The sequence below is a fragment of the Gavia stellata genome, chromosome 10 (assembly GCF_030936135.1).
Source record: "Gavia stellata isolate bGavSte3 chromosome 10, bGavSte3.hap2, whole genome shotgun sequence".
In the NCBI taxonomy this organism is placed as follows: domain Eukaryota; kingdom Metazoa; phylum Chordata; class Aves; order Gaviiformes; family Gaviidae; genus Gavia; species Gavia stellata.
The window spans coordinates 36,726,704-36,798,792 of record NC_082603.1 but is presented as its reverse complement, the minus strand read 5'-3'; the positions used below and the strand labels follow the sequence as shown (position 1 = coordinate 36,798,792).

At 39.7% G+C, this 72,089-nt stretch overlaps 1 protein-coding gene across 1 annotated transcript; it reads left to right on the top strand.

Moving 5' to 3' along the window:
* The first annotated feature begins 12,942 nt into the window (after positions 1-12,942).
* On the top strand, positions 12,943-65,199 carry SLC44A5 (solute carrier family 44 member 5). The gene is made up of 22 exons (XM_059821797.1): positions 12,943-12,979; positions 17,366-17,414; positions 26,123-26,196; positions 33,627-33,711; positions 37,236-37,320; positions 40,134-40,262; positions 41,064-41,124; positions 42,088-42,211; positions 43,413-43,496; positions 46,083-46,195; positions 46,622-46,753; positions 50,053-50,152; positions 52,890-52,982; positions 53,937-54,024; positions 55,295-55,557; positions 56,647-56,741; positions 57,134-57,237; positions 58,520-58,593; positions 60,436-60,506; positions 61,899-61,987; positions 62,637-62,721; positions 64,775-65,199. The coding sequence occupies exons 1-22, from the start codon at positions 12,943-12,945 to the stop codon at positions 64,885-64,887; spliced, it is 2,148 nt and encodes a 715-aa protein (XP_059677780.1). The 3' UTR covers positions 64,888-65,199.
* The last annotated feature ends 6,890 nt before the right edge of the window (positions 65,200-72,089 follow it).

Sequence of the window (72,089 nt, the reverse complement as noted above, 5' to 3'; positions counted from 1 at the left end):
AGAATGCTAAGGAAAAAGTAGGGTATAAGCATACACTGTGAAATATTCCCTTCACACACTGACAGTTCCGTTTTGCAATACCTTTTGTTCGTACCAACCAGAGGCTCATCAGAATGAATACTGTGGTGTGGTTGTTCACTGTAGAAGGCAAATTCAAGCTGCAGAGCATGAAATTTATGTTGGAGTGCAATTCCCTCAAGGTCTCAAGAGGTTAGGGTAATGCATTCTGTAAGCTCAATTCTAATTTAAGCATGGTATCTAAAGGCCATGAAAAGAGTGCTGGGACCTGCCTTGTCTGCAAGTAAATGTGTCCTGAGTGCATTCTATCAGTGTACCATAGGGAAAGACAAAGTAGAATTCTTTATGGCACCAGTAACAGAGTTACTAGTCACAGAAACCTGTTAGCAGCACTTTCATGGCTGAGTGTTAGGCTTCTGGGCTTTGCAGCATTTGGCAAGAATCAAAGACAGACTGTACTTCAGTACGTCTTTTTGGTATCTGTGTACTAGCAACTGACTTCATACATGTCAGAGAAAAGTGCAAGTAACCTGGGTGTTAACATGGGCCACTTTAAATACAGTTTTTATTGGGACACATAACAACAACAACTATTTATTAGTTATTGTTTATTATTATTATAGTATTTTTTATTCACTATACTTTTCAGCACCAGGTACTCCTAATAGAAAAAAGCATTGCAGTGGATTCAGCAACAAAAATGCAATGCTAAAGGCTCAATTTTCAGGATTTACTTTGCTTCTAATTCCTAGGATTTCACAGTTTTCACAGGATATTACAACTTTGTCCCGATACTTTTACAAGAGCAGGAACTCTAGTTTCCAGTTATAATCTATGCAATTATTAATATTTATGAAATATAAGATATCAATTTATAGGAATACATTGGAGATTAAGCTAGAGACTAGCTTTTAGGCACCTGGGCCTAATATTAAGCATTTTAAGCTGAGAAAAACATACCAGAAGTGCCAGTCAGCAAGTTCTTGTATCCATTATGATTTTATTGCTTACTGTTGTTCTTAAAATGGGGACATATGCAGTGCATAAAGCTGAACCTGGGACTGTAAAATGCTCTTTCCTCTGTGACTTTTTGTAAGGAGGTGAGGCATGTTTCACTTCTGAGGCTGGGAAGGAATTTTCTGATCTTTCAGAAGAGTAAAACAAATCCTTATTTTTATGGCTTCCAGCTTCTCTTATGTTTTTGCAGGGCTCTTAAAAAACTTTCTCAGTGTTGCTAAGATTGATATGTATTCTGAGAATCTCCCCAAATCATATTTTACCTCCCACATTAGTCTGGTTTTCATTTGTCTTCGAGATGTTTCTTCTACACAAGTTACTTGTCAGTCTGTTAAATATTCATGTGTTAAACATGCATGTTAAATATTCACATCCACAGTGGGCTGTGATTTTTTTATTTTATTTTATTTTATTTTTTTTCCCCTTCAGGAGCTGGAATACACTTTTCACGTCATTTGTGTATAAAGCGTGAGTTGTAGTCTGGGGTTGCTACAAAGCCTGTAAAAGTACCTCTTCCCTCTTAGATAACTGTGAGGATCTGAACAAACTGCCAAACTTTTGGATCCTGAACACTCTCTTCTTAAGATGCTACTAAAGCCTATGCTAGCATTGCTATAATGGAAGCAGATGTTGGGCTGAGTTAGCATTGAGTAGCCTTGCTTTCGAACAGCATGTTGTTTAGACTGTACAAAGCATTGTAGAAGTGTTCCTACAGGTTTTATCTTTCATAATCACCTCTTCACTAATTCCACATACCTTATAGCTGATCCACATCTAATGATTCTTAAATGTGGGTTTCACTCCTCTGATCATTTCAGTCTAGACTGAGCATTCAGGACTGTTATTTATGCCATTGTGTCCGTGAATTTACATCCAGGATTATATTCTTCAGCTGTTTTGGCTCTAAATTGATACACCAAGAGCAGTAGAAAACATGTTCCTAATTGCATCACAAACTGGGAAATCTGCAAACCAATTATAATAAACTGAGTGTTATACATTGAGCACATCATACATTTTGCTGTTGAAACGGAGGAGGAATCTGAGCCAGCTCTGTGTGCTTTAGAAAGTAACTTGGCACCTGCTTCTGCAGGAACAGGTTGTTTCATAGAAAGACTTTTCTGATAATGCACAGTGCTCTGTAGAGAGGATTAGGGATGCATGTCTGCAGAATATCATTGTAAGTTAGCCTGTGTACAGGTTAAAGAGTCACCATATATCAGTTTTTCCAGATATCTAGCTAATGTGAAGTTTTTCAGACTTAACCCTCTTACACTCATTCAAACAATTTTCAGATCACCATTCAAATTGTACTTTTTCTATTGTAGCACCTAGTAATTAGATGTATGCAGACGCTATTTGCTGCATCAGTGTAACAATATCTCATTAATTGTGTATGTTGAAAATGCTGACAAGTTCCTTTTAGGAACAAAAACCTTTAACTAATGTTGGATTACTTAATTATTAACTGTCTTATTTTCTAGGAATAGAACCTGGCTCGATGGGTGCAGACCAACTTGGCATAACATGTTGTGCCTTTAAGGGTCTATAGAAGCAGAAAACATCAGTAGTCACAGTCCCCTTCTTTTGTCTAAGAACACATTTGGCTCTGTTTAAACTCAAGCTTTTGATTCCAGAGGATTTTTTTATGGAGACAAAATAGAGAATATAGTGGAAGTCTGTTTTTTATTAATAAGCGGAAAAAACTTGGAACAAAGGGTCACTTCTGACCATTTCTAAGCAACTGTAAGGGATTTATTTGCTCAAATAAATTCTTAAATTAAATCTGCCTGTGTTATCGTTTTGTGAATATATTCACTGTTCCAGATACACAGTGCCATTGTTAACACCGGTAAGACTGCAGAGCACATCCTACAGTAAATGGCAGTAGTCTCAGAAATGAAGGCAAAATAAATTAAAATGTGGCTGCCTATTAAAATAGTGGATCTAATTAACATAATCTTACAAGCTCCACTTGTAACTGCATATCTAATGGTTCAAAAACAACCATGGAGAGCTGGTGCTTTGTTCATTATACCAGACAGTGTGCTGTACATAGACTGCTTTCAGAAAGGCAGGCATTCACAATAATGCATGTGTACAATGTTATATAGACATAAATTTTAACCTCTGTTAAAGCAGCGATAGTCATGAGTCACCAAATCTCCATCTGAATAGTTTTCTTTATATCATTCTTTTCTTCTTCTTTTTTTTTTTTTTTTTTTTTAAGAATATCTCTACGTGTGTGTCTCTATACAGAGAATAGCCAGTGAATTAGCAAGTGTCTAATGACAAGGCTTTTTAGTCTTATTCATGAGTCACTCATTTTCTGGACAAATCTGTTGTTTGCCTAACATTGTAATCAGTCTAAAGCATAATCAATTATTTTTTTATTCAAATATCATACCAGATACTAGTAACCAAGTGCAAAAATTGGTCATGCAATTGGGCAGTTAGACTTTCACAGGAAACTGTGTGTGCATGGTTCAAAAAACACCCTTTGTAAATGGAAAATAAAACATTTTCTAGCTTTTGGAAATGCTTTAAGCTATCAACTTACTTGTGATATGTTAAACTGTCCAGACTAATGTAGTGTCATTTACCAGATATTGCTCTGCATACAGGATCTGTTGGTATTTCAGCAATGTTCAGGTAAAACAATCCTTCAAACCATTGTGGAGGGTATTCTTTTCAGAGAAAACGTTTTACTAATGTTAAATATGCTTGAATTTCTGATGTGTTGTTCTTTGAGAAAATTAGTTAGTCACTCTTGACGTAGTCATCCTGCTGTCAGGGCGCGGTTTGCCTTGGGGAGCTGGGCCGCGAGCCCCACGACTCGAGGGGCAGGGCAGGGGCCTCGCGGGCCCGGGCCCGTCCCATGGCGCCCAGGCAAGGCCGGCGGGGGTGGCCGGGGGCCAGGAGCGAGCCCAGGCTGTCGGCAGGTCTGCGGCGAGGAGGCAGGGCTGGCGTCAGGCCGGTGGCGTGGCACGGCTCGGCAGGGCAGGGCGAGGGCCAGGTCTGGAGGGGCGAGTAGGCTCGAACAACTCCATGGTGTCGGGACAGGCCGGTGGTGACCAGAGAGTGCGAGGCCAGCCAGGTGGCCGGTGCCCAGCTCACTGTCCGGGCGGCTCATGGTCCGGGCTGGGTGCCCGGCACAGGCATGGCTGTGACGCAGCAGGAGCTGTGGCTCAGGCCGGGCTCCAACGGGAAGGGGGACCGGCCCCGGCTGAGGCCTCTCCGCAGCGCTGCCCCAGAGCCTCTCTCCAGAGTCAGCGAATGGAGGGCAGCCCTCATCTGCGCCATGCTGAGGCCAGGCCGCCAGCCCTGGGGGCGAGGCAGGGAGCGCTTGCAGGGCCATGGCACTTGCACTGCTCTTCGTCATGTGTGGTCCCAAAAGACATGCCTAAAGCATAGACCCGAATTAGGGCCGAAAACATCTTGCTCTGTTTCCAGTTTTTCGGTCTCTTTTTAAGAAAAAGAATGGTTTTATTTCAGGTACGAAATGCGGGAGTGGGGTAGGGGGAACCACAGAAAACACGTTGCAACAGCTTGCCAATAAAAATAATTAGTACAATAATGACATCCAAAGACTTGTTAAGGAGACTGAGTAAAATTTTACTAATTCCCCAAGCTATGCAGGGAGATTTTCTGGATGTTTTCCTGTTTTCTCTTGTAAGCAGCTGATCATAGCTGGGTGCAGTTTCCAGGCCGGATTCTCACAGACTGGAGCGCTGAGGCTGGAGTTTCCAAAAGCCATGCATTAAATTACTAGAGACAATTTTTCCAGGCACTTTGTGCTACTTCGTAGGAATGTACTTCATAGAATTGTGTCCTCTTTTCCCCCAGAATAAAGGACTGTGGGGGTGAATATTTGTATATTCTATTGAAAAACAAAGGCTGAGAGGCACTAGTTTGTTGAGTGTATCAGGATGTCTGGCTTGCAATTTTTAGAAATTATTGTAGTTTCTTAACATTATTCAAAGAAGCGGAACTTCATGTGTATACTTCTGTCAGTAGGTTACACCAAGGAATAACCTCATGTCATTTCCTTGGTTTTGAACTGACCCACACTACAAAGTTCTTATTCAAATACTTCTACTTAAATAGAAGGGAAAACATAATTTGTAATGCTACTTCCCGTAGTCCGTTTGCATCTAAAAGAAGTTTTGACTTTGCTAAATAAGTTGTAACTTGAAGGTATTGTATAGACTATAATAGTTGTTTTCTAGTGGATACGTGTTAATATAAAAAAAAAATAGGCAATAAGAGCCAATTTTAAACCACTGTTTGATCTTAGTTCTTACGGGAATGTCTGTGAAAATCTATGAATTGTCTCAATTTTGAAGTAATTAACCACATAGGACCAAGCTTCTGTCTCACTGAAAATTATAGTCATTATCAAAGGTCAGAGTCCGCTAGAGTGCTAAATATTTAGTGGAATACATTTTGCTAGTCCTAAAAATATATTGTAGAGGAGTATTAATAGTCTTAATTTCCCCTTAACAATAAACTACAACTTGTTCTAAAGCTGAAGGTTATCTTGCTTATTTTATGCCTTCCCTTTGATTTCAGTATCAGGCTCATTTATTTTGTAGTAATAATGATGAGGTTTTTGTTGTTGTCCGAAATACCAGAAGATTATTTTCAAATTCCTATGTTCACCTGCAGGAATACAGTTCTCCTAAACGTAGGGTCCTAGTTGTAAAAGTGAACTCACCAGTGGCTGAATGTGCTCAACAGGCACATTGCCAGAGGGCTGCTGAAATGGCAGAGTAGTACACGTGTACCACACCAGGAACAGAGTAGTAGACACCAGGAGTGGAGTCTCCAAGACATGAAGAGTCAAAAAAGGGAGATAAAACTGAGGTAACTGTCTACAAAATTGGGACATCTGGAATGTTGTTTTCAAGACACAAGCTGCATTTTAAAATGTTAAAAAAAAAAAGTGGGGGGAAAAATGAAGAAAGGATAGAGCCTTATCGTACTATTTTGCCTTCTGAGAAATAGGTGAAAATCATGACTGAAAAATTAAACATTAGTTACACCTGGAATTGTTGAACATGAGGCACATGATAGCTATGTACATTTTATGTTGGACATTTTAACATGTTACATTAGGATTTTTGATGTCTAATTTTCACAGAGAATGTTAGCTCACTATACAAATTCATCTAACCAAAACCAGGCAACCATTGGCCATTCTTAATTTAAATCAGCAGCCATTAGAAAAGGCCTGGTATACAGAGAAGGACAGATCTTCAAAACTATGCATTGCTGTTAAGGCTCTGATTACTGCAGTTTCAAGATGGCTTTTGTGAATTCGACACTGGTTTATTCAGAAGGTTGTGGGTCTGACTGTCCCCTTGTTTGCAAAGTTATTGAATGCATTTGTACAGTAAAATAGTGGCAAATAGATAATCTACACAAAGTCCAAATAATCCAGCTTTTGTTTCCTCCACCTGACATTTTTGTATATGAAAAATGTGTATAATTGTACTTCCTTTCCCAGTAGAAACAGTGCAGTAGTTTAATTATTAATGGTAAATGCTGACAGATAATACCCTTCTTCTGCGGTTATGAAAGTGTTATTTTAATGTTATTTTCATGATTTGTAGAAAAGATCTCAGATAATACGGTATCTGTAAGCAGTATTTTACAGCATAAGATAAACTAGAAAAAGTTGCAATGATATGTAATGGTATAAAGCATTTGGGGCTAGAGACTCAGCTAGGAGAAAAAATGATTGGCTAGCGTCTGTCATCCTAGATCAACTGGAGTAAAGCAGTCTAGAAACGGAAACCTCTGGCAATTTCTGATCCTGGGTAGGAAGCCTCTGATTCTTACTTCAAAACATCACTTTTTCCAGTTAAAGCATCATCAAAGACTTTATTTTAGATGCTTCTTTTTCCAAAGCATGAGAGTATGTTTCAAGACCAAGCACCCTTCCTAGCTGGGTTAATAAGTAAAAATGTTGGGAAAAGATATTTTACAAAACAGTTACATCAAACATAACTGTATCATAATAGCTTGCTTTTCTCTAGAGTTTACCCAGTCTTCTGGGCCCAGTCTCGCTTTGATAAAATGTCTCATAGAATCGCAGAATAGTTGATGTTGCAGAGAAGTACTCTTCCCACACACTTTGCTCCATTTCAGAAGCATCTTGGCAGCTGTGTCTTTGCGTGGAAATTCCACGGAACTTGTGGCTGCAATAGTCCCAGAACAAGAATAAGAAATGGAAGCTGGGAGACAAAAGAACAGACATTGTTTCATCTCTAAAGAAGAATTTGGGGGAACAGCCAATAAGCACATTGAAATGGAAGCCTTAATGAAGCTGTGTAGGTGATGGAAACTACTGGCAGACTTATTGTTTGATGTTTAGAGAAATGTAAAACCTCCACTAGCTATCAGTATTCTTGGTCACATGGCAGAATGACAGTTTAGTGGTCAATTAAGTTGTCGTATATTAACTGTGTACATTTTCAATCCCCTTTCTGGGGGTAGTTGTTTGACAACTGGTATGTTTCAAAATCTACCTAATAGCCTATGTTATCACTAGTATCAGAAGAATGTTAGGTACGGACCTTTGAAATTTGATCATATCATGCTGATCAAATAGATTTTGATGGTTTGTCTAATCTTAAGTGAACATGGACAACATGTTCAGGCAGGCACCAGCTCAGGAAAAAACATTGTACAATTCTTGGACAAGCTGATAGTCAGCTGGGTGTATGATGTGTTGTCATTCATTTTATCTTGTGGCTATGATGTGGAGAAAGAACATCATGCTTCTTCAGATGCATGACTAATTAGGACAATGCAATAATACTAATTTCAAAGTTTTTGATTCTTAGAGCCTAATTTAGTGCTTGGTTTTCTTACCACGGCAGAAAAAAATGTCAGCCTTTCTCCATTGGACTGTCACTGACCTCACGATTCCCAGGCAATTCTCTTTTTGGTATGTACATTTATAGTACTTACGGCCTGGACTGCTTGGGAAGCAAAGGAGTCTGTATGGTGGGTAAAACTGGCACAGAAGTACATAGTGTTTTGGTCTTGAAACCTCCTTAAACCCTTGTCTTTCACTCTGTTGTGTTTCTTCCCCTTCTTCTTTTATCATGTCCTTCAGTAAGATGTGGGGAGGTGATACTTGGTTTGTGAGCAGTGCTGAATGCCCTCAGCTCCACTGTACTCAGTGGCAGTCATTTTTGAAACCCAGTCTGAATGTGGATGGAAAACTGACTTGCACGTGAAGATTTGGGTCCCTGCAACTGTGTAAAGAAAAGGACACTTACGTGATGCGGTGACCTGTTTGTCTCATCTGCCACCTCTTCTTCACCCCTCAATTTTTTGCAAGTCATGAGCCAGTATCAGTAGTATAAAGGCAGTACTGGATTCAAATACCATTTGGGTTTCAACACTTTGCCTAGTTCGTGAGTGCACCCTGCATGACCATTGCCTCCCTAGTTAGGCCCTTGAACTTTCTGAGTGGTGGCTGTCCACAGACAAATAACCTGAGGATACTGTGATCCCAATGTAATTCCAAAGCACCCCTTGCACATGCTTTTGCTTTTCCAGAAAAACGGAATGTAGTGGAAAGCTGGTGGAGAACTACAGGAGGAAAGGAATGCGTGGACATGGAAATGAATTGGAAGAATTGTGTGAGAGTGGTTAGAGAATGTAGAAGACAGTGCATTTCAACTAGTGTCATTTGTTCTGCTGTTGAACCACAACTTTTTTTCTCATGAGTTAATCTTTTTGAAAATTCCAGAGAGGGAATGAATTCACACTAGTCTAATGCAGTAGCAAGTATATAGTACCATGAAGAGTCGTTCCCTTGGGTGTGTAGCTTATTGGAGAATTTATTGCTCTGTACATTAATAAAAATTTGCCTGTTCTGGTTGCTGTTTCATACTGCAGTTCCTGTTTTGTGAGTTGATCAAAAACCTGTTGCAAAATGTTTTGCTTCAAAATCTGGATGATTGTCATATGACAGAGCAAATGGTTTTTCATTACTCTTAATAACTTTCCTCTTGCATTACTATTACCAATGCAATTCAAGCCACCAGTTAGATCTTTTTGAAGATTTGGATTCTGGAAATTTCTAATAAGATGAATGATAAGAGTACTTTTGGCATCTGACTGAAAAAACCTAACTTCTGTGTAATAGCATAATAAGAAATTTTTGGTTAAAACATTAAAGGAAGGAAAAATTTTTTTTTTTTTTTTTTTTTTTTTGTATTGGAAAGAAAGAACTTACTGGTCTGGCTGTATGTTACATATTAAATATTGGAGTTGGGACAGGATTGTTGGTTGATCCACTATGAGCTACCTGAATGTATACATAATTGTGTTCTTTCTGACAGTAACTCTTACAGCTGCATGGAGCACCTTTCTGTTCACGCATAAGGGAATGTTTTCCAGCTTACTGTTCTGCAGTGGGGGTCTGAATTTAGATCTCTTGCATTTTGAGCTGGAGCAGTTTGTTTAGTGGGAGACAGGCACCGTCATCTCTTCTGGCATCTCTAAGGAAAGAATGCCTTGTTTTTTTTTTATAGGACCTCCAGGGAAGGATGCAGGGCTATGAATTTTGCCCAGAATTAGGTACCCAAGTACCCGTAGAGAACTGAGCTGAAGATGCACTTCTTTATTCAGTGTTTTTCTACTGGCAAGTTAATCATCCCCTGCCTCAGCGTGCTGGATGCCACTATCCTGTTTCGATAGACTTCTGTTTTGCTGTTGTTAGGTGGCCTAAGTGACATAGAGCTGTGGATTCCACTGTAAGAACCCAGAGTCCCTCTTTAGACCCGACTTTAATCACCTAATGTTGCCATTTCTTAGGTTATTTTATTGTCCCCAATAGCTTCTACTTGTACCATTTTGTTCAACCTAAATTAATGTTTCAAATGTGAAGGCAAATATTTTACTTAGTTTTTGGGTATTTGCTTTATTAATTTGTAATGCTCAAGGTACCAGAGCTCATACGCATGTGTGGGCACATGAAGAAACAACCAAGGGGATCTGTCCTACCATGCAAGGTTTCCAACAAACATGACATACATAATCTAGCCTATGATTTAATATAGGATCAAGACATTAAAACTCTAGTACAATTATTTCATGCAGTGATATTGCTAACTCACGTTTCAATGTGTGGCATCCATTCACTGAGACTTTTATGCTGAATTTTCAACTTTTAAAAGATGAACACATTTAATTGTTCTTCTGGAAAAAAAAGAGTGGTCTGCATGAATGGCTAATAGGAAATAAAATTTTAAAAAATCCAGAGCCCAAACTCAGAAAAGCTTGTCTTCTTTGGGAATTAAAAATGGAATTCAGGGTGAGTTGTATTCACCCCCTCATTAGCTTTTTTGGCTGAAGGAACAACAAACAGAAAGACTCATACTGTCACAATAGAAGATACAAAGAAGGCTACCATTTAGTATTGCACAAGAGATGAATCATAAGTATGCTTTTATTATAATTGAAATTTATGTGTGTACCAGTAGATGATCTTATAACAAACAAGTTATACCTAAAGATTTCAAAGAGGAAAAAGAGATACAAGACTTATTGGAAGAGCTGTTTGTATACTGATGTCAACCTTTTGACTTAATAGACTGCTTCTACACATTTGTGTCCTACAGTCATAATGTATTATTATATATTACTAGGATCATTAGGCTGTTTCCGTATGAGGAATATTATACGTGACTGACAATATCACTTAAGATTGCCTGGAAAGAACAATCTTTAAGTAAAATTAAATTGACTGCTACTAAACAGTAGTATGTCTCAAACATTTATTTGGATTCTTTGCAAAACTAGACTGTAAACCTTGCAAAGATTAGGCTTTCATATATGTTCAAGAAGTTTCTGCTTCTGAAAGGGATAGACAAATTGTGCAAGAACTTGTGTTATTTTGTTTTGTCCTACTCCTACCCAGAATAGAAGGGCAGAAGCATCAAAATCTTCATATGATTTTTTAGAGAAATATCAGCTGGGATGAATCTCATTCAGTCCTAATACATCCTGAGCATTTATTAGCAGCCTACTTTGTTGGCTTGCGCACTTGTATCTTTGAGCATTGAATTAGCAGATTGTGTACACTTGCCCTAAAGGAGGCATTACTATTGCTGAGGCGTATTATATTAAAGGAATACTTTTAATTACTTGAACATACCTATTTACACCAGTAGAGGGAAGCAGCACATACACATACCGCTCCAACGCCTTTCTAATAAAAATATTATTCTCTTAAAAAGCCACACCTATTCTAGCCATAGGCACATGTAATTGTTGACCAAACACCATGGAAGGAACCTGAACAAACTAACAGTTATTAAAGTAGAAATAGCAAATTATGAGAGTTGGGTAATATATTGCTGGCCAAATGCCATGTTAGTGTACATCTGTGTTTAGCACTGCCTGTTCAGGGCCTTCTGTTACTGTACTACAATGAGATTTATTGGAGCAGCGTTTGACAGAGGTGCAAACTTGAGTAAGACCACAGTAGAATCATAGTCGCTTGGTTTCTCTGCTTGTCTTTTTTTTGTATTTGCCAAAGGATAGCAGGAAGTCTTGGGAGGTAGTTAAGTATGAGAGTTCAGTCAATGGTTAATATTTTACATGAGATCAGTCTACATGCTCATCATATTATTTTTACCTTCGTTTACTGATACCCGTTATACTAAATATCTCATATGGTAAACATTAGAACATTGCTGTTAAGTTCTGTAATAATGAAATGGGCTGTGACTTCATATCACAGGCATCATTTGTGAACTATAATATGAGATCATTCTTCTCTGTCATCGTGTACTACACAGTGACAGGGTTGACTTAAAAACATTATTTTTGTTATTTCTGCATGTAGTTCAGCCCTTTCTGAAAATTATTGTAGGAATGCATGTACAAATGTATGTGTTTCTCATTACAGAATTCTACAAATTAGTGTTCTAATCCTATTCCACAGAGAATGGAAATTTCATACTGGTCAGGATCACCACATGGGGATTCTGTTCCTTTGTGGCTAAAAGGAGAGGTTGCTAGCTTTTTTTTTTTTTTTTTTTTTCTTAAATGGCTTCAGGCTTTCAGATTCACACACTAACTACAGTGCCTTGTAATTCCTTTCACTATACAGGCATTACAGTATCTGAACTAACAATGCTAAGACTTTCTAGCGCTAACTCTTCTGTTCTGCACTTTTGTGCTATGCAGAAATATGAAATGTACATTGTATTAAGAAAATAATGTAGTAAATTATGACTGCTTCTACAGATAAATGTTCTACTTGACAAGAATGAAAAATTAATATACAGCAGACAGTTTACATTTTAGACTTAAAAGTGTCAGAGTAAATCTTGTTTTTCCTACTTGCATGACTTGTACTTTGGGGGAGCTAGTCACGTGTATAGAGGAAGAAAGATTTGGCCAGATGTGATATGCAAAGACTCTTTTCTCTCACAGTAGCACAGGCTACAAAAGCACAATAATTACTGACAGTGTGATACCTTATCCTCACTTAGCAAATCATCAGTAATTTTTTCGGTTGTTTTGACTTCCATAAGATTATTTTACAAACGGTATTCAGGGGCAGGCATTTCCCTTTCTGCTTATACACTGTAGGTTAACAGAAGCTGGTAAGAGTCATTCCTCTGCGTTCATACTATCAGACTGGCTTGGAGCAGTGGGCAAGGCACTGAGTGATATCTTTCTATCACAGAAAGGCCTGCCTACTTTGTGAATTTCCATTCTGATTGGAGAAGTCTGTGACACTCACCTTTATTTTAGAACCTGTTTAAATAGTATTTTTGTGTATCTGTGCTTGCTGGGGAAAGTGTGCTAGCAGCACAGGAGTCTACAGTTAATATCTCACACAGCTTGCTAGAGTGATCCAGGTACAGTAACATGGATAGAGATGAAGAAAACTACTATGGAAAACACGGTAATGTACCTGCTTTCTTATGACAATTCATATGCACCTGATGTAAATTTCATTTTTTTCAGCTAGGTTATTTCAATTGACTTTAATGGGCTTGGATCCAGCCCCAAATGGTTTTCTATAACTTCTTCAATTATTAGCAATATCCTATTTTTTTTCCAGCATGACATTTGGAAGTTTATTTAAATTGCAGATCAAAGGTAAACTTTTTGTCGATTTTTATTTTAGATAAGTAATTTAGATTTGTTTTTTTTTTAAATTATTACAGTAATAAAGTGCAACAATTAAATTAACATGCTGTTTGGAATCAGAATTGGTAAATGAAATATCCTGTGAGATATTTCTTGTAATGATAATTCAACATACAAAAGTTTCCTATTATAAAGCAGCCTGTGAAATAGATCTGTCTCATCTGCAAAGAGTGAATACCGTCTCAGTTCTTAATCCTAGCAAAAAAATGACATTTTTTACCCCACACCACTGCTTTCTTCCTTATGCCTACCAAACTCCTAAAAGCTTGGAATTTGCTTTCTAAATACGTTTGGGCTTTTATAGCTAAGGAATTAGTTTGCTTTTGCCAGGAGCTACGTAAATACTAATAACATAAACAATTGCCACCTCAGCCCCAAAGAATCTTCTCAATTTTTAAAGAATGGTAGTAATTAAGTAGGGAATTTTATATCTAATTTGGAAAAATGAGAATGAAACAAGCAGCATTTTTCTTTTTTCTGTGGTTCCATGAAACTATGATCACAGTTGCTGTGTCATATGTTTTGGTAAAGAATATTCCAGTGATGCTACAGACTACTTCTGTCAGTGAATTTTAGTCCATTTTTAACTTAGAATATAGTTGCCTTTTCCTGTGTAAACTGCGATATTCTGTAATAGATGTATATCAAGAGCTAAGTGACAGAGGAAGACAGTTTGAGCAGTGTTGCACTGCACTGTGCTATGATAAGCATACTGACTGCTGGGAGTGAGGAACAGTTCTTGGAAGAAGTTTGCAGTACTGCATCCTTCTGCTTGCCTGATGGCGATGAAAGCCTCCATTTGAATCAGAGCTCGTTTTCTGGAGTGCTTTGTCTGTTGTTTTGTGCTCCTTCCCTTAATCACAGTCATTGAAGTTTGCATTAATTTACTGCTTTTTGTAAACCTCTTGGTGACTTCTTTGTAATCAGTCCTTCTACTCTCTCCAGTTTGTCTGTGTCTTCTGAAATTCTAGTGCCATGATCTAGAAATAGTTTTTCAGCTGAGGCCTTACATGTCCCAAGCACAAGGAACAGTGACTTCACCAGTCATGCTCACACTTCTTGAATTAGTTGTGCTGTTTTTTGCAAAGACATAGTTTCACTGACTCATTCTCTGTTTGTAGTTTGCCGTAATCCTTTAGGGTTCTTCTTGTCAGTGTTGTTGAAAGCAGTTATTCTGTATGGATTTGTGAATGGAGTTTGTCTTTATAACTTCTGTCAGTTTACGAAAATCGCTTTGAATTGTTAAATTGTTTATCAAAATCCCTTTGATTCTGTCTCCAGAAGTGTTTTAACACTTGTCACCTGCACAGTTTCAAAGTGTTCATTCTATTTCATTGTTCAAATTGTTAAGGAAAGTATTGAATAGCTTTGGAGAAGAGGTTCCTCCAGTAGTGGGACTGATTTAACCACTAACATTCAAGAGTGAGAACTTGGGGTCTTAATGGATGATTTAGTGAAAGTGATTGCCCCCAAAAGCAAGTAGACTGTAAGAAAGAATTATTAGGAATGGACTGAGATCAAATAGAAAAAGTCATTATATGATTGTATAAATCACAGCCAATATTTGTGATTAATATCCTGTGCAGTTCTCGCCCTTCCTTTTTCAATGCTATATAGTAGCACTGAAAAAGGTACAGAAAAGGAATATAAGCATGACAAAAAGTATGGAATGGCTTATGTACGAGAAACAATTGAACTGACTAGGACTCTTGAAGATAGACTAGTAAAGAGGAATATAATAACCTGTAAAATTATGAGTAGCATGCCATGCTACCATACAGGTATGAGCTGACTGATGGCAAGCTTAAAACAGACAAAAGGAGGTAGTACTTCAGTGTTTCATTAACCTGTAGTACTCCATGGTGTAGGGCATTGCAGATTGTTAAAATATATGCAAGTTGAATAGAGATTTATGAAATGAATGAGAAAGAAATTCACCCACAACTATTAAATACAAAGTCACTACCTTTCGTTCAGAAAAGTGCAGTTGCAAATCTCTGTAATCTCCATTTTAAGGAAATACCACTATGTTTGCCTTGATTTTTCATTTCTCCTCAGGTATTCACTATGGCCCCTTGTTAGACACAGGGTATGGGTTCAGTGGATCTTTCTTGTGATCGGGTGTGGCTGTTCTTACATGCTAAACTTGGGTCCTGTATGAGCAATGAACAAAAGAGCACTTCAGTATGCCTTATGGCCAGAACTTATCAATAGGGAGAAATGTTACAGAGTCTTAATTGTTCTGGAGATACGTTATTTTGTAGGAATACTTATCTTGTAGAAATTGCTCTACAAAAAGGTTCTTCAAAATACAAGTTTTGGCCGAGCATTAGGTATTGTGTATGGTACACTTGCCTTCTGGACCATGGTGGGTTCCAGTAGTACCTGTGTAACAGCATAACTTACATCTTCCATTCCCCGGCATTGGCTGTCACACATCACTCCTCCAAAGTTTTAGCTTTCCCAGTCTCTTCTGTGTTAAATTATATTTGGTTTAGGAGCTTGGTAAGGTGGACCTGAACACCTCAGTTGAAGGGCAAATAGAATTTTATTATCTGCTGTGTTCATTGTACTGGTCTGTGTGCATTTTGATAAGTTTTTTCTGATACAAACCAAGAACAAAGTCTGGCATTTAGTTAATAAGTAAATTTTGCTTTTGAGAAGTTGCTGAATTCTTCTCTAATTGAAGAACATAAGTATTTTTTCTGTGGGCGGGGGAAAGCTTAGGCTGGTAACACCCTTTAATACCAGGTAACACCCTTTAATACCACCCTTTAATTCAGAAGAGGAGGTCCTTAAGAAGGCAATGAGAAAGCACTCTGACACAGTAATTTGTATTGTAGCGTGGACATTTGAACAAAGAAGTAATTTTTCATTGCGCAAAGTTCGGTTCAGTAAATCTCCATAATTACTGAACTTAAAAAAAAAAATTGCATAAAGCTGAATAGCTAGCTTCAAAAGGAAAAATCAAAATCCTGGTCTGTTGAATGAAGGACTGCTTCTTTCTCTTCATACAGTAGCTTGAAACTTGCAAATTTAAATTTTGCCATAAATTTTTGTTACTCTTTCCCAAGTGAAATCATACAGTAATTCATCTTATTAAAGTCCACATCTGAAGCACAGATTGGTAGGTTAGTATTTGGCAGTTTCTTAATATAGTTTGCTTATGTGTAGAGTGAATCAATTGGAACTATGCTAACCAGGATAGCCATGTGAAAAAAATGTATCACGTTTGACTCCTTCCATCTGTAAACTCTGGGCAGATGTTATTGCCTGTTTCTAGGAGGGACCTGACTTGACCTTCTAGTCGTTCTGAGATTTATATGAAGCAACAACCATGTTCCGGGATGTATGCATAACCAACTTGAACTTTAAAACCTGCTCTGCTTCCTACACTGAGATATGTGGTGGGTGCATCCACTTAGAGAAGATGTTTGAGACACATGCTCTTCTGCCTGCTTTGCAGCGCTGTACCTCATCTCCGGCTTTGGAGAAGCTAGTGCAGTGAGACTACCTCTGCAGGGTAGTGCAGAGCAAGGTCAGCACTGAATTTCTGCAGTCTCCAGCCATGCTTTGTCATCTGATAAGCCCAATGCAAAAAGGGCAAACCTGCAACTCTATGTCTATAAAGTCGTGTAACCAAAGCAGTAGGAAGTAAGAATAACTCTGCAGGACTGCAAGTATAACATTAAGTACAGACATGACTCCAAACTGTTATTTTAGAGAAAAATCAAAAGGGCTTAGCCTGTAACTCCGAAGAGGTAGGTTCACTCGCTGCCAAACACACTTAGCATGTGACTCTAAGACGTAATCCTTGCCTCTCAAATATCAGCAGCTTTCTACTGTGGACACTGTCCATAGGTGTACCGGTAGGATGTACATTAAAGGTAATTTATCGGGTGGTAAATGTGAGGCCCTCAAAGTTTTTAAGCTAGAATAAAAAAGCTTTGATCTCATCTACAAAAACTAGGTAATTGTTTTGGTGAGTTACTGATATTGCCTGCATGAAATGATTGCCTGCCTGATTAAATAGGGATATATGGAAGATGTTCTTCAAAGACTGCCACTAACACCCCCCACTCTATAGATTTTATTTTAAATAAGGACATATTTTTATACTGTTTTATTTTAAATGCAGGTGAACCAAGGAAATTTGACCCAAAGTTCAGAGGACCTATTCATAACAGGTAAACAACTTAACTCATTCTATTTAATTCTTTTGGTTTTGCAGTGAACAGGGAATAAAAAATTTTGTTAACAAAACTTGCGAATTTGATTCTGCAATTCTTTTAAATCCAGAAGACAATCCTTACCACCCTTGAGGATGTATGGTTACTGGGGAATATTTACCTGTGTGCTCTTAAGTTCTTTCAATTCGAATGCCAATTCTATATGCCTTATATCATCTAGTACCTGCTGTCTTACCGTGTGCTGATATAAGTAGGACCATTTGAGGTGTTGTTATGTTCTGGGGTGCTACAGCCATGTGATGCAGTCTGTCTTGCTTCCATACAGCACAGGACTGGAACCCTGGCACACTATTCTTCAGTTTGCAGTTGGTTTTCCTGCTCCCGTAGTCGCCTCATCAAAGGATTTATTTAGTTCTCTCCAGAGTATAGCCTGGGTGTGCACCATTACATTTGTACTGCGGCTGGCCAGCAGCGTAAATCCCTGGCAGAAAATAGGTAGTGCTTGAACAGTGACAGCAGCAAAGTACTGTCAGTGATGTGGCTGGCTGCTGGAGTGACTCAGCCCTGAAACCCTTACTTGAGTGAGCAGTTTTTACATGCATGAAGTGTCTCTGAAGTGAGCGAGACTACCTATGTCCACCTGCTGTGGACTGCAGAGTTGGATCCTAAAATACTGTAATTTAATGGTATTTTTGAGCAGTCTATTACTGTGCCTTTCTCTTATGTGCATGAGGAGTGGTGAAACGCTGGTGATGGTATGGCAGGAGGACTTCTTTTTTTTTACTGTGTGATACGGTTGGTAAAAACAGATTTTGCACTGTGGTTGCATCTGCGTAGTTGCTGTGACAGCGTCTGCAATTCCAGGTATATATATGTGCTATTCTAACTGTGCATTCCACAGCAGCTTCTTAAAAACACAACCAAATGAATACTATGCAACACTACTATGCCCCATATGTTCAGTGCATTTTATAATGCATTGTTGGAAACAATATAAAAGAGATAAGTTCCCTAAACATTAATGGTATGACTTCATTGTACAGTAGACCATAAGGCAGTGGTAGCTGCATTGATGCTTAAGAGCATACTTTGCAATGAGGCGCACTAGGATTTAGATTCAACCTACCGTTTCTGCAATATCCCCAAATGACTTGCCTGACCTTTTGAGGCCATTAGTGCAGCACTGTGCAGTACACTATAGACATGCCCTTGAAATAGGTTAAGATTATTATTAATTTTTTTTAAAGACAGTGAATGAACTGTTTTTTTTAATTCATTTTTTCAATTACTAAGCTTAAATGATTAAGAAACCACAGTCTTTCAAGCAAATAAAGACTATCTAGTTCCTATGAACAAAATGCCTTCTCAGAAGATATTCCAAAGAGTTCAACAGGAGGAGAATGGGCATCTTCACTGAATTTGTTTCTGACTTTGGGGCTTCCCACTTTTCTGGAGGCAAAGAGATACTGGGAAGCTGAAAGCAGACATTTTTGTCCAGACAAATGAGTGCTAGTAATGAACATGTGGGTGGGGACAGAGCTGTTTGTATGCCTTGCCATAACTGGCATAACTCTTTGTACAGCGTGGGTAGGCAAACATCTATCTTTGCTTTCTGCTGATAAAATAATTTGTCCTGCTGTTGATTTCTTTGTCAGTTTTCATTTGTCAGGGAAAAGATTGTCTTCATTTTTGAAAAATGGACAGGATGGGTTTCTAGGGAGATAGGCTGCTAGTTGTACATATCTGCATTGAAAGATGCGGAGACAGCTGGAAAAGCTCATATCCCATCATCGTGACTGCTGAAGCTGATGCATTTTTGGAGGTGCTGCAGAGTAGAAATTATGTTTTGAAGTTATTGAGCAGCAAGCTATCCCCCAAACCACTAAAAGCCTGAAAAACTGAGAAACAGTAAGCCAAGTCTTAATAATGGTGTATTAATGTCTATGAAAGAATGGATTACTCCCACAATTTTTGTCAGATGGATACTTTGCAAGGAGATTCAGTTATCTGAACTTTTTTTTTTTAATACAACAGAGCTGTTGCCAATGGTTAGAGTGTTGAACAATGGTGGGTAAAAGGAGTGTTCATCAAGGCAATATGTATAGTGCTTTGCTAGCACCATCATTCTCAAGGGGGTTGTGTGTGAAGTTTGGTCTATTTCATGCAAACATCTTTGTATTAAAAAGGATTAAAATGCAATGACTGTGTTGATTAACTCTGAGCCAACCAACTCATGAAAATCCAAAATGATGTTATCAAGGTGGTGTATTTTACTGGCATGACTGCATACTGCAGTCCTGTAATTTTTTTCCATTCTGATTCTGCAGCGTTGAAGACTGTCTGCCTCGGTTCTTCGTAGGAACGTTAGTGTACAGTGGAAATATATATTGAAAAAGTGGATTCTATCTAACCTAAAAGTAGTTCTGAAACATACTTCTTTGTTACAAAGCCTCCTGCAAGAACAATCTGGCTTGACTTCACTTTGCTTAATTGTCGGTGCTGCAGATGAAAGCATGTCTGTTACCTCTTCGAAGGTTCAAGTAAAGTGAAATTGCTCAGAAAGCACCTAAGAAATCATTGGCAATTCGTCAGTGTTTTTCCAGATGTAAGTGTAACATAGAGAATAAGTTCTAAACTAGCATTTACTATGCTAGTAAATTTGTGACAGAGAAGAAAAAATTTATGACAGAGAAGAACACTGCAGCCATGTGGTACTCTCACTTGAACACACACACACTGTTCTCATCTATGCAAGATGTATTTCTTCTTTTTCTTTCTGATAGCTAATAATTTTAGAAATAAATGGAAATGTTTGTTTAGGGAGTTGATCCTAATTTGAGAAGTATCTTTATGATACTGCCAGTGAGACTTTGTATGCACTCTGTATAGGAATGAATTTAAGTCACAGTTTAGGGATGTTATTAAGTGTTCATGTATGTGCATTACTACCAGAAAATACGTGTAAGGTTTTATGTATTGTATCCACCACGTGAGTAAGCTTACAGGTTAAAGCAGTAGCTCTGCAATTTCTCAGCTCAAAATGATGTAGCAGGACTTTTGGTAGACAACTTTCTAGAGGAAAATAGAAACTCCTGGTGTTCCCTGTCAGTCTGAGCTGGAGACATATATACCTTCCTCACACCAGATCTGATGATCAGTTTAACTGAATTCATATGAGACAAAATCTAACACATCATATTTTAAGTCTAAGCTATCTCTGATTCCTCAAAGGCAGAGATTTCCTTCAAGCCATCTTCCCCTGTCCCCAGAGGTTCACCCCTAGGAACTGAGTAAGTTGGGCACTTCCCACTTTCCGAATGTACGAACATTTGTCTAGTGTCACAACCCTAAAGCTGGCTGGCTGGCTGGCTGTCTCTCTCTCCCCCATTGGCATTGAAATGATCTCTCATACTGGGCTTCAGGAAGATTTGTCACATGAGAGGGGGGCTCTCTTGAATGGTCTCAGTATTTCACGCCAATGCCAGATGAAGGGAGGAATGTTGTGGGGAAGGCTTGTGAAGTTAAGGATGATAAGCAATTTAGATAGAATGTGTTATGCTTCTTTAAGAATAAAAAAGCATTTCTTCCACCAACATCATCATAAGATACCGTAAATATGTTTGTGGATAAATCAGTCAGTACCATGATACAGGTGGGAAAACAAGGTTCTTTTTCTTAATGGGCATAAAATGAACTGCCTTCCTCCATTTAGATTTTGTCTAAATTCCAGTAAGAGAATCTATACAATCAATACAATCATAACATATTTTTCTAAACTGCTTTGGCAAAATCAAATTAGTAAATCACACTTCCAATTTATTTCCTATTTCACAAAGTTTGTCTTAACTCCTTCCCTTGCCCCTTGTTATTTTTCTCCCTCCTCTATGTAGTTTCTTGGGTTTTTCTCATATTCCTCTTGCTGGCTAGACACATGGTAGATTTTTTTATCTTGTTATTTTTTAAAAACTCCTGACACCTCCTGGACTATCTTTAATTGTTCACCATCTTTCTAGAAAATCAGTGTTCTTGTTAAGACAAAGGTCACCTTTTCCTCTGTGATTAGAAAATGTAGTTAATGGGTTCTCACGCAAATTGAGTATCAGTAAATTTCCGTAATCATTTAGCTACGTTCTTTAAGAGTTTGAAATGACCTTAACTAGCAATACAAACTTCAACTTCTCACAAATATAAATTTGTCACTCATAGATGCCTGCATGGCACGTCACTTGATACTGTGGTCAATATTGAAATAATAAACAATTTTGACATTTAAATTATCCCTTGTCTTTTTAAACTAAATAGTCTTCTAAAGATGTTACTTAGAATACACTAAGAGTCTACCGTAGATAAATGTTGGTAGAATATAAAATTATGTTTCTTGCTACTGGTATTTTATTGGTCCATATATGTTTTATTACATGTTGTTGTCTATATCAACGTAACATGCCCTGCACTCGCTAATATGAGTGGGGAAGCCTACATATTTCTTCGAGTTCTTGTTTCGTGTTTCTGGTTTGGGACATACAGTGTCTACAGATGTTGTTCATTTGCAGATACTGAAATTTGAGTTTTCCAAAACAAAACAATGCTTCCTTAAGCATGGTGCCTGTAACTAAGACATATCAACTTAGTAAATCCATGCAGGTCAGTGCAGATCAGTTGTACTCATTAAGAAAATGCAGAATTTAAGTTGATGGAAAACAGCTTGTGGTGAAAACCTGTGTAAGTATCTTTTTCTGTGCAGTTTTCGCCTCCACGGTAGAAGTGGCAATTCATGGGGGATTTTGAAAGGAACTTTCTCTGCAAACATTTAATTTATGGGCACTTTGCACGTTTATTCAGCTGTGCAGGATGATGCCCTCAGTGTCACTGTGCTGATAGAAATACCCATTTGTACAGCAGATCTTGCTTCTCAGTTCAGCCCCAGTGAAGAAAGGGGTCTTCAGAGCTATTCATGGCATTGTATGGCATAGTATAACATCACCTTGACACAACATGATTTAGGGAAGTCCCAAAACACAAGCTGTTAGTCAAGCAGGGAGGAGGAACTCAGAAGTGAGGACGTTAGTGGTCACCTTAATGTGTCAGCAGAGTTGGAAGTGGTAACCTGAAACTCACACTGTGAACACCTTGAGCCTCGTATTGCTCTGTGGTTGCACAGTGCTGGGCTCAAGACTACTTGTAGGTGCTAATATACTGCTAGTGCTGTTTAACTAATAAATGTTGTAGTTTCTTGCTAGTGCAGCATCTTGAACAAAATTGCACTTGTGACAGATTGGGCATGAAACTGGTAAACAGAGAGGTTCTAGTCAGTCATTAACGATTAAGTGCATGAACTGTCAGTGAATAAATGGCTTTTATGCACTAATACTCCGTGCAGATGATTTTATCTTTGCATTCATTGGTTTGCTAGGATGCCATTACACATGCACAAAGTATTGTTTGCATGCACTGCCACATGTAACACAGCAAGAGAAGCCAAGAAGCTAGTGTGTTTCTGAGAGACGGTGGAATGCAAATCAGGATCCATAAATTAAGCTAAATGACAGCAGTGAGGAGTAAAATGTGATGTGGGAGCCTGAACTGTGCAGTTAACCAAATGAAGGTCTTTTATTACATCACCTGAAAATAATGAATCTGATGGTTTTATCAGGAATTTATCTCTATGGAAACTCCTGTGTTCAAACACATAGACTCACTGTGTTTTGGTTCAGATTATGGAACTTGGTTATCTAAAAAGTACCAAAAACCATCAAAAGTTCTGATATGGGCTATTAGCAAAAGCATTTTTAATGTTTTCATCATCTATACCATAAGAAATGTAAAGTGCTTTTTCTCACTAATCTTTGAATGCTTACACATAATTATTATATAAAAGTATGATAGCGCTATCTGTAAGAAATATTATAGAGCCCATCTGATAAGTAGTGTTCTCATAATCGTATTTCCATTAATCCATCTTCCTTAGGGTTCAGTTTAAGAGTTCAGTCTCCTGAGTGATTTTGCTGTCTCATTAGCCTGAAACAAACTGAAAAAGCAGATCTGCCATAACAGTTTGCCTTCTTAGTTTGAAAAAATTCATATCAAATCTGTTTTCAGTCAGAGCATGGCTGGATTTCTCATTAGGTTTCAGTAATAAGCATGGGCTTCCAATATCTCCTGTTTAGGAGGAAGCAATTCCCATTGTTCCAGTTCCTGCACCTTTGGAAACTCCCAGAATCTTCATAGTATAACCTTGTATCTTTACAGAGTTATTTTAATTTATTCATTTAAGATGTTTTACATTCTTTTCCTCTCCTGTGGAGCCTTGTATTTATGAGGTAATATTATGATCTCACTGAAAGTGAGCTACTTGAGCTAACAATGGTGTTAAATGGAGCCAGGATTTCACTTGTAGTATCTAGTAAAATAAGTAAGTATTTTGTATGAACAACAATTAGTCTGTATGAACAGTTTCAAAATTTTCTCAAGCCACCCAAAAGAGGATTTATGTACTTCTTACATATTTTTAAAATATTTATATAGCAGCAATATTTGGCAACAGTGAGTTTCACTAGGTACGGTACAGAAGTTTGTGTATTACGAAGAATAGAAAATCCTGCATTCTGATAAAGTGCTTATGGGTACTTGTCCGTGGTGGCTCTGCAAAACTTTAAAAGGAAGCTTGAGCACAAGTGGGTGTCACCTTTAATAACATTTAGGTATCATGAAATGAGACCTGTGAGAATTGGACTGGAAGAGGTTTTTGAGACTAAAGGGGTTGTAATTAAAGTATTTATGGTGCCATATTTCTCCTGAAACATCTTGAATTAAATATTGTACCTCTTGAAAATGGCTCTGATGGGGTGAGAGCCAAGCTTGAGCAGTGTCAGAACTGCCTCTGAACGGAGGCTGGGAAAAAGAGCAGCATTGTTTTAGCATCGCTGCTTCTGCTTTAAGCAGTTGTCCTTTCTTTCTAAGTTGTCCTTAGATTACTGTCATATTGAGCTTGAATCCTGTACCACCTTGGCCTGACTAAAAATTTATTGTAGTGAGATGTTAAAACTGTGTCTCTCTAGAGAAGTGTACAGGATTTTTCATTCCTTTCCCACACCTGGAAGCACTTTTTCAGGTTCTCCAACTGTTTAAAAGATCTGCCATCTTTATCGTCTTTATGCTAAAGAATAACGGTTCCCTGTAAGAGGAAACATAGATTGGAAAACGGAAAGAATGGAAAATACTAAAAATGACCATGTGTCAGTTGGAGTTCGGATTCTAAGATTTCTTTTAGTGGCAAGATTCAGGTTACATCCACTTGGCTCTTTGCACAGACTTGCAAGCAGAGATAAACAACGGTATTTTATGAAGGTAGTCCTTTACTTTAACTGGAAGTACGCGTTAGCTTTCCCAGGATGATTATTGCTCACTCATCTGTCACAGAAAAGCGGAACAGGATTTGGATCAGGTCAGAGCAGCAGCAGTTTGTTACTACAGCTCTGGGGACAGCCCGGAGCAGCACCGACAGGCTCTGTGGACGTGAACCCTGCCCAAATGGGGTGGTTACAGTTCATACACCTTTAGGTTACATACCCGTTCTTCACCCAGACTGTGTCAGATAAGCGGGACATGGTAAATAACAACAGCGATTGAACACCTTCAGCTAAGGAGGCTCTAGGCACCACACCCTTTTACGAGGAATTCACTCCTTTGTTAATTATTCCTGGCACAAGACCATTAGCTGCAAATGTTTCTTAACCAGTGAGGCCTGCAGAAGCCTGTGAGACAGTAACTATTTTGCTTCCACGCATCTTTAGAAACAAGGGCTTGTGAAGTTGGCTTGTGAAGGAGAAAACTGCTCACCCCAGCCAGAGCCCGGAGTCAGTGGTCTCCACAAGTGCGTACTGACCTTCTCCTGCTCGCTTGGGAGTGTCGTACTGCATGTTAATTACACTCCTGGAACTGCTCTGATCAAGGTCAGACACTGGAGAAAAAATAGTCTAGTGGTCCACATCTCCACTGCTTTGCCTGCATGAGCTTAATATGCAGACCAATAAGTAGAAGACAGTAATTTAATTGAACACTCACAGTTTACTCACTGGCTCAGTTTTCAAACTGGAGAGTGCTGTTCTTTGACTGCTTGTCTGTAAAAGCAGGTACGGCTCTCCACAATATGTTGGGGGGGGGGGGTTGTCCTCTCTGTAGAACATATTTTGTTGCATTAAATGAGGTCAAGCAGCTGAGTCAGAATTTTGTGCAGAGATCAGGGATAGTTGCATATAGGCTTTTTTTCATTTCACGCTGTTATTTTTCCATTCATAAGCTATTTATGATAGAGGTAGGGTGTGATGAATCTTTCTTTCATCACATTGTTTGCAGTATTTGATACCAGCTTTAGGGACACGCTGAGGCAGATGTCCCGAGTAGCTTACACCATAAGTAATGTCATGGATTCAATGTTATAAGGTATTATTTGTTTTAACAATATTTAAATCAGTTCCTCAATATGTTTTTATTGCTATCTACAGTGCGAAAGGCATACACATTTATTTGCTGGTCTTGCTGCAAAAGAAGGGCCTTACACCCAAATGTCATTTTGTGAGTAAGACTTCTACTATGTGCAGATGCAGACATCTTATTCAGATGTTAAAATACCCTGTGACACTCAGTGTTTTCAAAGGGTCATGTTAGACACCTTATTTTTAAAAAGTGTTTCTTTCTGTCCCTAGGCACTGTACAGACATTATTTGCTGTGTGATCTTCATAGTCGTCATTCTGGGTTACATTGCATTAGGAATTGTGGGTAAGTAAACACAGGTATAGTAGTGCTTTCTCATACACAGGGGAAGCAACTTTGTGAATGTTAGATTTTTTAACTGAGATGTCCCTTTTGCTTATATCAATGTAAAGCTTTCTAACCAATAAGCAATGCCTTGCCTAGAAGCAAATAATGAATTAACATTCAGTGTCGGTTATAATTAGGGAGAAGTTCAAAACCATGTGTTTACTGATGAAAAACTCAAAATTAAGTGTGTTCAAGTAAAAATGACATGCTGTCATAAAGTAACTGTAATGGAAAAATTCACTTTCATTTGTCATTAATCTGACAGCAAAAGTTAGAGGTTGGTTTTAAGAGGCTTTTTATTCTGTAAAATATTACTGAAAGAACCTATGTGGGCAGTAAAAAGAGAAGTAAGAGAAATTATTTCATTTATTGTGGGATCCAGAGTTGTTTGCCCATCACAATATTCATTAATAATAGCCATTTTATTTTGTTTGTGTGAGAGAATTGTATGAATGCCTGTGTGTGAAAGGGCAAATGATGCTCTAAAATCGTTCTTACTGTGTATCTGCATGTCCGTCTGAGCTCCTTCAGTTTCCTTGTAGAAGATTGTTTTGGCCCTGCCTTACGTAGAAGAAAAGCCATTAGTTTTCATCATAATTCTGTAATACCATTTTCTGTTCTGTAGAGAGAAAAGGTTGTGCAATCTCGGTCCTTGGGGATATTCAAAAGCTGTCTGGATGTGGTCCTGGGCAACTTGTTCTAGGTGACCCCGCCTGAGCAGGGGTTTTCAACAAGATGACCTCCAGAGGTCCCTTCCAACCCCAACCATTCTGTGAAAAGCTGCTGTCTGTAGCATGAAAAGATGACTGTAAGCAAGAGTGCTTTAATCTAGGTGATTCCAGTAGCTGTCTGAGAGAATACTCTATCCTCCCCCTAAATTTTACAGTAGCATAACGTCTTCCGAGCCACAATGCTGAGCTGTCTCGTCTCACCTTGCCTGTAGTACCTGAGCACTGAACACATTCGGAAAAATCTGTTCTCTCTCTCAAGCACTGGGAATTCTCTGTGTGTATTTTTCCTTTCCCTTATTCACCTGCACTTACTACCCCATCATGAACCTTTATGTCTTCAGGAAGATGGAGAAGTGAGGGAGCAAATGGAAATACCAGCAAGCGAGAGAGGCATGGAGGGCCTTCGTAAGGAGGTGCAAAGCATGCGCTGGGAAGTGAACACCAGGGTAACAGATGGCTGATGATGCTTGCAGGTGGAAGAAATTATTTCTTTTCAGAAGTCTTTGGTTTTTTCTTATCTAATCTCTTTGAGCCTCTGTTTCGAAAAATCTATGATAACTTGAGATCTCTGAATGTAAGAAAAGTGGGCAGAGCAAAAAGTGAATTTAGAAGCTGTTCAAGCTGTGCATGATTTTATGCCATACTTCTAGAGATTACAGCAGCTCTAGGATTCTCTTTGGGGTTGGATCCGGGAAGAGAGTCCCTAACTGTACTGCATGGCGTGATTGTACAGTCAGCTTCATACCGACTTGAAATGCAGTCCTTTGACAATTTTTTCACAAGGTCAGTGTGTGATTGTGATGCTTAAGTTAACATCAGTGGCACCTGTGTGGAGGCAAGTCCAGGATATTTTTGTCTTGTAGCCACCACTGGATTCTGTGTATGCAAAATCATGCATGTACTCTCTCATCACAGTTCTGGCTATTGTTTGGATCCTGTAGGCCCTTTCTTTGCTATGGAATGAAGCATCTTCTTGCCCTCATGGCATAATTGAATTGTTCTCACTTTGCTTAAATCCAAATTGACACTAATGTTCATTTGACTTGTGAAAGTATTTGGAGCAGAAGTAGTCACGTGACTCCCTGTTATAGGAGATTGGAGAGGCACTTAGCAGAATATACATGGAATATATATCTCTGCTTACTAAACCTGCTCTGGAATAGACTAAAGAAAAGAAGGTAAATTATTAGTCCTAAGAAGCAACAATAGCTGCTGGACCATCCATAGCTGTTGCAGACCTGCCATGCCTCCCTCTTGGTGCTGGGAGTATGCCGTGTCTGAAGGACATCCCTCTAATATCTGTGCCGTTGTTGTCCTCTTCCTACCCGATTGACTGATTCTTCATTGATGTTCTGCTCTGTCTTTCTGTCACTGCTCAAATGCAAAGCCAGAACTGAAGAAGCTGGACTCAGAATTTGTTGTTTTCTTGAGCATACAAATGCTCTTGTGTGTGGGGACCTGCTCCTGTGCAGACAGGCAGTATTCTGAAGCGCTGCTACCTGAACAAAGGGAAAGGAGACCATTGGCAGTTTCTAGCTGTACAGTATTCTTGTGCTGCCGGATCTTGGCTCTCTTTCCAGCACTATATAAATCTCCTTAATTTTTTTCGCTAGAACTTTATGTCAACTTTGCATGTGCACGTCCAAAGAACCCCGTATGCTAGATGTTGCAGAACGAAGAGAAGCAGCAGAAGAGGACTGGCCAGTTCCTTGCTGCTTCATGTCTATAATCTCAGACAATGTAGTTACTGGGATATGAGGCAATGAATTGGTCATATTCCCTGCTCTGCACATGCAGTGGTTTCCTACTGGGCACGAGGCATCTGAACAGCCTTCTCTTGCAAGCCTTATGAAATACTGGTTAGAACTAGAATCTGTTCCTGGAACCAGATACTGAATTTGTAGCTGGTGACTTTTTCTACCTTTATACAGAGAGGATTTGAATTTTCAATCTAGAAACATTTAGTTCAGCTCCAAGTCCAGATCCATGTGGTCTCTGCTTTTTGTCTTTCCTTGTACTGTGCTTCAGCTATTCTTTTTACTGTAATTTATTTCTAAGTAAAAGATGAGATCAGCTTTGGTACAGTTCCAGGGGCCAGCCCTGTACAAAATACATGAGAGTCAAAGAATTTCACATTAAGAGAAAATAGATTATAAATCAATCCTTAGTAATGAATTATGCCTTATTATAGAAAAAAACTAAGTAGATTTCTGCAGTTTCTTGAATATGTGTGAATACTGTTCTGGATCCCTGTTTAATTGGCTTGAGAAGTAAACAATAAATGCAGGTTCATCACACAACTGCTATGACTGAAAATCTGAGTCAAATTTTGCCCTCAGTATTGTATGCATAGCTCACATAGGCTTCAGCTGTATGTGTGTCTGTGTAACAGTGGGGTAGAATTTTTTTATGTTTCAGGGGGGCTGAAATGTAGTCTGAGTAAAAGATAATCAGTTCTCCTTGAAAGATGAAACCAAATGATTTTTGATACTAGCCTTTCTTAGTTCTGCTTCAGTGATGGCTGCTGTTGGGTAACTGTACTGAATAGAAATAGTTATTCTATGATGTACTTTCTTATCATTCTTTTAAGTTTACAGATGAACTAATAGTGCTAATTTAACATTTCGTGTAGTTTTCATTCCTATCAAACTGACTTAACTCTTCATGTTTATTTCAGAGACACTGGGCTTATCCGGGAGATACTTTACAAATGTTTAGCCTCTTAATTTAAAATTCTTTTAATTCAGAAAAGTGCACATAAAAGGCAGCAAATAAGTTATCTTGGAAAAGAGCCTCACATTCCAAAGGACAGGTTAATACAAAGTAATAACTCTTGTTGTATTGCTTCAAGGGGTGCTTATACAATACCAGTGTTATCAACATGGATTTACAAATTCTGTATCATGTGTTCTATTACCTCTTTCAATACATTAGTAAATTGCTTGTGTTAAAAAACCATAAGAACAATTTGGCAGGTCAGTTGCTCCATACATTAAAACATTAAAAATATACCTTTAAGGGAGGTAAAATAATGATATGAAAGACTGGCCTTTCAAAAAATACACAGTAGAGGGAATGAGACAGATGGTATAAATGGATTTGCAGTTCATTTTTAAGTATCGCAGGACGCCATTGTTTTAATCATGTCTTCTCCTTGACAGGATGCTTTCCAGCCTTTACAACCACTGACATAGCCCAAAGAGCACAGAAAAAAAGGAGTGCATCTGATAGACATTTACTGACAGGCATTAGCTATTTTTGATACTGTCCATGTGTGTTGACTCCACATCAATAAAAAGACTGACATAACTGCAGGCCTCCCAAAAATGCTACACCGGTGTCATAGGATGTCACATTGTTGCTCTGAGGGCTTGTCAACTGTGTAATATGGTTCAGCTGTTCTTTAATTTTCTTTTTTAGCCCAGATGTTTGTGCCAGCACTCAGACTGCAGCCTTATGAGCATCAGAGCATGCTGCAATAAAAATTTTATGTGGCTGGATTCCTTTTCTTGATAGTGCTTGATAGTAAGTCACCAATAGTGCAGCACAACATGCAAAACATGGTGCTGCTCTGTCAGGCTAGTTCTTAGAATAACCTTCTTCACTGAGTGAGAACTGTTGAATTAGGTACCTATTCTTCACTGACTAGGCCAGAAAAATTGTGTATTTATCACATGGATTCTTTCACTGTCATTGCCCTAAGTTTGCAAAGAAGGTGACAGAGGATTAAGTTTATTAGTCTTGATGGTTCGCCCTGGCACAGGCAATGAAGGAAGCTGCGTATTTTCTCTTCTTTTGGTCATTTCCCTTCTCTTTCTGCTGCAGAGTTAATTAAATGCTAAATGCATATGTTGTAAATCAGACCCAATTTTTTGTTTCACTTTGGAATTTAGCTGAGAGGCGACTTCCTCCATCCACCCAGCAGCTGATCCCAGTGATGGAATTTCACAAAGTGTGCTAAATCTATTTTTTAAAAGCAGATTCTTTTTGATACTGTTTTATTAAAAACATGACTGAAACCTTAGGCACACAGGACAACTACTGCCAAGCAGTAGTAGTTTTAGACAATTTGATAATGGCAAAGCAGGTACAGTCTGAACAGAAATTCTATTCAGAAGTGAGCAGTGTGTTCCATTGTTTATACTCTGCTAATTCCTGGTAATAATTGAGAAACACACTGCAAAAGATGAGTGATCAATTCGAGACCAAGGATTGATACAAACCCAGTGAAACCAAGGGAGACTTTTGAAATATTTCAGCAGACTTTGTATTAGAACTAAAAAGCAAGGAGAATACACTGCTCTGCCCATTTGATGAGCTGAGTTTTATTCTTGCTGGCTGTATTAGTCCACCCAAACAGGCTGAAGGAAGTAAGCCTAGGTCACATGGGCCCTTCTTATGGAAAGATCCTTAATAAGACTGAGATAGCAAAAAAACCCAACCAACATTATGTTACAGTGTTTATTTCCTTTCTCCCAAGTTTGTCTGAGGAGTGAAAAATAATTCCGTGGTTAACATGCTACTTAGGAAAGGGATATTGTTGGCAGTAGCGACTACTTCCAAATTATCTATATGAAGCTGATATAAGTCTTGCTACAAAATTCTCATCGGTACTTTGAATCTGGCATGGTGGGGCTTATCTCTACTGCTTCCTGTTTTGCTGGCATTAAAAAAAAAATACAGTCAAATGCGAAAAATGGGTCCCTTTAAATAATGTGCCAAACTAATTGAAAACAAACTAATTCTGAGGCTGGGAAAACACCGATGTATTAGAGTCATCTAACATCATACAAGTAAGGTCTGAAAGGTCTTTCAGGTCTGTATAGAAGCTTGATCCATTTGGGACCAGGCTTTTACATGTATGAAAAACAAAGTCATATTAAAGTAGAAAGAAAAACTCCCTCTCACCAGGGTCATGATGGAAGAAAGTGTACATGGCATAACCTACAGCCTCATTGTACACATACGAGTTATCAACTGACTACAGGAGTTCCTAAGAGAGAGTTGATGCCTCCTATACGTTCCTATTAAGTAATGCTACTGAAACAAGTAAGTGGGGGCTAACAAATGAAAAAGGAAATGGGGTTTAACACTGGTGAAGCACTTCAGCTTTCTCTGAGCATCAGAACACCACAGTTAATCTGAAATGCAGTTAATCTGAATGTTCAGAAAGTGTTTGATACCAAGCAGCAGGTTAATTTACAAACTCAAAAACACAGGAAAACTAACGTAGGTTAAAAAGAACTAGCAGATTCATTTTGGTAACCTAAAACCACTCCAGGTGAAAGGTAGCATTACAGATTCTCGGTAACTATTTGCAAGTCATTGGAGAGATGTTGTGCATCTGTCCCAAACATTTCAATATATTTACAGTCTGCTGCTCTGAGATCTTACATAGGTTCTGTCTCTACTGCACGTATCATTATTGTTAAGCACTGTTATTCTTACCAAAGTGACCTTGAGGAGAACAACAGTTTCATGAATGACTAAATACAATGTCACGAAGTTGAGAGAAAATGGGGTAATTACAGAGAAGCAAGTTCAAGGTGGTTTGCATAAATCAAAGCCTAAAATGTATGCTAAAAGGGAGCTCCTGACATTCAGTATATAGTGCAAGAGGGGGAAGGTTGGGACTAAAATCTTTGTGATACCTGTAATCTTTTCCACATAATAGAAGCACAAGGAAATGTTTGGGAGAACATCAATGGTCTTTTCTAACAGTTCCCTAGCAACCTGATTTTAGGGTGTCAGCTCAGGGTAGTGATATGGAATTATATTCTGGCATTATATTTTACTTTCAGATGACACTTAAAAATAAATGAAATTTCTGTTATTTAGGGTCAAATTATCAGTTAGTAGTCAGAACAGTTCAAAGGCTCATCATTGGCTAGTCATGAAGGAAGCTTAGTCAGGTTTGCACACTACAGCTTAGAAATAACAATACTAATAGTAATAGCTGGTGTGTACTTGATCCTCAAAGGGAAATAATGGTGCAGGTGAAAATGGCTTGGAGAAGAAATCCTGCTTCGAAGTGGAGAAAACAAGTTTAAAAGTTCAATATAAACATCTCTTCCTATTCAGTACTATGGTTCTTGCTAGCATATAATATGTAAGTTGCCACGTGCAGACCTAGTAACTGAAAAATGGGACAATTGCCAAGTGAGAGGTTAGGAAATGTTTTAATTTACAAAGTGAGAATTTCTTTCCATTCTTAGTGCAAATGGAGTCCATTAGATTCAGTCACACCCTGTGTATTTCTGTCACGCCCCCAGGTAATCCCATGGATTTCAACGCCATTGTGGTTGTTTCTGAACACTCACATTTGTCTACATAGTTAGCTCCTCTTCTTTCCCCTTTTAATAATCATTATTTTTTAAGTCCATTACATCATATTTTGGATACAACCGAGATATATGCGCCCTGAAGGTAAAAAGTGAACTGTTTTGCTTTCTTCCTGATTCATCCATATCTTAGTTCAGTTTAGTTTGGTTTATATTTTAGTTTTGCATTAGGAAATCTACAAATCAGTACTCTTCAGCGGTGGTCAACAAAGATTACGATGGTGCATTAGAGGTGATACATTTTCATGCTAGTGAGTTTCAACTGTTAACTGTGCACATTTGACTAAAATGTTAAAAGATATGTGTATATTTGCAGCTTGGGTGCACGGTGACCCCAGGAAAGTGATTTATCCAACTGACAGCTATGGGCAGTTCTGTGGTCAGAAAGATACCCCCAATGAGTGAGTACGAAATCAATTCACATACTTTTATTACTCATGCACTATGAATACGATGTGATGTTTCAAATCTCTCTGTCTCCTAGGGGTTCTTGTGGGAAGTTGAAGAGACAGTGACGCTCTTATTGTATTTATTCCGAATAAAGTTCAGAAATAGATTAGTTGCTCAGTGCAAATCTAGACCCAAGTTATTAGTATAATGCAGTTGTTTTCATCGTTCAGAGAATATTTTTGGTAAAGTATCAATATAACTTAAAGACTGCATCACTAATTGTATAGGAAGTGACTAGCTGGCACACCTTTTAACTGCCGAAGTTTAGATAGTTAATAGCCCATCCAGTAATTCTTCTGTCCACCGTGGGATAAGAGTAGTCCTAAAGCATTGTAGCCTGCTTCTCAGTTTTTCTCAACATGCACGAAATAACAGAAAAGACCATTGTTTTTTCCTGGTGCTTATCCAGTGCCAGTAGAGAGGAGACGGAATGATCAGGAAGACCATTCCGTCTGTAACCGTACCTTTCTTGGGGTTATCAGCCAAACGGCTCTATTTACTTGTGTCAGTTTCCCAGTCTTTTTAAATTTTGAATTGTGAGAGATAAATTAATTAGTTGCTATCAACAGAGTACTTCTACATGAAAATAGCTGCTCAGGAAAGAAAGATGTCGCATCAATGTTTTCTCTGAAAATCTAAGTGGTTTATGAAACAGAATTTTAAAAATAGTTTGCTTTTTCTCATCATCTCCCTTTTAAAAAGTAAGTATTAGGCACCCTTTAAGCCCTTGTCATGGTCAAGAAGCTGGATGCTATGTAGGAAGCAAAAGAAGCAAAACAGAAGCTAGTGTTTGATAACAGCTCTTTGGTGCTTCTTTCTTTTCCCATTTAGTTTTCTGGGAAAAAACTGAGGAAGCCACTGTCCAAAGGGCAGTTCAGAAGGGGAGGAGCAGGAGATAGGGAGTGGAACAGAGTAGAGCTAGGACTTTGTATCCTCTCAAGTTTTTTTTTACAGAGGAAACAGACTAGATAGTGTAAGAAGACCTGTTCCACCCTCCGGCTAAGATTCTTCACAGCAGTTGTTGGAGAGTGCAACTTCCTGAAGAGGGAAAACTAGGAGAAAAAGTTGCAGTGTTGTGTGCGTTCCCCTCACTGCATGCCTTCTTTGCTCCCCCTCCTCCTTGCCCCCAATTTGTCCTTGTCCCCTCTCTGGTCTGTAGGCAGCAGTGGGCAAATGGGGTTGGGAGTCTCAGACACACAGCATCCATGCACTGTGTGGCATGTAGCCAGGTGCTTCTCTCTGGTTCTTATCATCCATTCCCATTCCCTCCTTCTCTTGGTTACTCAAGTCTTCCCTTTAGTTATTTTTCACAATGTGATTTTCAGTTTGTATTCACAGACGTCCCTCCATATATATGATTCCTGGAGAATAATACAGCTTCTGAGACTGCATTTTGGCACTTATTGAGGAGTTTCTTATAACAATATAAGCTGAAAGACACATAATACATCCTAGCAGGAGTGTTTATGGCAGTAGGCCAGGAGGCCCCTCTGAACAAGTTCCTCTAGTCCCTCGAAGTGGAGGTGTGGGATGTGCTTGTCAGGCCTTCGTTGATACCATTGTCAGATTTTTCAGATGCCCTGAAGGTAAGCAGTGTGAAAGGCTAACCCAGGACTATGGTTGTCCAAAGTCCCCAAGGGCTTAGTCTGAGACTTTTTTCTTGGAAAGTGATCACAGTCTCTGTTTTGAATCTTGTGCTTGAAACAAGCATTTCCAGCAATCTCACTGAGGAGTAGAAGAGAGAAGCTAAAAACCAAGCCAACACTCACAGCTCATGCAAAAACCCATTTAAACTCCAATGAATTCCATGCAGTCAATTTAATTCTACCTTGTGTTGTCACATGAGTCTCTCTTAGGCCTCTTTGTGTCTCCCTGTAATCCATCCATGAATTTCCATGTAATCTTTAAGCTTGTTTTGCCTTCTATAGAGCACAGCATAATCACAGACTACAGCACAATTTCATTATAAAGAATACAGACCTAGTGCTCAGTGGCTGTTTTCTTGTGTTACGTATATGTTTAAACTTTCTTTTCTGCTGTCAATATCAGCAAGTGGGCTGAGACGTAAGAAAAAAACAAGATTTCATTAACGGCTTTGAGCAGCTCACAGATTTTAAATACTGTTAAGAAACTATTGAAGAACAATGACATTTCAGTCCAAAATTTTATTTTATTGATTTGAAGAAATAACAACTATTTACAGTGAATTGTTTTTGCCAGGATGCACGTTTTGTTAAACAGTGCATAGTAGAACATACCTCAGTAAAAACAATTTAACCTTGTAAAATGTCAGGCAGTTGACCTAATCCCAGTTTTAAAGGGAGCTTGAATGTGCAGTGATGCTATATGATGGCTTTGAAGGCATAGCCATATTCAGCAATTGCTGGGAGTCACGTCCTGGTGGAAGATCAGAGGATATGTCCTGGACTGGGGGATACAATGAAGAGATGTGGGAGCAGGACTTGTGCCAAGTCTGCAGATAGAAGAGGGGCAGCCTTGTTAGCCCAAGCACACATCATTGTAATACTGCCATCCTGCTCCCAAGGCAGAGCCCCTCTGTGCTGCATTGCCACAGTGGGGGTCAGTGGTGGCTCAAACACTGCTTACTCTGTTCTCTTGCATGTCATAGGCCATAGGGGGGCATATGCACCATGATTTCTCATAGGGGCACTGTATAGTGCTGGCACGGCTAGCTGACTTTGAAGCCTTCTGTAAACAGGGCAGGACTACTACCATACTATCTTCACTAGAGCTATCTGATAATTTTCTGACATAGCAAAGATTAACAGCATATTTTGCTGTCTTCAAAACCCAGGTGTTTAAATCCAGAGGTCTTGGGTTAATCAGTTTTCAACAAATCCAAACTGAGGTGGCAGCTACCTCAAGGTCCCAAGTTCCAGAAGCTGTCAAGTGTGTGGATTCTGGGGTGCAAACCCCTCAGACTGTCCCTTATTTATATCAAAGGAGGGTTATGAGTGTTATTAGCAGATGCTATCATCATTCTGTTTCCTGGCCAGCTGCTTTCGGTTTCCAACCATAAAGAGCTTTTGATTGATTTTGGTGCCACCTTCGGATCAATGAAAAATAGGCAGCTTTTACAGTGTAGTATTTGCTGACAGTAATTTTGCGTGCAGTACATACACAGTGTGTTCAGTGTAAGCAAAGGGACCACAGTGTTTTTGCAGGGGTATTTTACAGACCTCACTTCTTAGAGGCAGGACTACAGATACCTGTAACAGTGCCTAAGGTTGTTCCAGCTTAAAACGTTGCTGTGGAAAAAAATTCCAGTTGCAGAGATGTCTTGGCACAGAACATTCAGGGTCTGCTTGGGATTTGGTTTTTTGTCTTGTGTTTGTACTATGACCGTTCACAATCAATAAAATTTAAATATTGATGTATGCTATAAATCTTTGAATGGTAGGATGTATAAGCACCCATATTTATAACATTAATTATCTTATATCCGCTTCCGTAGGAACAAGACCATTTTGTTTTACTTTAACATTCTGAAATGTGCCAGCCCCGTAGTGTTAATAAACCTACAGTGCCCTACAACACAGGTGAGTGAAATACAGAGATAAAATATTTTCCCTGCCTCTTGGTCGTGGTGCTTAAGAACTAGACATACATTTGTCTTGATTTAAAAATTGCTGTTCATATCCTTCAAAATATAACACGTTTGTTTTATAGATGACGTGTAACACATGGTCTCTGTAGCCTGTGATGGTTAGAAAAAATAAATAGAAATGCACGAGATTGTGTATGTTGGATAAGAGTTGACAAAAAAAAGTCTGGTTAGTTGAATACAGTAATTTGTTACTTACTATTTCATCACAGACAGCTATCCAGTAGTAATCAGTGCATGCAGAAAATAATTTTGATTGTCATCTAGGGTTTCCCAAACTAGACATGTTCAAGAAAATGTGCATATCCCCAGTGACAGGAGTATCTGGGTGTAGTTAGAGCCTATGGCACTTTCAAAAGTGAAAATCTTGAATATCTTGAAAGCTTTGTTCTTGCCTTATTCCACGATTTGTACTCCCTTAGCCGTGCTGCAACTTCTCGTGAAGCTGTGAAATAAATTCAATCACTGAACTTGTGTGGGTTAAAATTATCCTCCTGACCTTTTTTACATGAGACCATTTTACTGACCTGGTTTGTTGAACAATTGCACAACCAGTTATGTCAGTTCATCTTAAAAGGCAACAACTTATGGCATGGGGTAGGTCAGAGGAATTAGATGTAGGACTGCTCTGATCCACCTTTGCTGCCAAAGTAATTGTACTGTGTAATTAAACTGCAGGTGACAGAATATGGTCTCAGCCATCTTGCCAACATTCAGTGAAGTCCAGTATTAATTTGGATGAGGGTTGTTACATGGTAACCAATTTACTGATTACAAATGTTAATTGTCCATTTATTTGACTATCATTTTAAAATGTTTCCCATTCCAGCTTGCCCTTACTCCTGATCCCTATCCTTGATAGATGTTTCTGGCCTATCAGTTAGTGTGACCGTATGGACTATTTGACACAGCTGAAGAGATGGAAATCTCCAGCAAGGAAGAGCAAGAACCCTCTTAACACTGACCAGTTGCTGTCAGAATGGAAACTTTCTCTATCAGCAGCAGATTTGCTTCAGGAATCCCCATCTGTCCACATGCAGACACCGACACTGTTACCCTGCAGTCTTTAGACACTGCTGCTGGAACAATTCAGCCTGTTCAGAAATACTGAGGTCATTGTGTGGGATTTGACTGGTGCTGTGGTCAAGTTGGCAGTGGTCATGAATCAAGTAAGGTGACATACTTGTTGAAGGAGAGTTTGGGGGAGCAGAGTAGTTATTTTGTTTATTTTCAAACATACAACATCTCCAAAACTGAGAATGTTTTTGAATGCTGTTTGCTACTGCAGATGGTTAATTCTGTGGTCTTCTGTGAAAATGCTGAAGAAACGTTTGTTTGATAATTCCACTTTTGAACTTCAGACAGGGTCTTTCATTCCTGTCCCATTCATATCAAATAGCAGGAGAAAAAACCACCCAAGAACCGGCATGGGAAGAGCTTCAGTTCTTGAGTAAGACACTGTTGTTACAGTTCACTGGATCCATAGACAGCACATTTCATTGCCTGTTTCATAGATGGCAAACTGAGGTTATAGTAAAGCGTATACTGGTTAGTCACCTGTTGTCCCAGCAAGGACAAAACTCTTCTTTCTTTCTTCCTTGGCCTGTGGGTAGTCCATAGGACTGTAGTACTCATCTAGAAAGACCCTCTTGCAGCATCTGCCCTGTTCTAAGGATTAGTAGAAGATCTTTTCCCAAAATTCCTTTAAGTGAATCATATATGGCGGAATGCCCTTGAGGTGAAATGCAGTTTCGTGCGTGATGTCTCTCTGGTACTTGGACAGCAGAGCTTTGCAAAGGGTGTTTGGATAGCACAGCTTTGGAAACAGAGAACAGCCTTCTAGAAAAGGTTGAAACTTGCTAAAAAGATGGACTTCCAACTACCTCACAGTATTTAGGAGCAGTGAGGAGTCAGAACGGCTGTACACTTGCATGATTCCAGTGACCAGCAGAGCCTTCACAGTCTGTGTACTGGGGCGGCTGCTTCTCCATTACATAAATCTAAATCATAACTTCTGAGTGGATGCATTCATCAAACCCCAGTCCTCACTTGATTTCTCACATAAATCTGGTTTATAATGGCTGTACCTTGAGTGGTGTGAATTTCATTCCTGGCATGTGCACCCCTCTTGCTTTGTAACTAGGGGAGATTCATCATTAGTCAGTAGTAAAAAGTCACCTTTGACTGGTTTACACCTAACCTGACTTGAACAATATCTGTGGAGATATATTTGACTGAAGACACTGTGTGGAAGGGTGGAACAATTTTAGCTGCATGAGACTATTTTAATAAAGTTCTCCTTATAAATGTAACAGAAAGAAATTACGTGTATCCTGTGAAAGTAGCTACGGCACCACCTTGCTCATATACGTTGTTGCTGATGGAAGTAGAGGAGGATGCCACAGATTTTTTCCTGGTGTTCAAAAAAACCAAAAACAGACTGAAAGCTCTGCGTATCTACCAGAATGTGTAGAAACTGAGAAGATACAGAGAGTGACTTGATATGCCAGATATGAGGAGAGACTTTGAAAGTGTATTCTATCAAAGAATTTTAGAAGCATTCATCTAGGGAATCAAAAGGAAAACGTATGTGCCTTTCTAAATACTGCAGTAAGCATTACTGAAGGCAGTTCCATAAAACAGTGCACGTTCATAGATGGCCTTTTTCTTGCTTTTTAATTGCGCTGACTTTCCTTACCCTTCTCTAGCCCCAGTGTATTTTTACTCATTTTTTTTCTTTTCTTGCAGCTTTGTGTCTCCAAGTGCCCAGACAGGTTTGCAACCTACATTGATGTTCAGGCTTCCTACAGGTATAAACCAGATCAGTGGAATTACTTCAGGCAGTTCTGCAAACCTGGTTTTAACAATCCTCGCAAGGTGTGTATGTATCAGTAGGTGATGGAATGAATACATTCTTTCTTAAAGCAATATGTAATATGCATGATTTTACTGAGCTACATCAAAGCTTTGAATTATTCTGATTTCACCATATAAGGAATTGTCCCATATATATGGTTTGACAGTGATTTAATCAGAGGTGAATGCCCACCAAATCCCCCACTCTATAAATGATTACCGTTTGCTTAAAAGAATATCTGCAGCTACCCATGTAGTTGCAGTGGCAAGCAACTGCAACTTGCCAGTTGTGGCAAGCAGTATCCTTTAGTACTTAGGTACTCCACAGCAGTACAGCAGAGTATCTTAAACCAGTTCTTAAGGCTCCTGAGTCATCTATAGCTACTTAGGAATTTAGCTAAGAAAGTTAATCTATCCTTCATGAGACTGATTTTGCATTCAAATGCACTGCATTATTTCTCGCATCTTTAAAACACCTTGTAATTCAGCTATATTAATTGTGTTAAATTCTTACTCTTCTTTAAGAGAAAAGGCGAAGGGGAGGCAAGGAACAATTGCCCAGTCACTTCTGGCTTAGATGCTGATCCAAAGTGAACAGGTCTTTTTTTTTGTCACTAGAAAAGGAAAGAAGAATGGTCTTTTCCCAAATCACAATGACAGTTTGGATTCTCATGTCATGAATGTGTCTTGCAGCTCCACCAGTCAAGTTCGGGGAGGAGGCTACAAAGCCCAGTTTGGGGCATTTTCTTAGACTGGGTGAGAAACGAAAAGCAGGAAGTTATTCTGCTATGTATTTAGCATTCCTATTTTTCCCCTTTTTAGTCTGTTGCTCAAGTCCTACGTGATGAAGATTGTCCTTCGATGATCATTCCAAGCAGGCCTTGTGAGTGGTTCTACTTCTTACACACATCTTAGCAGATTATAAGCGTTCACATTAAAGCACAACTCCAGTCTGAAAAGTGTTTTGTGACAAGGTCACTAGGAGCTGTCTGTTATCTAACAGTGACGTCCATTCAGTTTTAAACAGTTTCCTTAGAATAATTGGTGGGCTAGATATTCTAGACTGAATATTGAACCCTGGTATCAATATTTGTTGGAACGTGATAAGGAAAGCACAGAAATGTTATATAAAGTTAAAGTACAGCTGTGTAGCAGGTCTGACCTGCTCTTCCCTTTGGAATGAAAACCAGGACTTTTTGCAGCAAAGAGCAGGGCCACGTAAATGAGTATGTAAACATCTCTCCTTTTCTCTCTCTTTTATAATCTCCTCCTCCATCTGTCTAACCAATAGTTTCTGTCTTTTTTTCGTTGCTTCCTCTCCAAGAATATCTAGTGATAGTGGCTGGTACTGCAGCTCATCTGGCATATGAGGAACTGACACTTGCTGTTATGTATTGGTTTTGGTGCTAATACCATTCGTGACCAGTCATGTTGAGTCTGTCCCTGGGGGCTGGTTTGATTATTACCATGAAATGACATATTTGAGAAGCTGCAGTTTTTGTAAGCTGCCGAGATACTGACAGAGAGTAAGTTCCACACTTATTACAAATTCTTTAACTGCTACAGATACTACTGTTGTTATTCGGTAGCACCTAGAATCTCCAGTTGAAAGCTATGATCCCACCATGCCTGAGCTTGGACAAAAAGCCTCAGAGCATAAAAATCATATTCTTGAATATAATGGCTCTTCCAAGATTTGTCCAAGTCAACATATTGTTAGATAATCAGTTGAAAAACAATTGACTGTGAATCTGAAATGATTTAAATATGTTACAAAAGACAAGCGATAAAAGTGGAGCTTGACAGGAAATGTAATATGCATGCTTTGTCTTGGTATTTTGAATAGTTCTTAAGAGATGCTTCCCAGACTTCTCCACGAAGAATGGTGTGCTAACCGTGGCAAATCAGACTACGTTCAAAGATGGAAGAGGGAAAACGAGAAATGTAACCGATCTCAGGGAAGCTGCAAAGTAGGTTTTACCCTTCTTAAGTGCTCGTTTGTTGGATTCTGAGATTGTGAAATAATTTATGAATTGAAAAAATAATCAGAATGTGTTGTAGCAAATGGCTGAGGGTATCCAGGCAAGGCTTGCTAGTAAATGGTCTCTTTGTGCCTGGGCGCTTGCGAAGTTCCAGTAAGGAAAACCAGCACTGTGGTATGCAGAAATGAGCAAGGAGCCAAAAGTTTTAGTCTGGTTGTCTCAGAGTTACTGTCAATTTTTAAATCATTCTTGTTGGTTTTCCTAGCAAAAATTAGTATTAAAGAAAGCTAAAAGAGGTTCAGAATTAAATCCTCATGCTGCAGGACTCAGGCCAGCCAGTAATGGCTTCGGCTGTTCCTTCCTATGATGGCCTTTCCACTAACATGGATTGTCCTAGTACTTTGGCTGTCTCACCTCATCAGAGTGTTCCTGTTTTTAGTACATGTCTAAAGGTCAAAAAGCGATGTACTGGGCTCTGATGCATGACAACACCTCCCTTGCAGATGGACAGCAAGCTTCTCCAATCCTGGGCATCAACCAGGATGAGAGAAAACTGCTGCAGTAGCCTCACTTTTCCAGCTGCTGTCAGTCGTCAGCCCGTCTGGGGCACAGGGATACCTTTTCTTACCTCTCGATCCAAGGCTACCACATTCTAGCACCTTACCAACACTGATAACACGTGCATCTTACTAAGTTCCCTTCTGGCATCTACAACTACATTGTCTGTTCTTTGATAAGAAGATCCTTCATTTCTTTGTAGGAAAACATTAATATGGGCAAGCACTTTGCAGGATAGGAAAACAGTTCCATAAAGTCAACCTTTTGCTTCACAGAGCTGTTTTCTGCTTCTCTGCTATTAGCAGTTCCGGTGTCACAACTGTTTGACTCTTGGTACATTGCAGATCTTAATAGTACACACTTTTCTTGTGACATAATAAGCAATTATATCTGGCGATAGTACTCGTAAAACTTTTTTAATAAAGCTTTTTCAGGAGCTGTATAGACATTTTTACCCAGTTTTTTTCTTTGGCGTAACTGTGATTGGTGTTGGAACTGGAGCTGGAGGATAGTAATATACTTTTATCACTAGTAAAGATATTTCAGATTCTTTCACTGAGCCTATTTGTTGTTTAAATAAATTCTGCTTTTCTACGTAAAGCAATCTTTTCTTTGGTTTGTCTTTTCTCAGTGGCATCAATAATGTCCTGGATGCAAGATCAGTTGGAATGAAAATTTTTGAAGACTATGCCATTTCTTGGTATTGGATTTTAATGTAAGATTTTCATGGGTATTTTTGATTTTTCCAAACTCACTTTGGAGCATGCAGGGAATTAAAAAATAGATCATGTATGTGTTTGTTACCAATCCTACTTTTAAACTCAAGGAGCAACTGTAATTTCTTTTCATCACTTGGTAGCAATGTTGTTATGGTTCTGTTCATGAGGTAAGGATAGCACAGCATACATACATAGAGTGTTAATTGATCTGGAGTAGCTTTTTAATATCCTACCAGGCAGAAGAACAGAAGGTGCTGTCTTCTGTTGCAGGACCCATCTGTGTGGTAATTCCAAGACTGAAAAATCTTAATTAAGAGACTTTCAAACCAATTGCAGTTGCTAAGTGTCATTAGTGTATATAAAACCCACATGATTTCTAAATTCATACTAGCAACACACAGTTAAAGCCATTATAATCCATAAATCCAATATAAATCATAAATCCAATGCAGCAGGCAAAGCAACATCAAGAACAAAAAGTATTGAACAGTATTAACTTTATCTTGCAATTAATACTCACTAATCACCAATTAGTAAAAATGCAGCACTGAGACAAAAGAAGTAGCTATTTTGCTGAAGCAAATATGTAAGTATATGTGCACTCTTAGCCCATTAATACTGTTTTTGATGGACCAGGGTGTTGATCAATTTAAAGAGGAGCAGAAGTCTTTGCCAGGTGAGAACCTATAACATGCACATATTAAGCATACATTATTCAAGCCTGAATGCAAATCCACAACAATAAATACATAAACTTTAGATAAAAAACTTAATGTGGAGAATTAGTCATTTCAGAAACATAAGTTGTCAGCTTTTAAAGGTGTTCAGTCACTGGTGGGAGGACAGCTTTCTCATAGTCTGATACTGTGCACACAATGGTCTGTGGCAAGAAACTCGCTGGTATTCAGCAAGTTCAGTTCCCTCTAGATCTCTTATTGAAATCAGGCTTATGGTGCAGATTCTTTCAAAGGAGACATCACTGAACAGATAGGCTGGAGAGAGAACTGACCATTTTTTGAACAGAACTTCTAAATACTGAAGCCAGTTTCCACATTTCAAATATGATATTTTTATATCATAAGGAATTGTTGCTACTTTTAAAGTAGTTGGATAGAATTTTCTTCACACTTTTCACCAAATGATAGCATATATCAAACTATTTCTAGACAAACATATTTAAGTGCCAGAGTTTTGGTGGTGACAATAAGGGCCTGATAGTGAAAGGAGGCTGGATTAAAAAGTAAATATGGAGTTACTCTAGTCTTTTTAGCATACCCAAAAAGAACTGCTGCTTTCAAGCCTCAGTTTAAGGGAACCAGTCTATAGAGGACAGTTGTTACCATGTATTCAGTTTTGATGTTACTAGGACTCGTGTTTATCTAAAGATAACGTTAGATAAAGGTAACTTATTGCTTTCAAGAATAGAGTCATAAGCTCCAAAACTACAACCTTTTTTGAGGAATAGATTCTGAATGTCAAACAAACCATTCAGAAAGGGAAAATACATCATGCTAGGAAGCCTTTAAAGGGCTAGGACTTAAGACGAGCTTACAAAGGTTTAACTAAATAAGCTGATATTCTTTCTCTTGTCCGTCTGCCCTTCTGGCTTAGTTTGCCCAAAGCATCTGTTTTTGATTGTTTATGATCAGGCTGACCCTCTTTTATCTTTGGTAACTGGCTAAATAAGCTGGGAACATTCAGAAGAGAAGTTACTGAACACAGGCAAGAGATTTTAAATTTTTTTGAGTCTGTAGTAATACAAAATTCTGACATAACACCTACTAAAAATTCTGAGAAATGAAATGTTCTGTGAAGCATCTGAGCTGGATGTTTGTTGGATGCGATTATTATTCACATTGCTTTAGAAGGCCTTGCTGACTAAAAAGGCCTTTTGCAGTCATTTTTTCCTTTCTGACTTGCTTCCTGGGAGTGAAATGAAAACAAATATTTCCTTACCGTAGACTTGAAAAAGAGAAGACACTCTGTAGATGTCTTTCCTAGAGGCTCTGTTAATAGCTCTTAACAGTTTCTTTTTATGCATCACAATGCCCTGATCATTTCCTCTTCTGATGGGTAGAGAGAGTCACTGTTTTTTTTCTCCTAAATTTAATTCTTTTTTTTTCTAGGCAAGTTCCTAGAAAGTTACTTTGCTAACATTGTTTCTTTGCAAGTAGGGATTTTTAATGGAGGACACAAAACAGCAACCTCCCCACACATAGGTATTCCTCCAGTTTAACTTCCTGTACTGTAGACTAGACCGTGGCCTCAAAAAGGCTGTGAGTTGTCCAGCTGGTGTAAACAACCAAAAAGGCATTGTACTAGTCCCATTCAGCCAACCTGAGAACCTAATGTATACAAACATTTCTGGCTCTGCCCTGTGAGATCTTCATATATAAGCTATTTGTTTCTAATAGCAGATAATGGCTATGAGGATGTACTTCATAAGGAAGATTTTGAAATACATTTTTACAAATCATTCTCTTATGTGAGATGAAGTGACTCTCGTTTGGAGTAACAGGCATGCAAGAAATTGAAGATTCTCACACTTGTTTTCCCTGTGTTTCTGTTTCTTGTCTTTCTAGTGGACTGTTCATTGCAATGATTGTGAGTCTGCTCTTCCTTGTGTTACTGAGGTTCACAGCTGGGGTTCTCTTCTGGATTTTCATCTTTGGTGTGATTGGAATTATAGGTTATGGTAGGTGTAATCTTCTAGCCTCTGGGGCTATTTTTCCTTATTACTTAAGTTTGGGCAAGGAAAATCAGTAATTACATCAATTAAATGGTACAATTGGGCGAATTAATGTCTAGTTTTAGACAGTTAAGTGAGAAGGGCTTAAATGGCAGCAAAATTTAGTAAGGATCCGTCTGTGCTGATACTTAGCATCAGGTGTAGTAACCTGAATTATCTACCCACAGTATGCTTAGTCTGTATTCACTTGTACTGATATTTCTTTTCTATATATGTGATGTTATAATTGACTAGTCTCACAGTAGTGCATTTTTGGGTTTTGTTTACCTGACATACTGAGGACAAAATACTTGGCTTGTAAAAGATTTTTATTAAAAACTTGTCTTTGCACTCTTCAGAAACACTTATTTTATATTGATTGTTTTCTAAAAGGCATTTGGCATTGTTACTGGGAGTATGATCATCTTAAAGGAATACCTGGATCTGACCTCACTGTTTACGATATTGGATTCCAGACAGACTTCAGAGTGTACCTGCAACTGAGGCAAACATGGTTAGCATTTAGTAAGTGCCCTTTAAACTTGGTACCTGTTACTGGATAGTCAGGAGAATCCATCACTGTCTTGCTACAGTTTCTGCCTTCTTAAATCTCTTCCTCTACATACGTCAGAGAAGTAAGCAGAATCCTCTTTCTTTGTACTGTGCAAAAATCTACTTTTTTTCAAGGAGACTAGTATATTTGTAAGGGGAGATAATGCAATCGCACTAGTGATGAGAGTGAAGAATGCTTGTGTTACTAGCATTCCACTTCCTGTGTGTTCAGTCTTCATAATGGGGAAGCAGAAGGCAATAACTAAGTCCTGATGAAGTTGCATAAAGAGGGGCATTTTTCTCTCCCAATCTGTTCATTCTCCCTCTTTGAGGGCCCCAGAAATGAGATTAATAACTCTACACATCTTTGTAGAACTGTTTACATTCATGTCACTGAATTTTCTTGGAGGCTGATCTAAGACTGTGGAATGAGCCATTGCAAATTTCATCCCCTTTATTTTCAAAACTGCTTCATTGCCTTCTGGTACAAGGGCAGTGTATTTAAAACAAAATCCTACTGGAACAAGATAGCCTGCAGCATACACATCCCTCCCCAGGGAAGGAGAGGTGGAAGAGAGACCAAATACCTGCCAAATATTTGACAGGTACTTGCACTGCTGTTACTGCTCTATTAGAAGGCACACAGACACTAACTGATGATGAATGGGACATAACCTAAAACACTGCCTCTCCTTATTGGTAGCTAAATTAATAGAGCAGTAGTTTACTGCTTAAATCTCCTTTCTCTGCTTTGTGTCTTCATTTATCTCTATGTTGGATCATTGAGCTCATGAGGCATCTTCTACATATTGTTGAGGGAGAACTTTTTAGTATGGTGTCCCTAGAGAATATTAGGACTTTATTATGTTTTTCCTTGTAACTCTCCAAGCTCTTCCCCTGCCAGATTCTTAGCAGCCAATGTATAGTTTATCTAGAGGTCAGTGTCACTTTCAGATCCGTAAATTGAGGTACTCAGGAATTAAATTACTTTTCCAAAGTCACCCAGCAAAGCAGTTAAATATCCTTGAAGAAAACGTAGGTCCTCTTAGTCCATTAGGACTCATCAAGTACTGACATTGCTTTCCTTTTTCACAATGCTTGGGACAAGCTACATTAACTTAACAGAGCTGAACTGGAATGAGACCAACTTTAAAGAAACCTGATTATGTATTTCTTCATGGGGAACCATATCAAAAATAGGTGCTGAAATGTGCGTAACAAAAACTTTGTTCTGAACAAAGTCTGTGGCTCTGAGCACCACAGCAGTCACTTGCCACCTGCAGTTCTGATGGCTAGCGGTACTGATAATACTTGGAATCGCAATTCAGCATCATCTGTGACTATCTGGGTCTGGATTCTGAGACTATGTCTAAGCTGTGGGATCTGAAGCCAATTCCCATGTCCCTTTGCAAACCTTCAGACAAGCCAAGGCTTAGGGATACTATCCCTTCTGTCTTCCTCTCCCTCCACAAAATTTCTTGGTTTCAGCTGTAGGAGACAGGTCCTGCTGTGTACAACCATTCATAACTGCTGGGCTGGTTTAAATGTTGTCTGTCTGTCTGAAGGACCCAAAATTAATGGATATGTCTCAGAGTCAGAGGAGATGTGCTTCAGGCATTAAAGACTCTGTCTTCTCTAGATGAAGTCCAGAGAATTTTTTTACTTTCTACTGCAGAAGTAGGATTTGGACTGACACAAATAGAAATCAGACTGAAGCAGACTCTTTAAACCAGATCTGGGTTATGATTCAAACACTGCTCATAACTAAGAGAGGAAATTACAGAATCACAGAATCACAGAATCACTAAGGTTGGAAAAGACCTGTAAGATCATCAAGTCCAACCATTAAAAAAAAAAAAAAAAACAAACAAAAAAAACCCCACCACACACCCACCAAAAAAAAAAAAAATCAAAACCACCCACAAACCACAAAACACACCACAACCCACACCGAAAACAGCCCACCCACACCACACAGCACCATACCCATCAAGCCACATCCCACAATGCCACATCCACACGCTCCTTGAATACCTCCAAGGAGGGTGACTCTACCACCTCCCTGGGCAGCCTATTCCAATGTTTGACCACTCTCTCAGCAAAGAAATTTTTCCTAATATCCAGCCTGAACCTCCCCTGGTGCAACCTGAGGCCATTTCCTCTAGTCCTGTCACTTGTCACTTGGGAGAAGAGACCAACACCCACCTCTCTGCAACCCCCTTTCAGGTAATTGTAGAGAGCGATGAGGTCTCCCCTCAGCCTCCTCTTCTCCAGACTGAACAACCCCAGCTCCCTCAGCCGCTCCCCATCAGACTTGTGCTCCAGACCCCTCACCAGCTTCGTCACCCTTCTCTGGACACGCTCCAGCACCTCCATCTCCTTCTTGTAGTGAGGGGCCCAACACTGAACACAGCATTCGAGGTGCGGCCTCACCAGCGCCGAGTACAGGGGCACGATCCCCTCCCTACTCCTGCTGGCCACACCATTTCTGATACAGGCCAGGATGCCGTTGGCCTTCTTGGCCACCTGGGCACACTGCTGGCTCATATTCACCCGGCTGTCAATCAACACCCCAAATGTTCTGAGACATGGTGCTCTTGGCTCTCTGACCTCAGAGCAAGTTTGTATGATTCCAGCAGCACAACTGGAAGGTGAAAATAGTTTGTCCAAAATTGTCCTATCTTAGTCTTTTCTTTATTTTGACTCAAATGAGGTGAAAGGAGCTCATGCCAGGTTAGTACTCAAAGAAATTTATTGATTTAAGTAGAATAATATATATCAGAAAAATGCACTCTTCATGAAAAAGTTGACTCTTCATCTCCTTTTTATTTGTTTTATTGTATCTAAATACTACAAATTATCTGCATTAGAGTATAAACATGCAAAATGCTTGTTTATGAAAAGTAGAATTTGTTAAGGGTAAACTGTATCTAAGGCCAAATGCTACAGTCACATTTGAGTAAATCATTATCTTTGTCTGAGAATGATATGTTCCATTTTTCTTCTGAAATTATAAATGCTAATGTCAGGGTCCTACACATTCTGACTAACTCTCTGCGTGTAGAATTTCCCTACACTGGAACTTACAAAACTATGAAATGGGATTGAAGATCGGCAGGTGCAGTGAGAGAAAGAGATAACTGCGCTAGCAGAGAATTTTATGGAGTTTATGAACAATAGTGTAAAATACAAGGCAAAAAAAACTATTTGCAGAGGCAGCATATTGGTTCAGTTCTTGATAAATCTAACTTTGTTTGTTTGTTTGTTTACAGTGATAATACTTTGTGTTGTTGAGGTCATAATCATACTGATGCTGATCTTCCTAAGGAATCGGATCCGGATTGCTATTGCACTGTTGAAGGAAGGTAGTAGGTATGTTTGTCTGATTTTAATATAGTTTGAATTTTATTAAATAATCCCTAGGGTACACTCTTCTTGAGCTTCATCTTGCAATACCAAGGGCAGAAAGTTGGGAGTTAAAGTACAACACTGGATTTGTTGAGCCGAACAGGTAGTATAAGGAATGCCGCCAGTTCTCTGTTAATGAGGTCGTACTTAGAAGAGCTTTCTCCTTTGCAGTAAGACATTTCTTATCTCTCAGCACCCTACCTTAAGAGTACATACACTGTTAGTGGTACCATGTATCCTCAGTGCAAGAAGGTGTATCAGCAGAAATGTTAATAGGAACCTGGGACCCATAGCTGCCAACTTTGCTCTGTCATTGGATTGTCTCCGGAGTGACATACAAGTGGTAGAGGACTGGTGTTGGTTTGGCTGTGGCTTTTATTTAGGAAAGACTGGATTCTTCTGGCTCAAATCAAACTTTCGTGTGGACATGCATAAATCTGCAGAGAGAAAATGAGACTTCCATGACCAGACATTGTAATATGGTGCAGTCCAAGATACTTCTTTTCAGCTCTGAGTAAAGAAGAAAGCAGAGCAGGATATGAGAGCTGAAGGCCTAGGAGACCTCTTCATTTTGTGTTTCCTGACATTTGCATAAACTTTGTTCACAGTGGTTCCGGTTTTACACAGTGCCAACACTTAGTTCTTTTTTTTTTTTTTTAAATGGGAATATAACAAAGGAGAAGTGGACTTAAACCATCAGGCCCTTGGATTTCATTGCAAATAGGCTAAGGTCTCATAGGCCTTGGAAGTAGAGCTCTGTTGTTAGAGCACATAGAGTTAGCTCTGAGTTTATCTGTGTGCACTTGCTTGTAGTTTTCTGCCATCTCCATTGATGTTGTGGTTCTCAGGAATCAGGGTTTGGGATTTTTGTAATGGGATTAAGAAATACTGAATTTCTGCATTCAGCCAGGTACCTGTTTCCTGTTTTAGGCTACTGTGCAATTAGAGCATAGCAATTAATTTTGGCAGCACTAAATTATACTCTTTAATTCCTGAGAAATCCAAGAACACTTCTAACATTTGATAACACTTTTGTTCACAACCTTGACAGGTAGAAGGATTTCAGAAAGTTCATAAAATTCCTGCTGAGAAGTAATAACATTCTGTAGTTTTTCAGCAGCACGAAAAGGTCACTTGAGGGTGATGTTTTTACTCTCATGCATAATGCATGAGGTGAAACACTGTATGTAATTACTGTAAACCTAACAGACCATGCCCTGCAGATGAAAAATAAGCTGCTAATGACTGGAAATCAAATTACATTTTTCAATACCTTTTAACTACTCTTTAAAAAATATTACAATTATAATGCTAATAATTGACTTGAAATCCATAGTTAGAAACAATTAACAGTTGTTACTCAGTTTGTTCGAGTAACTGTCCGTGGTCTTAGTGGCAACTAAGAGGCCTACCATTAACTGCTGAACACTGCTAATATGTAGTGATTATTTCCCAGACAGCATAAGGCTGTGTCCTCCTGTGTGACTCTTAATGGACTTTTACGTGTCTAGACTCAGACACAAATTGACATGTTTTTCTTAAGCTCTTGATTGCACATGACAGTTCCCTTGCATTCCCCCCAGCATTTGCTAGTTTAGCAGCAGGAACTGAGTAAATTTGTCTCCTTTTACATTCCGGAAACTGCCTCCTATAAAACAAATAGCATCAGAAGTGCCACAAGTCATAGGAGAAATACTATAGGAAATAATAAGAAACAAAAAGGCTTGTGATAAGCTTACAAGGCCACTGGAAAGAAAATTTACAGTAATGGGCAGAGGCAGATGACAGGAGTGTAAAGAGAATAAACCTGTAAGCTTCAGTGAACAAAACACATGCTCTCTGAAATCACATCCAGTGGGATACCCAGCTGGAGGTGTTCGCCTCTGAGACAGCTGCAGCCAGTTTACCCAGAGGGGCTGTATCAACTCACTCTCTGCCAAAGGAGTTGTCCCTGGCAGAGCAGGAGCTGGCATGCTCAAGTTCCTGCTCACTAGTTGCATTCTAGCAACATGAAGTATTAGTAGAATGTCAGCCTCTAAAACATCAGCCTTGATGTTAAAAGGAGCTCTCTCAGCTGTCAACAGTGAAAGGCCATTACTCTTTCTGCCTGCCACCAGCCAAAGGCGAGTACCACTCATTTATGGCACATGCAAGGAATGTCACATAGTCACAGGAAGGTGTTAGCATGTCCTGGCATTACGAAGACAAGTTGAGTGTCCCTGCCCCAAGATAGTTAGTACTTAAGGCAGGAAAGGGGCTGGGAACAGAGTCCTCAAATACGAAGCAGCAAGACGTAATTTCAGGTGTGTAGGAGCTGAAGGAAAGAGCATAGGAGCTGAGCAGAGTGGGACAAGGAAATAAAGGGTAAGGTATGCAGCATTCGGCAAGGAGATGTGATTGAAATGGGTTTGTGACCTGGAAAGAGCTGGATCTGTGAAGCAGTAATGGAGAAGGAGAATGTGGCAAATAGATAAAGTTGGCTGTAGCGCTGCCAATAGAAGTGGAGTGGTAGAAATGACAAAGTAAAGATGTGAAGATATTTGAAGAAAGAACCTGCAGTATTCTGAGATCCCAGCGCTATATTATGCTACCACTATCAACAAGTAGCTCAAAGTAAAACAGATGATGCTAGAAGAGGACTGATAAAAAGCTTGTTTCTTAAATTGTTGTAGCTTACTGATATGTTTTGTTTCTTTCATAGGGCTATTGGCTATATAATGTCTACATTGTTCTATCCAATCGTCACCTTCATACTCATTGCAATTTGTATTTCCTACTGGGCTGTGACAGCTGTGTATCCTTCTGTCTGTGTACCTCTCTGGAGGAACAGTCTTCTGGCCTGCAAGACCAGATAATTCTCCACTATTTCACCTTAACCAAACCAGTGTTAAGAGGGCTCTTTGGTCACTTGGCACTTGCTGCACTGATGCACTCATCCTCGCTGCACATTTGCATGTGATGTACAAATCAGACAGTGAATTTAATTTCATTAAAAAGAACTGGACTAAAATTCATGCCAAGGCAGGGGGGTCATACAAGGCCTTCTGTACTACAGAAAGTTGACTTCAAGGGGTAAAAAAGGGCCCCCAGCAAAGAGTGACATGGCCTTTAATGTGCTGCATGCTCTATAGGCCTAATGTTAATGGTCTCTTAGTTAGCTGGGAGTGGGGTGGGCTCCAGGTGTGTTTTGTTCAGAAAAGTATATGAAAGGAGTGAGAGAACATACAGTGCACTGAGTCCTCTCTAAATTGCACAACAGCAACCACTGTCTGTTTGTTCCCAGAACAGCAAGGGTTTGGCAAGGTATCAGAAAGGGGAAAATTGCTTTTTGAAAACAAATAGTTCTTTCACAGGCAAAGAGGGTCAGTTATTGCTGTTCAGGACAATGTTTATTTATCCTTATGCTCTGTGTCTACTTCCACCAAAATACAAAATGTCAAAGAACTACTCTACAATCTGCCTTGTCAAAGGTAGATGTGCAGGAAAGACTGACTCAACTTCGAAGGTTATTCCCCTTGCCCACTCTAGTGAGGGGTTATTACAGCTCCGGGATGGAGTTTTCCTTAGTTCTGTAAGTAACGAGAGTATTCAGTCTTGTCTATCAACTCTTCATATACATCTCTGCATATCAAGAGCAGGTTTTCTGTTATCTGCACAAGTTCTTTAGAGCTAGTGGTTACCCACTGCAGAATCCTAAGTTGCTCAAAGCCTACAGTTCTGTGATTCCTCCTTAAAATATTTCATTCAGTTTTCTGGCTACATCAGGAGAACCTGTGTATAAAGTAATGGCTAATCAAACGCTGTGCAAGTATGCAAATCTGACTTGTGACCCAGAGGTAAGTGTAACAAATATTTATCTATAGTGAAAGCGGTACTAATTGCATTTCTTAACCACTATTAAATGCAATGCTCGTAGAAAATGTGCATATTTTAAAAGTAATGATTCCTCTTGTTAAATCAGAAAAGAGTACTTAGTGTTCAGATAACACTTCTTTGTTCAAAGCAATTTACAGACATAAACTAATTTTTCTGCTAAACTGTCCTGTGAGGCAGGTAAATATTAACCATTCTAATTTACAGGGTGAGAAAGGAAGACACAGAAATAATGGTTTATTTGGAAAGGTGTTCTTGAATTCGTGAGGATTCTATTTTGTGGTCCTCAAAAGGCAATGGAAGACTTTGAAAGCTGTGCCTCAAACTTGCCCATGGACCAGCCACGTTTTGAAGCAGAGGCTTGCTAAATATTGGGGTCCTTTTGGCACAGCAGTGACCTTTACAAAGCTCCAAAAAGTATTTGTCTTTTTTTTTGTTTTGTCTTCAGTCAAATGGGTTTTTTTGTTTTGTCTTCAGTCAACAGACTTGACTGTGGGGTTGACTTTAAGTATTTTTTGAAAACTAGAAATATTTATCAAATGTTATATCAGGGTTATTTTGAGGTGTTTACATTTCAGTGTACTGCTGTGGTTATATGTATCCCAAACAATTCCCCACCCTACTGATGTCCGAACACTAAAAAAGAAAGGGATTAGAAATTGACTGGGTTTATTTCATGCCCAAACTGAGCAAATACATGAAATGAACAATAGAAATAGGGAAAAGTAATTCAATGTAAAGACTACTCCTGTTTTAATACTCTGAGATAGGTAAGGGAAATTGTGACTACATCCACAGCTTGTATAAAATGGCATAGCTCAGTTGTTTTCAATTCAACTGTAGTGATTTACCCAAACTGCAGATTTGGCCTCTGGTTTTCAAATAAAGAATTTATTTTTTTTAACGTGAGCAGGTTTCATTAATGAAACTGAAGCATTTGTGTATCTTAAAAGTAGATTTCTGAAATTCAAATTCCATTTATGTAGGTTTCAGGGATGCGGTGAATAACCCTGTTTGCTAACTGCATGGTTTAAAGTTAAGCACCTGCATAAGACATTAATATGAAACCTTAAATATGTAAACGGGTTACATAGTATTGGAGTGCAGTGTTGAATGAGGTAATGAAACATCAAGCAGAATTATGCTATTTGTATTAAGCTGCTAAACTTCAGAGACTGTGTACAGGGAATTCATTGCTTATCATTGTGTTGTTTATGTTTGCTTTCTATACAGACTTTTAACACAACCAATGTGACTAAATTGTGTCCAGGTGCTCAGTGTACTTTTGCTTTTTATGGCGGAGAAAGCCTGTACCATAAGTACATCTTCATCTTCCAGTTAGCCAATGCCTTTGTCTTTCTCTGGCTGGTGAACTTTGCAATTGCACTGGGTCAGTGTACCCTTGCTGGTGCCTTTGCCTCTTATTACTGGGCCTCTCGAAAACCAGCTGATATTCCACTGTGGCCGCTCTTCTCTTCATTTGGACGAGCAATACGGTAAGACTGTGGAGCTGGATGTGAGCCTTGTCATGTATCCAACAAGTGCTCTTTTTACATCTAGGGAAGCCAGACTTAGAATATCAAATGAAAATGATTAGTCAGCATTCTGGTTTAATCCCAGTAGGCAGCCAAGCCCCTCCCAGCCGCTCGCTCACTCCCCCGCAGAGGGATGGGGAGAGAATTGGAAGGGTGAAAGTGCAAAAACACGTGGGCTGAGATAAAGACAGTTTAATAGGTAAAGCAAAGCTGTGTGCACAAAGTAAAATAAGGAATTCATTCAGTGCTTCCCACTGGCAGGCAGGTGTTCAGCCATCCCCAGGACAGCAGGGCTCCATCACACGTAACGGTGACTTGGGAAGACAAACGCCATAACTCCAAACATCCCCCTCTTCCTCCTCCTTCCCCCCAGCTGTTATTGCTGAGCATGACACCATATGGTGTGGGATATCCCTTGGGTCAGTTGGGGTCAGCTGTCCTGGCTGTGTCCCCTCCCAAGTCCTTGTGCACCCCCAGCCTGCTCGCTGGCGGGGCAGGGTGAGGAGCAGAAAAGGCCTTGACGCTGCGCAAGTACTGCTCAGCAGCAGCTAAAACACGGGTGTGTTATCAACACTGTTTTGGTCACAAATCTAAAACATAGCACCATACAAGCTGCTATGAAGAAAACTAACTCTATGCCATCCAAAACAAGTACAATCAGGAAAATGTAGTTGTTAGGGGGAGGCTGCATCTTGTAGCTCAGTAGCAGCAAGGCTGCTGCAGCTCCATGCCCCCCTGTCCAGCCAGTTACAAGGCTGAGCAGGTATTCCCAGTAGGCATGCACATGTACAACACATATATACACAACTGGCCACACAGATCAACAGACAGACAGACACAGCACTCACGCAAACACTAACAGCACCAATGGCTTCATCCTGTTCCTTTCTCTGGCAGATCAGGATGAAGGTCCATTAGTATATGTAATTCCCACTAATTGACCTTCCTCCGGTTATAGTTTTATTTATATATACACACACACACATGCACATACATATATAATTGTACATATACACGTATGCGCAACATAAGTCATTCATTTTGTTTTAGATACCATACAGGTTCGTTGGCATTTGGAGCCTTAATTCTTGCAATTGTCCAGCTTATTAGAGTAATACTGGAGTACTTGGATCACAAACTGAAAGGTGAGATTTATCAATCTGCTCTAGGTTATTAAGACCTCCTTTGGTAAATTACTTCCTTACTTTCTCAAGATGTTTTTTCAGCAATGAAAAGAGATTAATTCCACATTATTTTTAGCCATTGTAGTTCCATTTGAAGCCAGTGAATTTGTGCTGATTTACTCAAATTGAGTCTATGTCCTTGGGAACTTAATGCAAAGTTCATGCAGGATGTGGATCTGATCTAATTGAAAGCTAGTGAGCTAAACTGGGTTGAGAAACAGAGTTCATACCTAGAGGAAAAGAAATAATGTTTCTGCTTTTGTCACAATTTAAGATTTTCTTCTGAATAGTTTTCTATGTTCTGAAGTCTGTTCATGAGTTCTATGTATGATGTACACTCTCCTTTTTTTCAGGTACCCAGAACTCCTTCACTAGATTTCTACTCTGCTGCCTCAAATGCTGTTTCTGGTGTTTGGAAAAATTCTTAAAATTTATAAACAGAAATGCCTACATCATGGTATGTGCTGTCTCTGCATGTGGTCTCCCCTATCTGGGACACTAAAATACCCTACCCACTACTAGTTGGTACCAGCAGTACTAGAATCTGCTGAATAAATAATGGGATTTATGGGAGTTTTCAGGAAATGCATGTGGTCCTACTATGAAAATGTAAGAGCTTTTTCTTTCTTCTTCTAAATTCAGCCTCTTTTCATGCCTGTCCTTGTCCATCCCCCTCACCCCCCCAAAGTAAGTGGGAAGGGATGGCATAACTGGTTAACTCCCCCTCTGATTCAGCAGTTGAAATCCTGATTTCAAGAGGAATATTAACTTGTTTTGTATTGCATGTCGATGACACTTCTGTTTGGAGGCAGTGTTTGAATAAGGAGGTCAGAAGGCAGGTAGTGTCTGTATTTCCTCTGGAAACTTAAAAGCACAAATTCTACTAGCAGCAGCAGTGATACTACTCTAAAATAACCCTCCTTAGCTTCCAGAAGAGAAATTCCAGATTTTCACCTAAATAAACATACAGATTTCAGCTTAGGATGTTCTGACTTAAAGCAATTTCAGTGATTGAATGGTACAGTCACAGACTTATTATCTCAAAGGAGGTGGCTGTAATGGGTCCATTATAACCTATGTTCATGCAATTGATGTTTCAAATTAATGCCGTCTTGAAGAGGAGGTATCCTTTTTGACTGTCTTGTTTACAGTTGGTAAACTGACTGCACTAAGAGCTGCTCTAGTATATCTTAACCCTTGTGGACACTATTCCAGGAAGAAGAAATGGTTTTGCTCCTGAATAACTTTAGCTGCTTTACTTCACGCTGATGTAAATCCACTGACTTTGATGCTGGTATTGCTGATTTCTTCTTAATTGAGAGCAGCGTCAGGTCCAAGGAGATACCTACAGGGGTCAACTAATTTCTGCTCTACAAGTGCCTGTCCCTTTCCACTGACTGTAAATCTAGTGTAGGTAACTAGCAAAGTGAGAAGAATCCCTCAGCAAGTACCTTATTTGCTCTGCTTGGCAAACTAAGTACTGAGTCTGCTGCCTGCAAGATCAGAAGGGGTGGCATGCTCATCACCAGGTGATTTGAAGGGGAAAGATGGGTAATAATCTGTCCCAACCTGGTGGGAAGCATTGAGAGGCAGCAGGTGACTGGGGGAAGTACTTTATGTTCATCTGAGTTTCAAGGCCACATATTAGAGAGAACTATGCATTACACACAGTATGATTCTGGCGTACGAGGAGGTATCCTAGTTATTTAAAATACTTAACAGCTACTATTATTTTGCAGATTGCTATATATGGTAAAAACTTCTGCACCTCGGCAAAGGAAGCATTCTTTTTGCTCATGCGGAATGTAGTGAGGTAAGGGGCCATCTCCCAGTCCTTAGAAATGTCAGGATTTCCTGCTATTGCGCTCTGAAGGCACACTTCGTTCCTCTCCCGTGTCTCCTCCAAATATTACTGTGAGCTACTTCTGTCCTCAGACATGGCCCTCACTTCTAACGCTCAGTGGGTAACAGCAGGCTGTCCGGCAAACCTACGCAAAGTTGATATAATCTCACGGTTTTGTTGTGACTGCTCTTTTGAATTCATAAGCACCCAGTAGGTTGTAATAGTGCCTCCAAGGAACCAGTGGAGCCCCTGAGAGGACATCTACGGATATACAGGAATGGGGTGCTCATCAACTGCCATTTGTGTGTTTCTTGAGCTTTGGTCCACTCACTGTCTGTGAAAAGGAAAGCAGAAAGACCTAAGTCTTCAGATTGATCCAGAAAGCTTCTGGGGTGTCAGAGAGTGGCAGTAAAGAAGAGAAAGTACTACGCTTTCAAAACCAGTATCTTTAACATAAGCAGATCTCCCCTGATGCTGGGAACTCCCCTGGCCCTTTTCCTCACTACCAAGACTCCTGCCAAACTCCCTGTTCTCACCAGTACTTTTCTTTGTTGCTCCTGGCTCTTCCTGTGCTACTGTGAGATCAAAAAATAATGGGAGAACAACTTAGGAGCAGGCCATGTTGATGCAATAGCAGACAATCTAATTACCGAGCAAGAGACAGAGTAAAACTGGTTAGGTGGTTTAAATTACAAAGTGAAGGACTGGGAGGAGGAGAGGAATGGAGGGGGAGGCTGAAAAACAGGAAAATGGAAACAATCTTAATAAAGAAGAGGAAAGTATTGGAGATGGGAGAATGGAGTGCATTCGCTCTGTTACCCTGCGTTAATATCGGTACAGTGGCATCCACACCGTGTAATGCATGTGCAATAGGAAAGAGAAGCTGCCTTCATTTCCTTTCAGAACATCACCTCACTGTCCTTTGTGCTTTTGCTCTTAATCAGTAAGACCAATAGCCAAAAGCCAGGCATATAATTTTATTGTTTCAAATGAGATATGGGGGTTTTTTGTGTGTTTTGCTAATTCTGAATTCTGACAAGTTAATGATGATTTGTTCTGTTTAATATTTCTTAACGTTTATCTTTCATGGTAGCCGGTGCTGTATATTACCATTCCCAGAGCCTTCAGCACTGTCAAGAGCCTGATGATAGCAGCTCATTTTCCATCCCATTATTTACCTGCAGTTTCTGATAAGACAGGCTGGCAGGATTTCAAGCAGAAACTCCCTGCTATTGCTTTCAATGAGGGCTGCAGATTTACTGTCAATTTTTCTGTCTACCTTCATTCATTCATCTGTGATTGTCTCCCTGCTTCGAGGACCCCTGCCTTCAGTGTTGTACCATGATGTCTTAAAATAGTAGATTTGGCATGTTATGGGGTCATGAAATGTGGCCAAATAGGACCAAGTGAAAAGAAGACCTACAATGTACAGTCATTGCTTTTTGTTTTGGTGTGTACTTTGCCTCTTCTGGGCTGGCTTATCTGTGACCCTAGTAGAAAGGCTGAAATAAAAATATTTTGATGTTTTGGTATTTTTTAACCAGCAAGAGCAATAAACAGTCTTCAAGTGCTGTAGCAGTATAGCTGCATTAAGGCCAAACTCAACGCGAAGCTCGGTGCTTTTTTGCCTCATGGGATTAGGCTGCAACAAAGCCCTTCTCAGTGTTGTGTTTCTGCATTGTTGTATTGTCAGCCTCTGAAACCAGCAGAAGACAGCTTCTTGGTTATGTTTTGTGAATTATCCATAGATTTAAGGAGAAAGAATACAAATGTCTGGTTTGTGATGACTATCATTTGTCCTTTGCTGAACAGAGTTGCAGTTCTGGACAAAGTTACAGACTTCCTTTTATTCCTGGGGAAAATTCTCGTTGCTGGTGGTGTAGGTAAGCTAATCGATTTTTTCCGAATGGTATGTTCTATTTTCTGGTACCTACAAGGATGCCTGCCATATTCATATATGCTTAGTTAACAGCTGGAGGTTCTCATTGGTCTGACTATTTGGGAAGCTATTCCTGTGTTTCTAGGATTTGCAAGATTGAACTAAAATATACTTTTTCTCTTTTCCCCCTTTTCCCTCCCTGGTGTTTTGTCAACACCATCTTTTCCATAAATGTTTTTACTGCTCTTGCATGTGTTGCTGGCGCAAGGACTTCTGTAGCCAAAGCATCATAGCTGGATCAAACCAAATTCACATCCAATAAGTCAGCCACAATCGGTTCTCCTTTCATAAGAACTGAACAAAATTGCAAATGAGATTCACCTGGTAGCAGACAGCGTGCATACAAGAGGAGGTGGTGCAGGTCTGCAGGAGATGGGCCTGAAGCTCTGCTGTATTCAGGCCCATTGTAGCTATAAGCTATAGTAAAAGAAATAGAATATTTCTAACATCCTTATAGGGTATTCTTAGTTATCAGTAAATATCAAAATATATTATTCATGTTTTTCTGTGACAGAAAAGTGATTTTTTTTTAAATGAAGCACTTTCAGAAATTCAAGTTGGCAGTATTCCCTTATGGTTTTTCTAAATTGTCGCAGCAGTTTCAAAACATTATTTTACAAATAACTGTATTTTGTATTCTGTATTCTTTAAAAGATTACTAATGAATTACATTTTAATCAAAAGTTGGAAATTAGTACCAAGAACAGATCTAAAATATTTAGTCATTACTGTAGAACAACTTTCAAACTGGGGTAGCAAATTTTATTTGAAACATATTCTCTGAAATGTAAGCCATGAAATACTGAAATTAATTCTTGTCTTCGTCCTCTTTGAGAATAAATTCTTTGGGCGATTTCTGCTGTAGATGCATTGGTCTGTTCTAAACTTATTGTTGCAGTTATCACTAACACTGCCATTTCTCCTTTTAATCTGAAATAGTTAAGTATTTCTTCAAGCGATAAAATCTAAAGCAGCAGAATTTTGCTCACTCTTTTTTTATTTTAGAAAAGATCCACCCAATGGTCTTTGTTATCCCATGTCATTGTCTTGTTTATCATTATTTATTAATGTTGCTATTACATCCCATAGAATGATGAAACAAAACAATTCAAGTCTTTCTGGGCCCATGAATATCTTTGTGGTAATTGAGCCATTTACGTATCTCTTCTGCCAGAATACAGATCCAACAGCTAATTAGTAGTGAGGAATTTATTGTTGACAAACTGATTTAAACCAACCTTGGATCAGTTGTCTGTTTGTTTTGTCTCATCCATTCTTTAGATGTTAGGAAATCAGAGTTAGCATAGGAATCACTAATCTTCTGTGCTTCTTTCAGGTGTTCTTGCATTCTTTTTCTTCACACAGAGAATACCAGTCTTCGCACAGGAAGCACCAACATTAAATTACTACTGGGTACCATTGTTGGTAAGGCAACCATCTAATCTCTGAACACTGAGGGGGCAGTCTGAGGTGCTCAGACTACTCAGTGCATAGTCTGGTAATAGCTCCTGTTGTCATCCTCTCAGTGGCACACGGTCCACTGACGTGAGGCCTGATCTGCTACCCTCTAGTCCTCTGGATCCTTCAGGCAGAAGTGGCACTGCAGTGACCCTGCACCTTCAGAAAAACTAGGTTTCACATCTGCTTTGCTCAGGCTTCCCAGACAGCAAAGGCTGGCAGTTAGGCACCAAGGACAGTGTGGCTTCTAATGGAAGGGACTTGTGATGCATCTCTTTCTCCTTTTGTAGCCCCCCCTAGACTCCGGAACATCTCCAGGATGAGTGGTTGTTTAGAATAATCTTGAAGGAGTTCAGAATATTCTTGGCCTATATTCTCTTTAGGGGTTGAAATGGCTCCAGTTTGGCAGCTGGAAAACTAGCGGCTACTGCATGTTAGGATACAATGTCTTGAACCTATGATCCCTTTCCACAGCAGTAGTAACCTTTGGTAGAATTAGAGAGCTGCCATTGAATCCTCCCAAATTTGCTTAGCAGGCTAGGCTTCTGACTTGTGTAACACTGCCACATTGGTCCCAAACTAAATTTGGGGGTTTATTGTGGTTTGTTTTTTGTAGACGGTCATTATTGGCTCCTACCTAGTTGCACACGGGTTCTTCAGCGTCTATGCAATGTGTGTCGACACGCTTTTCCTCTGCTTTTGTAAGTACTACGTTTTCTTTCACTAATACCTGCAAGTCATGGGAAGAGGAGTAGAAAACCTTATCCATTCCTTACAGAATTCTGGTGACATGCTAGGAGACTGTGAAAAACAAACTGCTTCTGCTTTTCAGACTGGCTCCTTGACACATTCTTCAGTGCAGAAGTGTTTTAGTATACAAATTCAATTAGTTTAAGTAATGGAAGGTAGCTATGTGGCTCATGGGGATATCTGGCTTTTGTTTTTCAGATGTTCCTTAACTTCCATTAACAGTTTGCTTCTGGGTGCTTTGTAAAGAGCCCTGTAGAGCAATGATTCACTCAAACCTCTTGTTACTAACAAAGTTATTCTTTGGTATATAGGTGGTCCTTTGTTTTCAACTTAATAGCCCTGAACAAAGTGTTATGCTGAATTACCTTCAAATTTGTGTGAAATACCGTTTAAAAAAACTATCTGTCCCTTGGACCGCCGAATGGCAAGCAGTCATGGGCACTCTCAAAAGGACTGCTGTTCAACGTGTCCAGTCAGAGAATACTAAAATCACAAAAGAAATCTGTTGGTCTCAAATTAGGACATGATTATAAGAAGAGGATGTACTTATTACAAAATACATTCCATTTGCTAGATTTACTGAATTAAAGAAATAGAGATACAATTTTTCTATAATGAAAGTCATTCTGGTAGGTCCAAGTGGAAGTTACATGGCAGTGATTGTTCTTGCAGTTGGTAAATTATTTGGTAATACTAAGGGAATACTGAAATAGTCATAGGCTTGATCTATCATATGCACAGTGGATCACTGAGGCAAGATAAACATGGTAATACCAATTCTCCTCTTACAATAGCATAAATTCTTTCTTTCCTTTAAACACTCACCCTCCTAACCCTGCTTCCCTAGGAACTAAGGTGATTCTGGAAATACTGGGTTGCCAAAGAATCGCAGGAACAAAATCAGTCAGAAAACTGAAAATTGTTGTCTAGTTGAGAGCTATGTCCTATTTATCTCGAGTTATGGACTTTGATTCTAAACAAACATGATCACAGGCAGGCATAGCACTAATAAGAAATAAGCTACACCATAACTAACTAACTAAATAAATAAATACTATTATTTAGAATGAAATGGAAATTGATCAAATTAATAAAATTTAGAAAGTTTGTTGGTGCACTAAAAATTTAACAGATTTTCTTTTTAATTTATTCCAAAGACACATGGTATATACTGCTATGGAGATATGTGAAGATTTGCTTCCTTTAACCTCTTTGGCCATTCCTTACAACTAGTGCTCTCTTTTTGGCTTTGCAGATACAGCTGTCTGGCTCTGCAGGGTTGCAATTGTGCTTCACTGCACGCTCCCTCCAGATTGCCCATCAGTGTGAAATTGTTCACTGGTCTGTGACTACTGCATGGCATAAACACTGGGCTGAACCCAGACCAGTGGTTTAGTCATGACCTTCCGTAGGAAAAAAAGTAATACGTCTGCCTCATTATTTTAAATTAATTTTCTGTTTTGCTTCCCATGCTTCCATTCCATAATGGATGGTAGGGGGATCATACAGAATATTGTGCGCTTGTGGCATGAGGTTTTCAAAAGACCTTTATCTTAGGCAGTGAAAAAGGGTCCAGTTTTAAAAAGTGCTTAAATCCACAGCTCTCTCTGGGACAAATTTTCTAGCAAGGAGTAGCCAAAATGCCAGGCTTCAGTGGAGGCATGACTGTTTCTGAAAATTTCCACCTATACTGCCAAACCAAAGAACTGGAGAATAAAAAAGATATATTGCTGTCATTTAAAAATGGCTAGATGTTTGTGTCTCTGCTTTGTGTAAAACTTCTTCTGGTTTGAGAAAATAGAAATTTTATAGTGTCCTTCATCAACTTAACAATACAGCTAAATTGCCTTGATTGAGTTTTTTTTTAATGTTGGGTCTTTTGCTCTCTCCTTTCTTCAATTCTCTCTCTCTCTCTCTCTCTCTCTCTCTCTCTCTCTCTCTCTCTCTGTGTGTGTGGTTGTACTGCTGTTTGCTCTTTTGGCTGCTTTTGCTGTGTAAATTCAGGTGAAGACCTGGAAAGAAATGATGGATCTACAGCAAAACCCTACTTCATGTCAGCTAGCCTTCACCGAATTCTAGGGAAGAAGGAACTAAGCCCTAAGAAGGCAGTGGGATAACACATACTAAACCTCAACATCAAAACAGTGTCACTTTTAAGCAAAACATGTATAAAGTAGGCAAAAGTAAAAACTGTAAATGATGCTTCTGGTTAATGGGTGATTCTTTTTTCCTTTTGCTTATAAAAAAAAAAGAGTAACATTGGTAACATTTAACTGTTTAAATGCTTAAACTAACAGCTGTGAAAACAAGGCCACGTTTTAGTTTATAGAGTGCCTATGAAAAGGAAAATGTAAATTTGAAGCTTTTTTTAAGTCTATAATGATCTTTTAATAACTTTTGTAATGCAAGTTGCTGCCTTAGATGACAGCAGTTTTGATAATGTTTCTTTTTATAAGTGTATATTTGTAAAAGAAATTCAGGCAATTTTTTGAAAGCACTACCATATAACGTAATTAGCCATAAAAAGATAGTTCAAGACTCTCTAGTTAACCAGGAGATGGTACTAAATTTGTAAATATGGTGCTATGATTGTATTTTTTTGTACAAGCTGTTTCACAGCTACTTAAACTGTGATTATACATGCATTAATGATTCCCTACACTGAAAAATGTAGTGATATTTTAATCACATCCACAGCTGCGTCCTTTAAGAAATGATGGTACCCTGCAGTTCCCAAAGAAGGTAGTCAGAGAAGACTATAGTTGATACTACTTAAAGTGAAGTTTTCTGTGAGTTGTGCTTAAAAGATGATATAACTGAGAGAAGGTCCCACTGCACTCAAAGTTATTTGTGGTTCACACAAATGAGGTTTCATCTGGTGAATGATGGTGAAAGACGGTGAATATATGCTTTTTAGCTGATGTCTGAGAGAGATGCACTTGTGTTAATATCCCCCTATCTCTAACGAGTCTCTGATTGTGTTCTACATTATGAGGAGGTTGAGCTTCACTGAAAGGAAAACAAAATGCAGTCTTTTTTTCCTTGGAAGAAAGTCTTGGCCATATATGTGCACAAGGAATTCCATTGCCTCTGCCTAGCTCAGAAGGGCTTCTTAACGAGACATTGCAATGACCATGCGGGTGCCGAGAGCCAGGTGTGCTCTTTCTGCGGGTCTCCAGCCTCTCAGTGGCTCACACAGTAAGGTATTAAGACATGGAACTCGAGTCTTCTCATGATACAGGATGAATTATTTAGCTACTGAAAGATGCTCCAAAAGATTTAGTTTGCTTTCTGATTATTAAGTTTTCCTGGTCATTAGTACAAAATCTATTGGTAGAAAGCATATTAACGTTCTGTTCAGTTTTATGACCCTCCCGTGAGTAGAACTGTCACTGAGGTTAGTAACAGTTCTGCTCATGGAAAAAAGCTGGAGTACTTCTCATGAGATGAGACTAGTAAATTAAAACCTTTTCGGCTTATGGATGCCCAAGGACCCGACCATACCGAGGCCTGCCCCTAGTTTTCATGGATTCCACTGTACTGAATAAGGTATTCCATTACCATCCGCTTTCCAGGAGGGGCATGTGCCATACCTCTGCCAGATCTGTTACAGGAGTTCAGCGCCTGGAAATACTTTTCTAGCCCCAGGGGTCCGTTGTTGTCACAAAGAGAACGGCAAATTTTTCTTCGGATTATTTGAATGCAAGTTTCTGGGGAAAATTTACTGACGATCCACATCCCAAAGTGATTTTGCTCTCTAACTTACGGCTCCAGTTTGTGATGATTGTAATCGCTACTAAGGCAGAAATACTGTCCTTCATGCAACAGGTCTAGGGTCACGGCGATGCGCAAGTGATTACCACCCCCATGCTTGCAATCATGGGCATGGTAGAATCTTGAAATCCTGTGAGGTGAGGTGCGAGTGACAGGATGCTCGTATGCATTCTCTGTGATCCAGTGGGCACTGTAGCCCTTTCCCCTGAAGCAGGAATGAGTGGTTCAGTTTAGGACTCAAATAATGGAAAATGAAGGCATACAGTTTCAAACGTAGCTACTGATTGTGGGCACCTTCAGTTTTTGATAACCCTTCTTGAGATACCCTGGAGTAAAGCTGACCTTCAGAAAGGGCTGAGAAACCTACCTTCAGAAAAAATCAGGCTCTTGACTGATGAAGTTTTCCATCATCGTCATCATTCCTTTCTCATTATGTGCGTGGCATTGAATAGACAACCGCCCCATTATTCTAATCTCTTCTGAGAATTAAGTCAGTAACTGTTTGGGGTATGTGTCACTATTCTGTGATTTAAAAAGCTGCTGGTCTGATTACAGTCCATGTGCTAAAGCTCTTTTTTTTTTCGTACTACTGTGTGATTAGTTTGCGGCTAAAGAAACTGCATTAAGTAATTTATATTTCTACTGGACTTGAGTGTCTTACTGGGAGCTCAATTGACAAAGCGTATTTCTGAATACAGCGTGCTTTTTTTATCATATGAATGTAACCATAGAGTTTACTAGGAATAAAACATAATAGAAATAGTATACAGTTATTTGATTAGAAGACTTTTGTAACAAACCTATGCATTTACTAAAGGAATTTCTAAAAGTGAAAGTTTTAAATTGTATTATTATTTATATACAGTAAATATATATATATGTATAAATTTGCTCCACTCACTATTTTGTGAAATTATTTAGAATGTAAGTGATCATAATTTCTGAGAAGAAAATTTAAAAGCCATTTTCTTAACGATGTAATTATGAGAACTGTGAAAAGACAAAGCAATACCATGTAGATTTTGTAATCAATAAATTGAATAAATAAATCATAATGATTTAATATTAAAATTGGCTTTAAAAAAATAAATTACTATTAATGAATTAAGTAGAAATTAATGCAAGTGTTTACTTGGGAAAGAATCACTTAAGATATTTTAAGACTAAGTTATTGTAATGGTTCCTAACTAATCCTGTGGGCCAGAGTCTCCAGACTTACACCACAGAGGAGGTACTAGTAGCGACTTTTATGGATTTGGACATTGGACTTTGTTGCTTGGTTTAGTGTAAAATTTAAAATTCCATTCTTCACTTTAGAGAGTGGAACATGTGGCTATCTATAAGACAGTGAAATATGTCATATATGCTTCGCTCCTGAGCTCACGGGAGTCGGTGACAAAACGCCCCCCTATTCCACGAGGCAAAGGCCAGCCCTGTGACAGAAGTGACAAAGGCTGGTGGCTGTTCTGTGCTTGCAGGGCAGTACAGGAGGAGATGTTAGAGCTGAACACCCGGAGGGAGCCCATCCCGCTGCCGCTCGCAAAGGGCTCAGCGGGCCGTGGTCCTGCCCAGCCCTCGGCTGGGCGCCTCCTCTCCTGGGAGAAGCTTTGGAGAGGCAGGGTGGCTGTGCAGAAAGACCCTTTCACATGAATAGAAAGAACTCTTTTGAGGAGCTCGAACACGCAGAGTGTGGAAACCAAGAGGCAGTAGAAAACACCCACTATCGTATGCGCGCAATCATGTTTGGCTTAGTTCTGGTTGGATTCATCGTGTCTCCCTAGGACATCTTAATGGATGGCTTTCATTTACATGTTTTAGACCAAAGTTTTAATGTCAAGCCTTCAAATTTTGTAAAAAAAAAAAAAAAAAAAAAAAAAGAGTGACCCCAGAAAAGAAACAAGAAAGATGGGATCATTTGTTATGCCGAATAGTCTTTTGAACATTAGTATTTAACAGTATGAAATATTTTACTGTTGCATGTTCTGCTGTAGAACAGGAAAAAGATTTTGGCGGACACAATGTCAAGCTGATGCTGGGACAGTCAGTAAGTAGTCTTCTAAAAGCAGGATTATGAAGAATGGCCTGACTGTTTTCGGTAACGTGGAATGTCGCTCAGCCTGGACAGCTGTGTCCTCTCTGACAAAGTGCCTTACTGGCTATTATTTCACCTGGCTTCTATTTTGAAGTTTATTCACACCATGTAGACTACGAAACAGAAGAGGCTAGATAGGAAAAACAGTACTCTCTTTATTTCAAATTAACTGCTATAAAATGAATTGTAGAGAAGATGTCAGATGTCTTGGAACTGCGTAATGCAGCACATGCCATTTCCCTGTTGCTGTTGTCAGATCATGGAAGTAGACTGTGCGCTCCAGGAGAAAACACGACGATTGCGGTGTTGCAAATAATTAAATAAAAACGATGCAAGACTGTTCCATTTTTAGTAGTAGATTTTTTTATAGCTTTAATTTATGGTATATTGAATGTCGGAGTAGGACCAATTCTGCTTTCAGTTACAGTGATCATACGTCTTGTACCTGTGTAACTGCCGGGAGAACCGGGCTCTTGCTCCTCAACACAGAAGGAAGAAAAAGCTAGCAAATACATAGTGCGTTACTGTAATACATCTGTTTGCGTGTTCGTAAGCAAAAAGTTCATTCTCCATTTCAAGAGTGATAATTTGCTATTCTGGAAGTGTTTTATAAATTATTCTAAATTTTTTAACTTTTGATACAGGCGATGATTTTTGAGGTAATACGTAATTTGTACTGCGCTGTAATCAGATTGGGAAAGATAACTGTTTCTTCATGTTTAAGTAAGACTAGTGCTACTAATATTAGAGTTGTTTGTTACTCTGTGCTACAAAAAGTTCACAGGTGTTTGTCCCAAATAACGAGTTGTAAAACCAGAAAAAAGGCTCTTTAAGAAATGGAAGGGAGGGTGCTGTTTCACCCCTGTGATTACTGAGGTTGTATTACTATCTTGCCAAAACCAAATTAACACGAGCGTGCCACTTTGGGCTCTAAACCCTGTTTGCTTCTGCTATGCAGAAATAGGAACGTATTGTTTAAGTATCTTTGATAACTGAAGTGTTTCGTATTTAATTTTGTTGTTACTTCACCGTTTTACAGCTCCGGGGATTGTTCTAATAAAGATTTAGATACCAAACGCAGTACGTGTCTTCGTGCCGAGCGCGCACCCGCAGCGGCTCCGCCCGCCCGCGGCCTCCGCGGGGCGGCTCCCGGGCCCGGGCGGCGGCGGGGGAGCGAGCGCCCGGGAGCGGCGCGCTCGGGCTGCGCTGCGGCGGGGCGGGACCGGCGGGGCGGGACCGGCGGGGCGGGACCGGCGGGGCGGGACCGGCGGGGCGGGGCGCGTGCCGGGCGGGGCCGCGCGCAGCGGAGGAGGGGGCGGGGCGGGGCGGGGCGGGGCGGCCCCGCGGGGGGGCGGGGCTCAGGGCCGCGCAGTGCTGACTCGCTGTGGGGGCGGAAGGGAAACCCCGCGGCGTGGGGGGGCGCGTGCACCTCCGTGAGGGCGGGGAGTGCTTGGCTTCCTTTGTGAAGGCTTGGGGGTTGCTGGTCACATTTTCTGTTTAGCTTTGTTGAACCGCCTAATAATAAAACGTGGGCTTTGAGATCGTCTTACACCCGACGAGGTGTGTTTTAAATCAGCCCAATCCATACCTTGCATTTCAGCGGAAATCTCTTCTTGGCTGTCGGAGACTCACTGAGAGTCCTGTTTTTCGCCTGTCTTGGGGCGAGGTCAGCAAACCTTCAGTGCGGACCGTGGGCGGCCTCCGCTCGCTGCGCTCTCAAGGGCCGCGGGGCGGTCAGTGCTGAGGGGAGGGAGGGGGCTGCAGCAGGCCGCGGTCCGGCCTGGCCGGGGCCCCTCGCCACAAGCCGGGGAAAGGGGGTGGTGTCCCCGCCTGCACTGCGTCTTTCTGGCTGACGGCGTCAAAAAACCCCAAACCGACTGAAAACAATGCAAAAGCTTTTCAGGGGTGAGGAGGGGTTTCAGCAGAGGCAGGACTGGAGCAGTTATTTGGAGGCAGGACAAAGGGAGAATTCGGGCTTGAGGTTAAGTCTAAGGTATGCGTTGTAAGTCGTTCCATGTGTGGGGAGCCTTGTTTGAGGATGCTCCTGGCATTCAGCAACCACGGCCATGAAACCTGGAGAGAAAGTTCTTGAATGGGCGCAGAAAGCTGTGATGCTGACAGTTACGGCCAGCCGGGCATTGCTGTCACCATTGCTGTCACCTTGGGCAGAGTGGCAGCTGCCGGGGAGGAGACATCAGCTAGAAATGCTTCACTGGAGGAAGTTTGGCTCTATGTTTGGGATTCAGTGACTGGGTAGCAAATGGATGCATTCAAGCTCACGGGGTACGCAGAAGCTTTACATGCAGAGTTGCAGCACATACCATTTCAGGGAAAACGATCAGGGTATTAGGCTTACACCGCAAGGATACTGTTTTCTTAGCGAGGGTTAAATGCTGTCAGTTTTGCTGGGGAGGTTGGTGGGTTCGTGTTGCCCAGCCAGCCGCATCATCAGGTAGTGGCCATTGCAGCCGGGAGCGGTGGCACTCGTACAGCACAGCTCTGCTGTGAGGAGTCGCGAGTTGTCTGTGCCTCAGGAGGTGGAGGGCAGCTGCTGGGAGAGTAAAGCTGTGACAAGGCAAATGCAGGCAGAGAGAGGAATGGCTCAGCCTGGAAGGTTTAGGCGTGGGCACTTTCCATCCAAACTAAACAGTGAAAGGTGAGCTGTAAAAGTGATCTTCAGAGGGATACTGGTGTTCCCTGAGGCCCGGTTAGCAGCAGGCTGACCGAGCCCGTGCAACACAGAAAGAGGTACAAGCCTAAAAGATACTGCTGTTTTACGGTAAATCTTCATGAAAGCATACTTCCCCCCCCCCCCTTTTTTTTTACACTTGATCAGACACAAATTTGGTGAGCAAAGACTGCATTCTTTTTGTTCTATAAAGCATCAGTGTAAAGCTCAGTTCTGACCGTGGCCATAAACAACAACAATAACAGTAAAGCACAATATCATTGTTTGAATTCAGGTGATCATGTATAGCCCTGCAGAATCGGTCATAGTGTACCTAGCCGCTGGAAGATACATTTGTAATATAAAAGTTATTGTAAGGGGCTTTTGGAGCACAGAGGACCTTTACTATCTATCTCATATGTACATAGTTATTTTAATTAAATCTGGATTATTTTTTTTAAACTACATCAGTATCTCCTGTTAACACACATGGTCTGTTGGAACTGACTGCAGCTATTAGTTATATTGTTCTCCTTCAGAAAATTTCAGGCTTACTAACAAAATTGCTTTCTTGTCTCCTTTTAAATGTGTTTTCAGACTGATGTGTTTTAGATCTCACATGGTTTTCTTGCCATTCATATTACATTTAAAGCTAATGCTGGCTGCATGCCATAGAGACTTTAATCCACAGCCAGATGAATTCAAAACCTAGCCTGAGTTTTCTCTCATGTACCAGCAGTCTGATCTCCAGGCTTTTCTAGGATTCCTACTTCTCTAGCAAGGTT

Coding starts and splice junctions, on each gene's coding strand:
- SLC44A5 (XM_059821797.1), top strand. CDS start 12,943: ATGGATAGAGATGAAGAAAACTACTATGGAAAACACG. Junction 12,980..17,365: donor AAACTACTATGGAAAACACG/GTAATGTACCTG, acceptor TTTTAAATGCAG/GTGAACCAAGGAAATTTGAC. Junction 57,238..58,519: donor ACAGAAATGCCTACATCATG/GTATGTGCTGTC, acceptor ATTATTTTGCAG/ATTGCTATATATGGTAAAAA.